General features: G+C 42.0%; 1 protein-coding gene and 2 pseudogenes across 1 annotated transcript; 2 read left to right on the forward strand and 1 right to left on the reverse strand.

Moving 5' to 3' along the window:
• Positions 1–21776: 21776 nt before the first annotated feature.
• On the forward strand, positions 21777–54633 carry PRPS2 (phosphoribosyl pyrophosphate synthetase 2). Its single transcript, XM_032285901.1, has 7 exons — positions 21777–22029; positions 29540–29723; positions 38466–38564; positions 39257–39381; positions 49295–49468; positions 50733–50892; positions 53118–54633. The coding sequence occupies exons 1-7, from the start codon at positions 21908–21910 to the stop codon at positions 53208–53210; spliced, it is 957 nt and encodes a 318-aa protein (XP_032141792.1). The 5' UTR covers positions 21777–21907; the 3' UTR covers positions 53211–54633.
• Positions 54634–56090: 1457 nt separating this feature from the next.
• LOC116556530 lies at positions 56091–57348 on the forward strand (annotated as a pseudogene).
• Positions 57349–64951: 7603 nt separating this feature from the next.
• LOC116556655 lies at positions 64952–66302 on the reverse strand (annotated as a pseudogene).
• Between the last annotated feature and the right edge of the window lie 5787 nt (positions 66303–72089).

Below are 72089 nucleotides of genomic sequence, written 5' to 3' on the forward strand. Positions count from 1 at the left end.
CTTCCAAACACATTTTCACATGTGTGGCCATGGGCCCAGGGAAAGAGTAGATGAATTTTCACGGTCTTCACCATCTTTATTTCTAAAGACTGAAGTTTATAACCAAAAATGCTTGCAAAGCAACATTCCATTGTTATCACTGAGATGTTTTCTCCACTGGAAAGCGGGAATGAGGCAGACAGGTGTCTTTTGTCCACCTAACTGTATAAAAAACACTTTCAGTCATTACTATTGAAGAGCAGTTTTGATCTATAACTCAGTGAGCTGAAAATTGTGTGGGCATTTTGTGGCATAAACTGATCACAGTCTCCCCAAGGACTCAAGCTTAGGAAGAGGGCTTACCTGACCTGAAGCTAAGAATTTTTAAACAAATAGTTGCAGAAACATACATAGTCACCTGCAAGCACTGACAGGTAATAGTCTGGGATAAATCTAAATACCTTTATCTTACATACCTGTAATAGTTAAAACCTGAAGACAACCTGAATCCCAGCTGATGCGGCTCGTACACCCAAGCCAGTGCACCTGAGCATCTAGGGTCTCACAGGCCTGTGGCTTCCTCCCTGATGTGGTCAGCGTGGGTTATAAATCCTGGCATACCCAGCTTTCCTTCCTGGTTCTTCTATTTGCGCTGTTGCCTGGAAGAAACTACGATGAGGAAAGGTAACAATTCACTTTCCCCATCTTGCATCGGTTGGCCTGGAATTGGCATAATCCACGTGGTCTGCCATTTGGTTTGCTGTCCAGCCCTTCCTGATCACCAGGAGAGACGGAGAGCTCAGAAGGAGTGAATCAGAGAGCGCATGCGCCAATGTAGGGCAGGTGGTCCTGCTAGCCCTGGAGCCACCCAAACAGACGGGAGAAAGGGGACACTCGAGGCTATCAAACATAAACTGCATTTCCCTCAGAAAACTGCCTAAGCCTGCCCCATCTTCACTTAGGAGCCATTTATTTGTTTTTACATTAAGAATTTTATTATGGGCTTTGGTTTATATTCATTATGATTTACAAATTCCTGCCATCTAGTGGCCAAAATAATAACACACCTTCTCTGAACACGCCAATATTTTCCCAGGACCCAAATATCTGATCCTTGAATTTTTTTTTTTTTTTTTTTGAGACGGAGTCTGGCTCTGTCACCCAGGCTGGAGTGCAGTGGTGCGATCTCTGCTCACTGCAACCTCCACCTCTCAGGTTCAAGTCATGGTCCTGCCTCAGCCTCCTGAGTAGCTGGGATTACAGGTGTGTGCCATCACACTCGGCTAATTTTTGTATTTTAGTAGAGACGGGGTTTCACCATGTTGGTCAGGCTGGTCTTGAACTCCTGACCTTGTGATCTGCCCACCTCAGCCTCCCAAAGTGCTGGTATTACAGGTGTGAGCCACCGTGCCTGGCATGAAATGTTTTTTATCAATGCCTAACATAGAGCAGATTTTCAGAAATGTTTAATGCAAAAGTGAAATGTAGTTCAACCAACAGTTTCAAGATATGATATATGACATACAAGGAAACGAAAGAAAACAGACATCCTACGATATTTATGGCTAAGCTGTATTGTCAGTGTGTGATCATCCAGTAGGAATCTCTCCAAAGAGAAATCTCAGAAGGGCTGAGTATGGTGAATTGTTCTATGTACACTCATAATCTACATTGTCATGGTCATCATCATCACCATTACACAGACAAAAGGGGCCAACAACAGTCTTACCTTGAGAGAAGGGGAGAAATGGACTACAGCAGTTTCCCAAATTTGTCTGCATATTTATAATCACCTGGAGATAATTTGGAATCCAAAGTCCAGACCACATTGCATACCAGTTAAATCGCAATCTCTGGGAGTGGCCCAGGCATCAGTATTTTTGAAGCTCCCAGATTCAAATACACAGTCATGTATGGGGATCACTGGACTATGAGTATCTACCATTTACATCCATGCAATAGTATCTTACATGAGCAGTTTACAAGAGCACTTTGGCCTAGATTACCTCATCTAATCCTTGTGCATTAGGATTATAAGTAAGAATATTCCCTGTGCGATAAATCATCTCCTTGGTGGCTCTTGAATTTCCAGAAAGCTTGGGAAGTCATCTGGAAGCTACATTCACACAGAAAGCCTGCCCTCTTCCCTATATTATATGGTTGTTTGAGGTGGCTGGGGTGGGGAGCTGACTGAGAGTATGGGGGCCTAAAGTCCCCTTCCCCAGACAGTGTCCCCACTGATTAATTACCTCTGCTTTCTAAAGGAGGAGACAGAGGCTCTCATTTCCTTAAAGCGGCACAGTGCTGCATAGCAGAGGCAGCATTGCGACCTCTGCTGAAGGATTCGAGTGGAATCTTGGGCATGCAGTGGAAACAGCAGGGGCTTCCACGTGTGCTTTAAACTCACAGAGCTGGGATCCATGCACTGCAATGCCCTTCATTTGAAGCGAATTGAATGTAGACAAATCTGAAGTTTTCTAATATATTTCTATATAAAAGGATTATTTACGTTGTGAAAGACTTTTTTTTGAGGCAGGGTCTCACTCTCACCCAGGTGAAAGTGCAGTGGCGCAATCACGGCTCATTGCAGCCTCTATCCCTGGGCTCAAGAGATCCTCCCGCTTCAATAACTGATTTTTTGTAGAGAACCTGTGTCTACTATTTGTGTAGGTCTCACTCTGTTATCCAGGCTGGTCTCAAACTCCTGGGCTCAAGTGATCCACCCACCTTGGCCTCCCAAAGTGTGGGGATTACAGGCATGAACCACTGCATCCAGCAAGGCATCCTTTCTTTAAGAAAAAAAATCACCACAGAATTTCTAAAGATAACCAACCCATTTTTTATATTTTACATTATTCCATTTAAAAATTCAATTCTATATTCATCTTTTTCAGCAATCATTTTTGGGTCAAAGCTAAGCACACTGAAATACTTATCCAAGCCATTGGTTGTATTTTTATACTTGCCCATCCAGCAGACAGTAAAACAGAAACTTTTTAAAGCCCAAAGAGATCCCCCTCTCTCAGGGCTGCCATGTATGGGTGCACAGGTTGTGCACTGCACAACTTCAGGGGGCACACACCATGCGGACAGTAGTGTGAATTATAGCCCCTCATTTATGCAACAAAGCGGGGCTGCCCTAGTTCTAGGTGTTGCAGAAGAAATAGAGATGCCTGCCTTCACCTGTGTTTCTAACATGAGTGCTGTTGACCCACCAGCTCTGCCTTGAAAGACCCCACAGCCAAACCTAATGGTTATCACTTCAAAGCCAGTGCTGCTTCTCCTGGGATGGCTTCATGCCTCCAGCTCGTTTCTCCAGTCATGTAAAAAACATATCCTTCTTTTCTTTTTCAAAATACTTTCTCTGAGAACATTTTTTTAAAAGATTTGTTGCAGCTCATCCACTCTCAAGAGAACTTTATGTCTTGTACCCTAAACCTGAAAAACGCAGTTAACAGAAAGAACGTAACGTTTGTTTGTGTACTCCATGACCCTTTATGAACCTTCAGTATCATACTTTCCTTTGTTCTTCTGAGCAAATGCTTGGCCACCTGGAATATTGGCCCTCTTTGGGCTTTCAATTTTCCCTTCTAACTTGGCTTTTGTTTTTTTTTGAGATGGATTTTTTCGCTCTTGTTGCCCAGGCTGGAGTGCAATGACACAATCTCGGCTCACCGCAACCTCCACCTCCTGGGTTCAAGCAATTCTGCCTCAGCCTCCGAAGTAGCTGGGATTATAGGTGTGTGCAGCCATGCCAGGCTAATTTTGTATTTTTAGTAGAGACAGGGTTTCATGGTGTTGGTCAGGCTGGTGGAGAACTCCTGACTTCAAGTGATCCACCTACCTCGGCCTCCTAGAGTGTTGAAATTACAGGCGTGAGCCACCGGGGCCGGCCCTAACTTGGCTTTCTAATGTAATTCTTCTAAACCCCCTTGGTTTTTGAATCTTGTGTTAGTATGTCCAGTTTTATTGTTTCTGTGTTTTCTGTCTTGAAGCTGGTCCAAATCTCTTTAGGAAGGAAAACAAAAAACAAACACACAAATTGGAAAATATGTAGTTACAATTCCAAGCCTTTGAGATCTGGTCAGGACATGGGTGCTGGAGAAAACAGAGGCCAGGAGACCCCTGAACCCTACTTCCTGTTCACAGCAACGACAGGGGTGGCTGAAGCCAGAGAGACAGTTTTGCTCTCCTATTTCTTATCACATAGGAATCACAGGACATATAAAGCCATAGCAATTAGCAGGGGCAGTGTGTGCAGTAGTTCAGTTGACAGGCTTGAAAGATCATACATACCTAAGTTCAAAGCCCAGCTCTGCCACTTAGGAGCTATCGATCAGGTCGCTTATCCGCTCTGCCTTTCAGTTTATTCATCTGTAAAATGGGGATAGTAATTCATAACTTTTCAGCTTTTGTAAGGATTAACTGAATTAATGCATGCAAATACTTAGCGCAGTGTTTGCGGAATGAACAATATGAGTACAAAGCATATTAGAGTCAAATACGATAAGTATAGTTTTATAATTTTTTTTTCCCAGAAGAAACCTGGATAATAATATATGACTGGCCAGGAGGAGGGAGAGCATCAGGACAAATAGCTAATGGATAGGGGGCTTAATACCTAAATTATGGGTTGATGGGTGCAGCAAACCACCATGGTACACATTTACCTATGTAACAAACCTGCATGTTCTGCACATGTATCTCGGAACCTAAAATAATATTATATATATATGTGTGTGTGTGTGTGTGTGTGTATGAGACTGGCTAGTTGATCATTCATCTTTCTAAATAACAGGGACAATTCAAATTGTTCTCTTTTATTAAAAGGTTTGGGCTGATGGAAAGAAAATTTTGTAGAAAACATCCTATTTCTTTCTTCAAATGTTTTCCCAATTTTCTTTTGATTTTTCTATTTTTGAAATGTAATTGCCCTCAAACACGAATTTATTAATAGTTGAACATTTGATTTGCATGCAGTCATCTTTCATTCAAAACTGCAAAATTTTTTGTAAGTTTTTTCCAAAATTAAAAATTACCAATATAGGATCTCAGCACACAATAAACTGATCAAGAAGCAATATATTCTTAAATTTCCTTCACTTTTAGAAAGACAAGTTTTCTGGAAGTTGCTGTATTTCAAAAGGGTAAAATGGTAAGTTCTAGTTCTTTCTACTCTAGATGCTTTGCCATGAGACCAATATAGTTTCCATACTTAAATTTTTCCAAAATACAGGAAAAGTGCACAATAGGTTGGACATAGTGCATCACACCTGTAATCCCAGCACTTTGGAAGGCTGAGTTGGGTGAATGGCTTTGAGCTCACAAGTTTGAGGCCAGCCTGGGCAACATGGTGAAATCCCATCTCTACAAAAAAATACTAAAATTCGCCAGGCACGGTGACGTGTGCCTGTGGTCCCAGCTACTCGGAAGGCTAAGGCTGGAGAATCACTTGAACCTGGGACATAGAGGCTGCAGTGAGCTGAGATAGGGCCACCACAAGCCAGCCTCAGTGACAGAGTGGGACCCTGTCTCATAAAGATAAAATAAAATGTTATTTTTTTAAAAAAACGCACAATAAAAGTTAGAATAATACCAAAACAATGATGATACAATAAGTGACTTTCTCCAAGAGAAAATGAAAATATAAACATATTTCTAAAATAAGTACTATTTGGGATGTTAAGCTAAACCAGCAACTCTCAAGTTCCATATGGTTGCAATTTATATGAAAAAGAAAATTGCCCACCAACGGCATCTGAAACATAAATCTAAATTTAGACAATTTCACTGTTACTTGTTTTCTGCATTATTCATTTCAAAATTTGGATTTTCTTTAATTCTGTAAAATACAAGGCAGAAAGCAGATTCTTTGCCACGTGGAAGAGTGCAAGGCCTTTGACCACGTGGGTCTCCATCCCTGACCTCAACACTGCCGGCCATGCTTTGTTGAGCCTAGTTCAGGATCAAGAGCTTCAGAATAGCCTCCAACTTAAGGCAACATTTACACAGACCTACTTGATATGCTCTTTGGTTTTCTTCTCTTCAACAGTAAAAGCACACTCCCTCTCCAGGAGGATAATTAAATTTCTCCAGCTCCGTGCCCTTCCAGAGCTGCATTGCAGGCCCGGGTTAATTGGAGACAGGTAGCTATTTGCCCTGTAATTTAAATGAGTCCTAAGGCTGAGAGGCATGCAAGTGAAATCAGACACCTACAAGAGCCAACGGAACAAATGGAAAGGTGTGCTCCGGGCATGGCCTAACAGCAAACACAGGCACAGTCGTGAGGATAAAGGACAATCAACATTTGGCTTCCATGGACAGAAAATAGAGACCGCTGGAGCAGATGGCAGAGGAGAGGATGTTGCCCCAGGAAAAGGGGGCATTCTCTACCCATGGGCAGACAACTGTGGCTAGATGTGCAGGCAGGATCTATGTTGCCAGATCTTCCGATTTTTCAAGAGAAGTCAAAGATCTGGTGTTTATATGCAATTTTCTGTATTTTAAAAGTTAAGAATCTGGCCAGGCACCATGGCTCACACCTATACTCCTTGCACTTTGGGAGGCCGAGATGGGAGGATCACTTGAAGTCAAGAGTTCGAGACCAGCCTGGCCCACATGGTGAAATCCTGTCTCTACTAAAAATACAAAAAAATTTAGCTGGGCATGGTGGTGTGTGCCTGTAATCCCAGCTACTCAGGAGGCTGAGGCAGGAGAATTGCTTGAACCTGGGAGGCAGAGGTTGCAGTGAGCCGAGATTGTGCCATTGCACTCCAGCCTGGGCGACACAGTGAGAGTCTGTCTAAAATAAATAAATATATAAATGTAAGTTAAGAACCAGTTCAGACTAAAGACGACAACACAACATCACTACTCAGACCAAAGAGAATGCACCTGCAAGACACTGCGTTCCTCATTGTGGCACAGAGTGTGATGTTTCCTTCAGGGCTGCTTTTCTCCCCAAAATATAAATTGAAACCAATGCCATTCTTTCAAACACTCTTCTTTAAAGGAAATATCAAAGAAAGAAACCTCTATACTACATGCAGTGTAGTATCCTGGATTGGATACTGGACCAGAAAAATAAAAAGCCCATAGTGGTAAAGTAGGGAAATCTACATTAAGTCTAGAGTTCCATTAATAGTATTGAACCAATGTTCCTTTCATACTTTCAACAAATGTGCTGTGGTTGCGTAAACTGTTAACATTGGGAGAGACTGACTGAAAGATATATAGGAACGACATCATCTATCGACCTTTCTGTAGACCTAAAATGACTCCAAAAGTTTAGTTAAAATAAACTATATGAAATGATATGTGTGAAAGATGGCCCATTGATTAAATCACAAAACACACATTAAGTTCTCTGTGAACATCACCGTAGTAAGTATAGAAAGTCTATAGTAACTAAGGAAGAACACACAACTAGGTTCAGGCATGGGATTAGGAACAGAACACCCGGGACTAAAAATGCCAGAAAGAATAAGATACCTTAAGGCAATTGCTAAGTCAATGTGAGCAGGTCAGAGAGTCTGGGAGGGGAGGCTTTAGGTGAAAAATCTGAAAGAAAAGGAGAGTAAAATGCTACAGACCTGAATTTCATGTAGAGAGAGTAGACAAGGACATTGTTCATTTATTTTCTCTTTACTTAAATATTGCCGTATACTCAGTCACAATAAGGCTTCTTTACTCATCTATGGTTTACTAATTTCCCAGCCGCTAATTTTCTTTTTTCTTTTTTTTATTTTGGAGACAGAGTCTCGCTCTGTCACCCAAGCTGGAGTGCAATGGCGCCATCTTGGCTCACTGCAACCTCTGCCTCCAGGGTTCAAGCAATTCCCCTGCCTCAGCCTCCTGAGTAGCTGGATGACAGGCGGGCGCATGCTGTCATGCCCAGCTAATTTTTTGTATTTTTAGTAGAGACGGGGTTTCACCGTGTTGTCCAGGCTGATCTCAAACTCCTGAGCTCAGGCAATCCTCCCGCCTCAGCCTCCCAAAGTGCTGGGATTACATGGCATGAGCCACTGTGGCTGGCCCCCAGCTGCTAATTTTCAATTAGTCTCCCCTGTCCTGGGGATCACCGTTAACAAAATACAAGGTATTTACAAGCAAAAGCTAAGCACAAATAAAGGCCTGGATGAAAATGAAAGGGAGAGAACCACAACGACACATATACACGTGTGGCCATTTAGTCTGTACAATGTGCCTATAGCAGGGCTTCTCAGCCTTGGTGCTATTGGCATTTGGGGCTGAATCGTCCTTGGTTGTGGGAGTTTTTCTATCCATCGTAGAATGTCTTAGCCGCACCTTGGCATCTTCCAATTAGATGCCAATAACATTCCCACGCCGTGACAAACAGAAATGTCTCCAGACATTGTCACATGTCCCTTGGAGGGAAAAATCGCCCCTTGACTGGGAACCACTGGCCAAGAGGAAATCGTAAGTGTCTAAATCAGAGACTATATTTCACAGGTATAACCCAGTACTGCCACTCAAATTGTTAGAACTATCTGGTGGAACCATATGAAACTGCTGTTTTCGTAGGTCAAAAATGGTTGAACATCAGTGATTTCAAAAGTTTCAACCTAAAATGCATATACTTCTATATGACTCAGTTAATAGTAAAATAGCAATTGTTATTAGTGGTAAAAATAACCTATAATCTGAATTATAATATGAACTTGTTAGTTTTTGGTAGTTGCTGTGTTATTAAATGTCATGATGACCAAGGATGATGTATGCTCTTCTGATAGCTGTGTGACTCAGAAAATTATAAAAATATTAAATACATTGCCAGCCGTGATGACTCACGCCGGTAATCCCAACACTTTGGGAGGCCGAGGCAAGTGGATCACCTGAGGTCGGGAGTTTGAGACCAGCCTGACCAAAATGGAGAAACCCATCTCAACCAAAAATATAAAATTAGTCATGTGTGGTGGCGCATGCCTGTAATCCCACCTACTCGGGAGGCTGAGGCAGGACAATCACTTGAACCTGGGAGGCGGAGGTTGCAGTGAGCCGAGATCACGCCATTGCACTCCAGCCTGGGCAAAAGATCGAAACTCCGTCTCAGGAAAAAAAAAAAAAAAATTAAATATATTAACATCCCCGCTAGGAAAAGTGGCAGGAAAATGTTTTCTATTAATTTGCTGTTGGTTCGTCAGAAGCTGAAAGTAAATTCAGCACTGAAAATAGTATTGTTGCTATTAACGTATATTCTCTGCTGATTAGATAAGATGTCACCTCTGACAGCTTCAAAGGCGGGCCAAGGGACATGGCACAGGTCATGGGACATGGCCCTCTGACAGCTTCAAAGGTGGGTCATGGGGTATGGGGGTGGTGCCGATGTCGGGAGCTGGTGTTGGGAAGGGGGGACCCTAGCAAGCTGGACCAGGGGACCTTGATGGTCCTATGGTTTGCAGAGCCACAGTTCTGGAGTCCATGCCATATAGAAAGCTCTCATATCCAAAGGCTCAGCCCGCTGAGACCTGGGCACTCATCCTGGTGGCCTCTGGGCAACAACAAATCTAAGAGGTGGCATTAATAGCTAATGACAGTCCATTTAGGGGGACATCATAGATGAGCTGGATGTGGCACCTTGCATCAAATCGTGGCTCAGACAAGGGCATTATTTATCTGGTCATAGCTGTGTCAAACAAAACAGAGTAGCAACAATTTCTAAAAATCAAGAAATGATTTAGAAATTATTAGAATATTCAATAAGCAATATGTTACAACGTAGATTACTTGGTTAGCCATTTTGGATTGGTATAGCTCAGTTTAGAGAATAAGAGGGAAGATGTTTATAATTTTATATGTGCATTGATTTTTATGTTCATTTTATTCCCATTCCAGTTGTAAATATATTTATTTTCACTTGTGGTCTATCATCAGATGTCTAGAATCCCACTGGTTCCCTAGACAGTTTGCCCTATCCAATAGACAAGAGTGAGCAATTATCTTCTGTATTTAAAAAAAAAAAATCAAACTTATGAACTGAAAACAGAGAGTTTGAATTCTTGTCCAGCACTTACTTGCTAGGTAACCTTGGATCATTACTGTCCAGGAGCCTCAGTTTCCTTATCTGTACTATTGGTACACTATCCAACAGGGTTATTGTGAGAATTAAATGTGAATCGATGAGAAGGAACTTGGCACATAGTAGGGACTCATGTTCCCTTCTTGGGGTCCCATCAATGATTGAATGAACAAGCAACCTTTTTCTATATTAAACTGATACAATTTATACTTATTTGTATTTCACACAATATGGGTGTTTATTAAATGTGTATTTGCTTCCTTTAAGGTATCTGGAATTGAGGGTCTAAACAGTAGGGAGAAGCGTGCTTGAACTTAAATTCCTGATGGTGGCTGATGATGGCTGGCTCAGTCCTCTTATCTATGATGGAGTGATCTTGAAGGAATGCCAAGGAAGTTAATCATTTACTAGGTGTGGCTTTTTCCCCAAAGACACTTGAGTTGAGGCTTTTTCAAGCCTGAATAAGGTCACATAATTCTTCTTTTAAAAGATCGAGAAAGTTACATCATGCTTTTGAAAATTTTTATGTAGATAGTTGTTATCCTAAGTTGGCATTCATGGAAAAGAACTTTTTTTTTTTTTTTTTTGGTTAAAAATCTATGGTCACCAATCAAATTCTTATATATGATAAGCTGTCAGAAAGTACGTGCCAAACTCTTTCACCTCCTTTAGAGGTCTGTTTTCGAGGAAAAAAAATGTTTTCAAAAGTTATTCATTTTGTCTCTCTTTTTTTTTATTTTTTATTTTTTTTTATTTTTTGAGATGGAGCTTCACTCTTGTTGCCCAGGCTGGAGTGCAATGCATTATCTTGGCTCACCGCAACCTCTGCCTCTCAGGTTTAAGCAATTCTCCTGCCTCAATCTCCTGAGTAGCTGGGATTACAGGCATGTGTCACTACACCTGGCTAATTTTGTATTTTTAGTAGAGACGGTGTTTGTCCATGTTGGTCAGGCTGGTCTTGAACTTCTGACTTCAGGTGATCTGCCCCCGTCGGTCTCCCAAAGTGCTGGGATTACAGGCAGGAGCCACCGTGCCCAGCCCACTTTCTCTCTCTCTCTTTTTTTTAAATAAACACTAGTTTTTGAAATAAAGTGGTTTTTTTTTTTAATAAACACTAAGAAAATACTGATTTCAACATTCCTCCACAACCTTGGCTAAATTAATTAGGTAGAATAAACAATTTGTATTTTTGTAGCTGACTCCTTGGAACCCTGGGGAGCAAAAGATACTGAACATGGGAGAATGAAGAGAAATAGTGTCACTGTCACAGCCCTAAAGACCTGATGACAGTGGGAACAGAGAATGGTGGCAAAGATCTAAGTCAAGAATAAGAAAACTAAGAACACACACAGGCAAACACTATTCTGTGGTTTACTACCGGTTTCTCCGATGAAAAGTTACTCAATATTCTCAGAGAAGAGAAGAAAAAGAATGAAATAATTCAGAATGCAGAGAACCAAGGAACCAATAGAATTGAAAAAATTAGCTCTGTGTGTGTGTGTGTGTGTGTGTGTGTGTGTGTCCCTTATTATACAATGAACAGAAAGGCATGCTTTGTTAGAGTTATTCCTCATCCCTCTAAAAAATGTCTGAGGGTCACTGAATACTAATTCCTATTTCATAACTAGGTTTTTTATGAATGGCTTTGTCTGCACAACATAAAGAGAAGTAAGCGTTTAGGAAGATGCCAGATATTAATGGACTCTTGCTTGCTGTCTGCGTGGATCATGTCAATTGCAAAATCATCACAAATTTAAGGAAAAGCAGTTGGAGAATATTTCTAATTTCGAAGTTCTTGTTTGCATGCCTTCTTTATTTGAAAAAAATTTTTATGAGAATCTGCCAAGCAGTATGCTAGATGAGGGGTTGACCAACTACTTAAGGCCTACCGGCTAAATCCCAGCTGCTTTGTTTCTATGTAGTCTTCGAGCTAATAATGGTTTTTACATTTTTAAATGGCTAGGAAAAAAACAAAATAATATTTCGTGGCACATTAAGATTAAATGAAATTAAAATTTTCTGTCTATAAATAAGGTTTTATTGGAACATACCACACCAAATCATTTACTTGTGCTACAAATGAAGACTTGTGTAGTTGTAAAAAAGACCCTATAGCTGACCCACAAAGCCGCATGTATTTGTTGTCTGGCTAGCCCTGTGCTAGACTCTGAGGATAAAGCTGTGTCCAAGACTGATCCAATCGCTGACCTAGCGTTATTTACATTCTAGTCACCAATGGCAAAGATTCTCAACATGCAATTAAAGACAGCAAATTGATCATTACAGATGAAGATAAATGCTATGAAAGTAATCAACAGACACAGTAATGAGATCAAGAAAACTGAGCTGGGGGTTGGGAGAGGACAGAGAATTGTCATCTGGAGGGAGGTTAAAGAAGTGACCTTTATCAACTGAGACTAAAAGATGAAATAAACCAAGCCTATGACAGAGGAGTCATCTTGAGCTTTCTGAGAGAGTAAGGTGCATGTGTAAAGTTCCCATGGCTAGAAAGGCTCTGTGTGTCTTAGAAAAGAGAGGAAAGAAGCTGAAGGTCAGTGAGGGGAGGTCATATGAACTTAGAGGGTTAAGCAGGGCCCATTTCCAAGTATTATGGGAAGCCACTGACAGGTTTTAAGGAGAAGAGTAACTCGTTAGCTTTGATTTAAAAAAAAAAATCACACTGGGCACGGCGGCTCATGCCTGTAATCTCAGCACTTTGGGAGGCCGAGGTGGATGGATTACACCAAGTCAGGAGTTCAAGACAAGCCTGGCCAACATGGTGAAACCCCGTCTCTACTAAAAATACAAAAATTACCTTGACAGGGTGGTGAATGCCTGTAATCCCAGCTACTCAGGAGGCTGAGGCAGGAGAATCACTTGAACCTGGGAGGCAGAGGTTGCAGTGAGTGGAAGTCGTGCCACTGCACTCCAGCCTGGGTGGCAGAGTGAGACTCTATCTCAAAAAAAAAAAAAAAAAGTAAATAAAATAAAATAAAACATTATAAAAAATTGTTCTGATTGTGGTGTAGAAGTGGATTGGAGGGAGGCAAAGATCTTAAGAAGAGGGTCCTCCTTGAGGGTTCAAGGAGGCTAATACACTGGCTGGCTGCTGGCCGTGGTGATGGAGAGAAGTGGCGGCTTTGGCAAACAGGATCAACGGTCTCGGGATGAGAGGGCAATGGGAAAGACAGAATTGACGGTGATTCACACATTTTGTCTTTGATTACTGGGTGGTTGGAGGTGCCACCTACTCAGAAGAACAGGCTGTTGGGACCAAGAGCATGAAGACTTCTCATTGGAGAAGACCAGTGTTTTCTCTAAAGGTCCAAATAGTCAATATTTAGGCTCTGAAGGCCATGGCGTCTTTGCCACAACCCCTCAACTCTGTCCTACTGGCACAAGAGCAGCCACAGATAATACGTAAATGAATGGGTGTGTAAATATGTGAAATTTTATTTACAAGAGTAGGTTATAGACAGGATTTGGCCCATGGGTCACAACTTGCCAACCCTGTTGTAGAGTTGGATGTTCAAGTCAGACCTCAAGTGAGGGGTCTGGGCTGAAGATACAAACATGAAAGTCATCAGGATTTAGTCTTGGGCCGGGATGACATTAAGGAGAATTTGTAGAAAGAATAAAGACAAGAAAGCCCACGGTCATGCTTGGAGGCATCACAACGTTTCTTGTCCAGGTGAGATAATCCTTATCAAAATTGTGTTACTGGGATTATTTAGAGGCAGAAAACATTATCATAAGGAAGAAGGACTCTTTATACACTACAGTGATCTCTAATTGAAAGCGTTCTTCAGCTGCTCACACATACATGGGAGAGTGAAGTGGGAAGCGGGAGAGAGTAGTGGTAAAGAGCTGCTAGCTAGGCTCCGCTAGGTAGCTATGTGACCTTGGGCAAGTTGTCTAACCTCTCTGTTTCTCAGTTTCTCTACTTGTGGAATGGGGATGAGACTAACAAGACCAAAGTCACAGGATTGTTGCGAAGGCCTGCCATAGTAAGTGCTATATACCTGTGCAGTATTATTTCTTCTCTTAATTGCTACCTTATTCCAGAAAGGATTTGAGACAACTAGCTGTTATTGGCCCTTGCTTTATTTAGACACTTACACTAAAGCTAAGCTCAGCCTAATTTCAATGACTTCATGTCAGTCCTCTCATCAGAATATTACCCCCCTCCTCCCCCACAATGCAAATTCTTTACCTGCTTTAAGCATCTTCCATCTCCACTATTACAAAATTCCTTTCTCTTCCATCCGCATCCTGGCTGTGGATTCTTGTGCTCCTTATCTGGCCTCGACCCCTCCGCTGCTTGAATTATGTATGTCGTATCCAGCTACGTTAAGCTGACTGAGGGCACCAGATCTTTGATCTTATTTCCAGAAGTGACTGATACAACCCGCATAAAAAGGACATTCTCCTTGGCAGCATCAGATTACAAGGAATTACCAAGAGAAATCGGTGTAATTCCACCTTCAGCTGCCCTCTCAAGAAAGCTTGTTTTTCAGTGAGCAATTTTCACAGAAGGAAGTTAGTTTAATATTCGTCTTTACTGAATTCAAGTGAGTTTTGTTTTTGTTCAGGTTTTCATTTTATTGAGTATCATTATGGACTCACTGATTATTACATATTTGGTATGTTTCAGGCAACTAAAGTTGCATTCATTTTTGATGTTCACACTGCCCTACTACTAATCAATAGTAGCCACACTTTAATTAGTTAATTAATTTTGCTTTTGAGAGACAGGGATCTCACTACATTGCCCAGGCTGCCCTCAGACTCCTGGGCTCAAACGATTCCCCTGTGTTAGCCTCCGATTAGCCAGGATTATAGACGTGCCATTTTACTCATGTTAAACTGGTGCCTTTATCTTTCTGACATATTCCCTGTCATCTCTGCTATATCTGAGACAAGATGTTCTGGTTCACTTCGTCTGTTCCTGACCCAGACCTTGAATTGGTCAAATAGCAAGAATACTTGGTTCCTTTCCATGGAAAGCAGTATTCAAAGACCAAACTTCTGATTCTGGAAATTGGTAATGAAAGGGAAGAAAATTTAATGTTTTTCTTGCTTTTCTACTGCAAACCTTATTTTAGGGTAATCACGTAGCCCAGAAGACAAAGGGAAGCTCTTCCACACTGGAGAATTCCGGCGAATATTGTACATAGCAAAGATGAATAGAATTAGAAAGTTTGCATTTTGCAAGGCTAAAATGTAGGCTTATAAAGGAGGAATAAGGCTGTCAGCACCTTAAACCAGTCATCTAGCTCGATATTATAATATCAAGATAAACTGCCATGTTAATATGTCAGATGTGATCATGGTATTGGAATCATAAAGAAAAATGTCCTTATCTCTCTTTTTAAGAGCTTTATTGAGAAACAATTTATATACCATACAACTCAACCATTTAATATGTAAAATTCAATGGCTTTTTGTATGTTCACAGAGTTGTGCATTCATCATAACAATTTTAAAACATTTTCATTTCCACCCCAAAGAAATCCCACACCCTTCTGCTTTTAGCTCCGCCGCTGTCCCTCCATCTTCCCATTCCCCTAACTAACCCTAGGCAACTCCTAATTTACTTTCTGTATGGAGATTTTCATATTCTGAATATTTCACATAAATGGAATCATGTACTATGTGGTCTTTTGTGTCTGTATTCTTCACTTAGCATAATGTTTTCAAGGTTTCCATAGCACATATCAGAATTTCATTCTTTTATTATTATTTTGAGATGGAGGCTTGCTCTGCTGCCCAGGCTGGAGTGCAGTGGCGCAATCTCGGCTCATTGCAACCTCTGCCTCCCAGGTTCAAGCGATTGTCCTGCCTCAGCCTCCTGAGTAGCTGGGATTACAGGTGCATGCCTCCAGGCCCAGCTAATTTTTGTATTTTTAGTAGAGACAGGGTTTCACCATGTTGGTCAGGCCGGTCTGGAACTCCTGAACTCATTATGTGCCTGCCTTGGACTCCCAAAGTGCTGAGATTATAGGCGTGAGCCACCGGGCCCACCCAGAATTTCATTCTTTTTAAAGGCTAGATAATACTCCATTGTACAGATGACCACATTTTGTTTATCCACTCATCAGTTGATGGCATCTGGGTGGTTTTCATCTTTTGGCTATTGCAAATAGTGCTGCTCATAACATTCATGTAAACTATTCATTTGAATGCCTGTTTTCAACTCTCTTGAGTATATACCCAGGAGTGGAATTCCCAGCTCATATGGTCACTCTGTTTGACCATTTGAGGAACTGCCAGACTTTGACAAAGCAGCTGCACCATTTTACATTCCCATTGACTGTGTCTGAGGGTTCAATTTCTCCACATTTTCACCAACGTTTGTCATCATTATCTGTCTTTTTTACAATAGCCAACATAGTGGGTATGTAATGGCATCTCCTCGTGGTTTTCATTGGCATTTCTCTGACGGCTAATTATGTTCACAATCTTTTCAAGTGTTTATTAGCCATCTGTATATCTTTTTTGGAGAAAGGTCTACCACATCTATCGCCCACATTTTTTTCATTTTTTAAGAGATTAAATTTTTAGGTTCACGGTAAATTAAGCGAAAAAGTACAGAGAATTCCCATGTACTCTCAGCCCCCACACATGCTGCACAGCCTCTCCTACTAACTAAAATCAATGTACATACATTGACACGTCATTATCATTCAAAGTTCATAGTTTACATCAAGGTCCACTCGTGGTGTGGTACATTCTATGGGTTTTGACAGATGCATAACGACATGTATCCACCATTGTGGTGTCATATAGAGTTGTTTCACTGCCCTCAACCCTCCTTCCCCTCTAGCCACTGACAACCCCTGATCTTTTCACCATCTCTGCAGTTTTGCTTTTTCCAGAATGTCATACAGGTGGAATACTACAGTCTGTAGCCTTTTCAGATTGGTTTCTTTGACTTAGTAATATGCGTTTAAGTTTCCTCCATGTCTTTTCGTGGCTTGATATCTCATTTATTTATACTGCTGAATAGCTTTCCACTGTTTAGATGTATCACAGTCTATCCATTCACCTACTGAAGAACATCTTGGTTGCTTTGAACTTTTAACAATTATGAATAAAGCTGCTATAAACATTCCTATGCAGTCTTCTTTGCCCATTTTTAAATTCAGTTGTCTTTTTATTATTGAGTTGTGGATATTTTTTATGTATCCTAGATACAAGACTCATCAGATACATGATTTACAAACATTTTCTCCCATTCTTTGGGTTGTCTTTCACTTTCTTGATGGTATCCTTCGAAGCACAAGTTTTTCATTTTGATGTCCAGTTCATATATTTTTGTTGGTGGTGCTTGTGCTTTTGATGTCATATTAAATAAATCTTTGCCTAATCCAAAGTTATGAAAATGTATACCTATGTTTTCTTTTAAGTATTCTATAGTTTTAGGCTAGGTGCGGTGGCTCATGCCTGTAATCCCAGCACTTTGGGACGCCAAGGCGGGTGGATTGCTTGAGCCTAGGAGTTCGAGACCAGCCTGGGAAACATTTTTGTATTTTTTGTAAAGATGACATCTCTACAAAAAATACAAAAATTAGCTTGGCACAATGGCATGCACTTGTAGTCCCACCTACTCAAGAGGCTGAGGCAGGAGGATCACTTGAGCCCAGGAGGTCGAGGCTGTAGTGAGCCACGATCGCACCACTGCACTCCAGCGTGGGCAATACAAAAAAACAAAAACAAAAACAAAAAGAGTTTTATAGTTTTAGGTCTTGCATTTAGGTCTTTGATCAATTTTAAATTAACATTTGTACACGATGTAATGTCTTTATCTTTTTACGGATATATGCAGGCTAAATAATTTAGAGGTGAATATATCACATCTGTAATTTACTTTAAAATACTTCAGATAAAAATAGATAAAGCAAACATGAGAAAATTTTGACAGCTACAAAATCTAGGCGGTGGGTATATGGTTGTTCATTATATTTTCATCTTTGATTTTGAATTTTTCTTTAAATAATGGAAGTAAAGTTATAGAAATGAAAATCAGAAAAAATACTTATGAGTGAAAATGTCGTTAATAGAGAATTAAAATTAAATCCATTTTAACTTATTTTTAAATTGTTTATAAATGTTAGCATTTTATAATAAGTTATAAATTCTTTGCCAAACCCCTAATAAAAACACACAAGAAAATGGTTGTGTCAGAGTGCCTTGGCATTGCTCTTGGGAACTAACGTTCTAGAACTTCTTGTTCTAATACAGCAACTATCAGCCACATGTGGCTGATGAGCACTTCAGATATGGCAAGTCCAAATTAAGATGTGCTCTAAATGCAAAATCTGTATTGGATTTTGAAGACTCGGTACCAAAAAAATGCAAAATAGCCCATTAATATGTTTTATGTTGCTTTCATATTGGAATGATAATATTTTGGATATTGGATTAAATAAAGTGTATTACTAAAATTACCTTCACTTGTTTCTTTATATTCTTTTAAAATACAGCTACTAAAATGGAAATTACATATGTGGCTTGCATTATATTTCTTTAGAAAAAGTTTAAAAATTTTTCATAGAAACATATAGGAAACAATCATTACATTTCTTTTGAACATTACCATCTGGAGAGAAAAGGACTGGGCTAGAAGATCCACATTCTAATTCCCTTGCTGCTTTCAACTAGCCATGTGACTTTGGGCCATTTCTTCCATTTCTCAGCCCTAAAATTGTCAGGGATAAATTCACTCAGCAAATACTTAGAGTTCTTACTATATACAAAGAACTTGGCTAGATGATGTGGAAAACAGAAGATGTGAAACTGTTCATAAATCCAAATAACTGTTTTTCCATTTATCCCTATCCATGAGTCAATGAAGATAAAAATCAACAAGGGAAAATATCTCATCATTTTTATTTTTTCCACTAACATTTTATCTTAAAATAATGTATATTTTATAAAGGATCTGAGACCTGGATCACATATGCACAGAGTGTATGTTCTTTTTCTCTTCTAAGTCTTGGGTCTTTGAACATGTGTTCCATTTTTCCCGAGGCTCCCCAATTTCAAATGTTGTTCAAGAAGTGTACTATGGTAGACAGTTGGTGCACAGTACTCATGCCCTTCTGTTGTCCCATACCATGTTGATGGCTGGTCTTGGCCATGTAACTTGCTTTGGTCAATGAGACATTAGCAAGCAAGATAAAAGCAGAGGCTTGATAAGCACTTGCTCACTGAGACTCATCTTCTTGGAACACTCCTTGGAACCTTGCAGCCATGCCGTAAGGAAACCCAAGCAACCATGAGGAAAGGCCCACATGGAGGAGAAAAGGCCAGGGGTTCATTCAGACTAGTGATTCTCAACCTGTGGCGATTTTGCCCCTTGTGGGGCATTTGACCATGCCTAGGGACACTTGATTGTCGCAGTGGTGGATAGGTGCCACTGGCATCTAGTAGGTAGAGGTGAGGGACGCTGCTAAACATCCTGCAATGCACAGGACAATCCCGCAACAAAGAATGACCCAGCCTAAATATCAGCTGTGCTGAGGTTCAGAAACCAGAAACGTTTCTGAACCTAGACAAACGTTTCCCACAACCTGGCTCCTATGGATCAAGGATAAAGGCACTTGGGAGAGAAAGTGTTCACACAAGTAAAATCATCTGTAGCTGCTCTTTTAAACTTGTACATTTACAAGTGACAGCTTCCTGAACAGTCTGTGACTTGTGATTTTTCAGTGATTCCTATTAGTATTCTCATCAACACCAATGGCACATTTCACCTTGTTTACATTTAGCATTTAAGCAGAGTAACTCATCAGACTATCGAGCCAAAAATCATTGTGTTAGTTGCACCAACCCAGATATTGTTTCTGCTTGGTGCTGTCAAGGCCGTGGTTTGTCACAATTCAATCTGAGCTTCCAAATCCCCAGCCATTAACCCACCCAAAGAGCGAGGGCTTTAACTTTTACTGTTTGATAGTCCATCAGCTTTGGTTCTATGTTAGCAAAGAACTACAGCCCCATCATGCTAAGAGGATGCCACTTTCCCTTTGAGAAAAGCATGTATATATTTAGAGGAATCCATTATTAGTCAATTTTATCTATGAGAAAAATTTTAAAGACATAAAAATTATAGTAATTTGCTCATAGTAAATTTTATTAGAAGAGTCTAAATATAGCTACATTAGCAGACTCACTCAATAAAAATTTTAAACATAGCAGTCCAGTATAAATCTCACAGCTATGGTAATTAACTGTGAAATACATAGAAAATAAACCATTGCAGATAGGGTATTTTGTTTGTTTTGTTATATAATAGGGCATATACACATCTCTAGGAGGAATGAAAAAGGGCCAGAAGTGCTGCTAAAATTGGCAGTTTGAATAACTTTTTGATAGGCTGGCAGTTACAAGAAACACTTGATGTGCAAGGTAATCTCCCTGCAAAGTACAAGGACCTAGATGAAAAATCCCAGTGATATGAATTATCCCAGTAATCTCCCAAATCTCAATAACATGGAGTCTGATTAGAGCAGGCTACAACCCAATTGCAAGTGGGCTTTGCTGTTGATGGAGAGCCAATTCTTGGCAAACATTAGTAAAACCAAGCCATTTATCTACCCGGTTGAATCGGCCTTTGTTGAGGAGTGTGAAACTGTGACCAGCATCACCAACCAGCCTCCATAGGCAGGGACTGCTTTCCTTTCTCCTACACTTGGTTTGTGCTCTGAAGTTGGCTCTGGTACTGCATTGGCTTCTTGAGAAAAGCTTTTTGCTGGTTTCTAGCAGGAAGGAGGGGAAGGAGGCCCTGACTCCAGGGATGTGGAGGGACTGAGCAAGACTGTCTGGGGAGATCTGTGTTCCTGGGATCAGGCCCTTGAGCATCCAACAGGTAGAAGGTTGTGAAGTGGCCCAAGGACCACCACTTCTACCGAAAAATGGTGAATCTGGGGGACTTGGTTTGATCCAGTGAGCCACCAAGAGCAACACTTCCCCTCAGCCTGTGATCAGGACTCACATGGTGGCTGGATTTTTCAAGGACACATGGTACGGGGGCAACTCTGTAGTTCAGGGTTCATCAAATTTTAACTATAAAGGACCACATGGCCAATATTTTACGTTTTGCAGACCAAGGAACAAAAGGAAAGGTATTAGGTAGGAACTTACATAACAAGAGAGAAACATTTTTCATAATGTTTTTATTGGCATAATCCAAAATACAATAATATTTAAGTGCAATTATTTGTAACCCACATCTATTAATGAGAGAAAAGGAATTCTTTCGCTGGAGTGGGGGGATATTTCTCTTAATTGGAGTTCAAAGGTGGTTTCTGCTATCATCACAACAAGTGCAAATGTTCATGTATGAAAGCCATGCTTAGCTCTCTGTACGAACACTGGCGATCTGGCCCATGGGCTATAGTTTGCTGACCCTTGGCATAGTTGAACACCAGTCGCCCACACTGGATTTGCGGTGTTCCGGGGCGGGAAGTCGCTCCGGGCTGAGAAGCACCTCGAGGCATCTACCCGTCCGGAACTCTCCCTTTGTGCCCAGCTAACCACGGTTCATTGGCTCTCTCCGCAAGGCAGGTCTGGAAGGTCAAGAACGAGGCTCGGGGCTCTCTCGAGGAGCAAGGACGCCTTCGGGCTTCAGGACCACCCACGGCGTCCCAAACAGCTTCCCGGGCGGTGCTCCCGCCCCCCCGGCACTTTCCAGCTCCCCCTCCAAGGCCGCTCTTCCTCCCTCTCAGCCCCCTCCAGCTCCTCCTCCGGCTCCTCCCCCTCCGCTCCTCCCCTTCCCTACATCTAGCCGCCGCGCTTTCCCGCTCCCGCAGCAGCAGCCGTCCGCGTCGCTGTTGCCTCCACCACCTCCTCTGCCACCGCACGCCCCTCGGAGTCCCGCGCCCCACCATGCCCAACATCGTGCTGTTTAGCGGCAGTTCGCACCAGGACCTGTCCCAGCGCGTGGCGGATCGCCTGGGCCTGGAGCTGGGCAAGGTGGTCACCAAGAAGTTCAGCAACCAGGAGACCAGGTGGGGCCGCGCCGGCGGCCGGGCTGGGAAGAGCTCTGGGCACGCGGCTGTGGGGCCGGGTTGCGAACCAGCGGCTGCCCGGGCCACCTCCGCAGCCGCCGCGTTCCCCCTTCCGGGGCGGGACGGTGGCAACGCGGCCTCCGCGCCCTAGTGCCCGCGCCTGCGAAGAAGCCGAAGTGGGGCGCCGCGCGTCTGGGTGCCCGTCCCGGCTCTGCCCCCGGCGGCAGGGCCTTCGGTTCTGGGACCGCGGCGACCCGGCGGTCCCGAGGCGCGCCCGGCCTCCCAGCGGCGCCGCTCGACCTGGCGTCCCCAGCCCGGAAGGGAGACGTCTGGGCGGTCACAGACCGTCGGGGAGAGAGTGGGCGCAGCGGGCGGGAACCGCATCGGGGCAGCGCGCGGTGAAGGGACGTTCTGGGTTGGCTGGTCCCAGTTTCCGCGTCCCTGCAAGGCTGAACCCAGACCAGTGCGTGCGACGAAAGGTTCACCCCTGTCCCCAACTCTGGTTGCAGACTGGGTTTACCTGGGGACGGTTCGAACGCTGCTTCCCCCACCTGCCCCCAAAGGGTTTGATCGAACGGGCGGGAGATCAGCGTTTTTACAGCTTCCCAGGTAAGTCTCCTGAGCAGCCCGGACGCAGACCTCTGCGTTATCCAGAGGGTGGAGTTGTGCCACGCTTTGAAAGACTGTGAGAATCCCAGGGCTCACATGGTGAGCTCCCCTCTGCTTCCACTACTCTTGCTGCTTCAAAGACGATGGACTTTCAGCTTCCTTCTGGTTCTGGTAACTCTGCTGTGTCAAACAGCGACGCCGTGATTCGCCTGTAACTTCCACCCATTTCTCAAGTCCAGGAGAAGTGGTCGCTTCTGCCTGTGGATCACGTGGTGGCCATCCTTGGAAGCTGACCTAGGGGGCTCCTTTGTCCACCTGCCTGAGTCCACACAGCTCCTTGACTCATTTCAAGTTGGTCTCATTTTTCCCCCTTCCTCCAATGTCTAGTACAGTTAACTGTCCACAGTTACTGATAATTTTTATATCTTTGGCAAAGATCCAATTCAACCAACATTTTCTCGAAATGGTGCTGGAACAGTTGAACAGCCATATGCCAAAAACTATGAACTTCCATCCATCCTTTTCACCATTTGCAAAAATTAACTTTGAAGTGGACTATAGACCTAAACATAAAATCTAGAACTATAAAATCTCTAGGAGAAAATCCTGATGACTTGGGGTTTGGCAAAAATTTCTTAATGAGGAGTTATGTTAATACTGATGGGGAAGATACTGTTTTGTTTTGTTTTTGTTTTTGTTTTTGTTTTTGTTTTTTTGGCAAGTCAGCTTTTTAGGATATGTGAATCTTACGTGACTTCTTCCAGGTGGCAAATTCCAGTTATGGCTCCGATGATACTATAAGTAAAGAAACATTGTGAATGAGTAGCAGGTGGACTTTGGCTAAAGAATTCCACTGTGCAGTGTTTAATACAGAAGTCTGAGGGGATGGTCTAGGGCTCTGGAGAAGGATAGAACCAGGTTTGAATGTTGCAATATTTTGCCAGTCTTGTTCAAGTTTCAGTCCCTTTAAGAACACAAGAAGAAGAATAGTTTTTGTTCAGAAGGTGTTGTCATATAAGTAAAGGAGAAATTTCTTGATGAAGTAAATTTTGAAAGCAAGTATGTTGCCCTTCCATGTACCCAGTGCAGCACGAACTTTTGCTAAGGAGTATGGTTAATCTAGATCAGTTCACTGCTAAGTCAGTGTTGAGTTTCCCCTAAAAATACTGCATATGCCATTGGGCAAAGCTCACTCAGACATTGAAGTATGATTGTTTATACATTTGTTTCAAATATAAAGCAGACTCACTTTTATTTTGTTTGGGGATTTTATAACCATCACTTGATAATTAGAAATCGTGGGGCCTCAAAAACCACTCAGCATGAAGTTTGGGAATTGTCTATATGGCTACATTTTATGTTTTTAATATATAGAATATAAATGGTTAACTGCCTGACTTTTCTCTTTTCCATGAACTGTACAAGTACAGAGTTTAACGTTTATAAACAGCCCTCTCTGGACCAGGTACCGTGCTAGGAATACAGCTTTTAACTGTGATCGAAGAGAGGAGAAACTAAAAGGCAAAAGGAAGACAAAATTGGTTCAGTTCATGTAAGGGCCCCTTGAAGCTCTCACTGAGCTAGGATTAGAAATCTGGTTTGTTGTCTGCTAGCCATCAATCCTCCCATTTAGCATTTTTTATACGCTACTTAACTGAACATAGAGCCTTCTAATTTTACCTTCTCATCCCTAAATCATTTCAGATATGCAGGGAGAGGTCTGCTTCAACTTCACTATAGACCATAGAAATTCCAGGATGACATCTTAGGACAGCAGGTGTCTAGAAGTCTCTGTTATAACATTTTACCCTGGTCAGTTAACCTGCTGGCAGAATCTTTAGCTATACTGTGAGACAAGGTTGTACAAAGTTATACAAGGTTATCAGTTACCAGGTAATAAATCAGCCCATAGCTTAATGGCTTGAAACAGTAATTGTTGATTTGGCTTACAAATCTGCAATTTGGGAAGGGCTCAGTGAAGAAAGCTTGTTTTTGCCCCATATGGTCACAGATGATGTAGCTAACTGGGGCTGGAGGGTTCTTGAGGATGGCTCACATCACTGATAAGTTGCTACTAGCTGTTGCCTGGGAGCTTAGTTAGGAACCTCGGCTCCTCTTCCTGTAGACCTCTCCATGGGGCTGCTTGAGCTTCCTTACAATATGGAAACTGGGTTCTAAGAATGAATGTTCCAAAAGACAGGACATGGAAGTCACCAGTCCATTAAGGACTGGCTTGAAAGTTGCTGTCATAATTTCTGTCATATTCTGTTGGGCAAGTACAGAGCCCTCCCAAATTCAAGGGCAGGAGACTAGACCCTGCTCCTTGATGGGAAAAGTGTTAGAGCCTGTGGTTCTCTTTTAGTTACCATGCCTATTTATTGTTGAGTCAGTGACACTCTTCAGCTTTTTTATGTAGGGGTCAATAAAGATCCTCTGGTGGAATAGCAAATGGATGCTGCCTTCTAGCCACAATTTTTAAAAGACCTAGAATAAAGATAGTCATGATCATCTTTTTGAGTAGAAGCAGGACTAGCTTTAGGGGAAAAGTTGCCATGGTGATGATATTCTCTGTCCTCCTCTGGACTGCTGGAGGTTCTTGAGGAAAAACAGGCCAAAGAATCTAATCTTGTGGGATAAACGTCATAATACCAGGAGTTGGCAACGTTTTTCTGTAAAGGGCCAGATCGTAAATATTTTAGGCAGTGCTAGCACGTGTAGTCTCTGTTGCTGCTTTATCTTACAGTTCTGTAAGTTACAATAATGTTTGTCGCAGGTTAGCTGGGCTGCATTCTCTTCTGAGGCTCTAGGAGAGAATCTGTTCCCGTGCCTTTTCTAGTTTCTAGAAGCAGCTCACATTCCTTCACTTTTGGCCTCTTCTACCTTCAATGTCAGCAATAAAATGTTGCTCTGACCCTGCTTCTGCTGTCTCCCTCTTGGATTTTTAAGGGCCCTGTGATTACACTGGACCAATTTAAATAATCCAGAATGTTAAGGTCAGCTGATGAGCCACCTGAATTCCATCTGCAAACTTACTTCTTCTTTGCCATATAAACTCACATATTCAAAGGATTAGGATGTAGACATCTTTAGGGGGCCATTATTCTGCCTACCACACCATTCTTAACTCACAGGCCATAGAAAAACAGCCTGTGTGCTATGTTTTGTGGACCTCTGAGCTATATAATACTGTACTTAATTTCTGCTGTAGTTCATTTTGTGCTGCTATAACAATATACTGGCGACTGGCTAATTTATAGAAAAACAGAATTTATCATAGGTCTAGAATTTGGGAAGTCCAAGATTGAGGGGCTGGCATCTGGCAAGGTCCTTCTTGCTGTGTCATCCCATGACAGAAGGGTGGAAGAGCAAGACAGCACCGTTGAGAGAAAACAAGAGGGGCCAAACTTGCAAATAAACCCATTCTTAAGATAATGAACACGCTCTCGCAATGATGACGTTAATCCATTCATGAGGACACAGCCCTCATGACCTAATCACCTCTTAAATGTCTCACCTCTCAATACTCCTGTACTGGGGATTAAGCTTTCAACACATGAATGTTGGAGAACACATTTAAACCATAGCAATTTCCAAATTAAGTTTATCCCATAGTTGATGTAATGTTCACAAAGCAGTTATATTTAGTTCCCTAGATCGTGAAATAGGAGAGAGCACATAGAACTCTTTCCCCCTCATCCTGTGAGATTGGCATATTTTCATCCATAGTAGAAGGCATGCAAGAAGATGTGTGAATGTTATCAAAACTAATTTTCACAACATGTCAACTTGAAAGACTTTATTTTCCTTTAAAATTTTTAGAGATGGAGTCTCGCTATGTTGCCCAGGCTGGATCGAACTCCTGGGCTCAAACAATCCTCCTGCCTCAGCTTTCCAAGTAGCTGGGACTATGGGCATGAGCCACCATGCCCAGCTTGTTCCTGTTGTTGCCCAGGCTGGAGTGCAATGGTGCGATCTTGGCTCATCGCAACCTTTGCTTCATCACAACCTTTGCCTCCTGGGTTCAAGCGATTCTCCTGCATCAGCCTCCCAAGTAGCTGGGATTACAGGTATGTGCCACCATGCCCGGCTAATTTTGTATTTTTTAGTAGAGACGGAATTTCTCCATGTTGGTCAGGCTGGTCTCGAACTCCCAACCTCAGGTAATCCGCCTTCCTCGGACTCCCAAAGTGCTGGGATTATAGGCATGAGCCACTGCGCCCGGCCTTAATTGGCCCTTTTAAGAAAACAGTTTTATCAGGTATCTGATAGAGGGAGAAGGGAGAAGGATAATTATTCATGTTCCTCATTTGTAATTTTAAAATATTTCATTTTGGGATGAATACATTTACAGACAATTCTGCTGTAATGTGACATATATATTCCTAAAAATTACCATGCTATGCAAAATCAGGCAATCCAAAACCACGGGGCTTATGAGAAAAATGGGGTTAGGGACATAGCATTCAAAAACTTCCTCAGTGACCCATTAAAAAAATCATGGGAAGGTTATCAGGGTGAGTATCCCTTATCAGAAATGCCTGGGACAAGTATTTCAGATTTATTTTTTATTTTTGCATTTTGGAATATTTCTGTTGTACTTACTGGTTGAGCATTCCAAACCTCCAAAAATCCGACATACAAAATGCCCCAGTGACCACTTCCTTTGAGCATGATGTTGTCACTCAGAAAGTTTTGGATTTCAGAATTTTGGATTAGAGTTCCTGTCAAAATGGTAAAACATCAACATGTATTACATGCCCCCCAAAAATTGGCTGGGCGCAGTGGCTCACGTCCGTAATCCCAGCACTTTGGAAGCCCGGGGTGAGCTGATCACTTGAGGTCAGGAGTTCGAAACCAGCCTTGATAACATGGCAAAACCCCGTCTCTACTAAAAATACAAAAATGAGCCAGGTATGGTGGTATGCACCTATAATCCCAGCTACCTGGAAGTCTGAGGCAGGACAGTCACTTGAACCTGGGAGGCAGAGGTTGCAGTGAGTGGAGATGGGGCCATTGCACTCCAGCCTGGGCAACAAGAGCAAAACTCGGTCTCAAAAAAAAAAAAAAAATTACATAAATACTACAGCAAAGATGGCACTTTCCATTGAAAAAATGCCTGAGCTTTAGGGTTCTCTAAAATGACGTGGAAAGTTGTGACACCATAGGTGAATGAGTGTGGCTCATTGTCTTCAAGGTGTATACATGTGTATGTTTGTGTATTTCTAAGTGGCTCCATTTGGCTGGGTGCAGTGCAGTTTTCTGCAGTCTCAGGATAAGAGGTTGTACATAAGAAAATACGAAATTCATGCTATGCTCAAATTGTTCCAAGTAATATCAATCATTGGAACAAATTGGCCTTTTCAAAACATTGCAGAGCTGACCATCTTCCTGGTTTGGACGCAGAGCTCTGCGAAGGATGTGCCTGAGCACATGGCACTATTTTATGTTTCTTCTGATCAAAGGAATATACCAGGGATGGGCTGGCTCTCCCTCTCATGTTGGACATCGAGAATTCTCTATCTGGAAATATAGAAAATTCCAGACGTGTAATTTTCCAAAACTTAGCTGCTATTTATTCTTTCTCCAGAAGCTACGCGAGGATGCCAAAACAAGGAAGTATACCAAGAAAGAGGATACAGAAAATGGGAAATGGAGTCCAGGAGAGGGGGTAGGGAATCCCCAGATGGCAGCTGTGCACAGGCAGAGAGATAACCCAGACCTGCCACCCCCGGGAGGGACGCCTGCAAGACGATGAAATGCAGATGGGACTTGAGGCCTCTGACCTTGGGAGATTTTGATTGTTAGTGAAGGGTTTAGGGTGGAATCTGGATTCAGGATTCAGAAAACTTAGCAGATAAAAAGGTAAGAGAATGACCTCCAGGGAAAATAAAAAGAAAAGATGTGTATGAAAATAAAATATAAACATTTGTTTAAGTTTACTGCATGGCAGAGCTCTGAGCAGCAGCCTTTATGCAGTTAAAAATGTAAAGTCAATCTTTAATGTGAATATTGATCTATATTGGGATGATGGCGAGATGGGAAATTTGCATTCCACGTGATAGAACTGAGTCAAAATAGAGTTCAGTCCTCATCTTCCACAGTGAGAAGTCAATACACTTTGCCTAAAATAACAACTCAAGACACAGCAATACACACGTATTAACTACACGTGAAGGAAAATATCTAAAAATCATATCAAAAATTAAAATTGGTGGCCTCTGGGCTGTTTCTCTAAGTCTTACAGAATGGTTTGAGTTTTTTTAAGCAATGTGACTGTTTAACTTTAATAAAAATAAAAAACTAAAACTAAATATGGTATTTTGCAGAAAAGAGTTAACATAGCAGACCTAAGACTCAGGCCTGTTTGCAAGGTTGGCCCTTGGCTGGCCTCTGGGAGCTTAGATTTTGCAAGGGTACCCACCATTTCCCGGTAAGAATGGCTCACTGCATAAACTGGTAAAAAAAAATTGATAAACAATGTGGTTCATGTTGAATGCCTGTGAGTCTGACATTTTGGTATGTGCTAGGCAGAGGGTGCTTATAAGACCAGCCCACAATAAAAACTCAGGGACTTTAGTCTCTAAGCAGCTTCCCTGGTCAAGAGCCCTTCACATGTGTGGTTATAGCTCACTACTGGGGCATTAAACTCTACCTCTGACTCCTCTTGGGGAGGACTCTTGGAAGCTTGCACCCTGTTTCCCCCAACTTCACCCCATGCACCTTTTCCCTTTGCTGAGTTTGCTCTGTGTCCTTTCCCTGCAATAAATCATAGCCATGAGTACAACTATTATGCTAAGTCCTCTAAGTCATCCTGGTGATCATCAAACCTGGGGGAGGTCTCAGAAACACCCAAGATGCAAATATGCTTCAATATTAACCAATGGCAGTTCTCTTTTCCTAGCGTGGAGATTGGTGAAAGTGTAAGAGGGGAAGATGTCTACATCATCCAGAGCGGCTGTGGGGAAATTAACGACAACCTGATGGAGCTCCTCATCATGATCAATGCCTGCAAGATTGCGTCATCATCCAGGGTGACTGCCGTGATCCCGTGTTTCCCATACGCCCGACAAGATAAAAAAGACAAGGTAGGAGAGGTGTGTCCTACTCTAGAAGCCTGTTCTGGGCCACTGTCAATGTTTTTTTTTCCTCATTTATTCCCTTGATTAGAATTATCTGGAAAATGTTGACTTTTTCCTCTAATGATCAAGTAGATATACTTCCTCATTTTGTTTGTTAAAGATTTGACTTTGAACCTACCCTGACGTTAATATTCGAAGAAACAGGTAAAGCATATTTTTGCAGGTATTAAAATACCATTATTGTCCTTATTATAATGAAATTGTTGTCTTTGTAGTGGTGGATAGAAGTAAATACACACACAAACGCGCACAAGAGTACAAGTCAAACTGGAGAACATCTGAATCAGATCACTGGATTGTATCAGTTTCAGGGTCCTGGCTGTGATACTGTGTTATAGTTTTACAAGATGTTACCACAGGGAACTAGGTAAAAGGTTCACAGGATCTCTGCATTGTTTCATACAACTGCATGTCAATCTACATGCAGTTGTATGAAAATAAATTCCCCCAGATTAAAAAGTTTAATTTAAAAACAAACAAACTATGATCTCTTTTTAGCCTTTAAAAGAGAACAGAAATAGTATCATCGAATTATGATTTTTACGTTAGCATCGAAGGAGGCTATGTGAATAAATTCCCCCAAAATCAAAAGTTTAATTAAAAAAAGATCTTTTTTTAACCTTTTAAAAAGAAAAGAAACAGTATCATTGAATTATGATTTTCACAACATTAGCATCAGAGGAGGCTCTGTGAGTCTTTAAAAAAAATGAAGAAAATGTGATTGGTCTTTGACTTTGAGAGCATCAGAGAAATCGGAGGTTGAGAAGAACATTGAAGGAGATTGTATTAGTTTTCTAGGGCTGTCATAAGAAATTACACAAACCAAGTGGCTTAAAAGAGCAGAAATTTTTCCCTCACAGTCTTGGAGGCTCAAAAGTGTGAATTCAAGGAATGGGCAGGGCCACGCTCCTTCCGAAGGCTGTAAGGCAGGATGCATTCTCACCTCTTCCAACTTCTGGTGTCTCCTTGCATTCCTTGGCTTGTGGCTGCATCACTCTGGTCTCTGCCTCTGTTTTCACCTGGTCTGTTCCCTGTGTCTCTTTGTTTCTTATTAAGGACACTGTCATTGGATTTCAGGCCCAACCTAATCCAGAATGAACTCAACTTAATCTTTACCTTGGTTATATTTGCAAAGACCATATTTCCAAAATGAGGTCACATGCTGAAGCTGTGGGTAGACACGAGTTTTGGGGGGATATTGTTTGACCTATTACAGTGGTCAACTCCTAGCTGTTGTCTGCTACATATCTTAGGACTTTCAGCCGGGCTCAGTGAGAATCCTGCCAGTTTGCAAGACACGCTGCTACTCTGTGATTTGGTAACTCAGTGCAAGAAAGGTTTTCCCCAACACGCTGCTATTTATCTCCATGGTTCATTTCTGAAACAACACAGATTTCTGAAGCACCACAAGATCCCCTCATATTTGAAAGAAATCCTTTATAAATTTGAATTCATCTACCAAAGTCCCCCTGAATATTAATCCCAGCCTCCTCAAGACATGGTTTCTTTTCCCTGTCTTGAAGGTGGCTCGTCAGTTAATTTCTCACCTAAAATCTGATCAGAAGGGTCCATATACTTTATCTGTAAATGGCTATATGGTCTCTGTTGCAACAATTCAACTCTGGTTATACTTCGAAAAGAGCAACAGACAATATGTAAGTAAATGGATATGGCTGTGTTCCAGTAAAACTTTATGGACACTGAAATGTGAATTTCATATCATTTTCACATGCCTTGAGCATTTATTTTGAGTTTTTTTCAACCCTTTAAACATGTGAAAGCTGTTATTAGCTCACAAGTAGTACCAAAACAAGTGGCTGGTGGCTAGCTTGATTTGGCCTGTAGGGCACAGTTTGCCAACCCCTGTATTACAGCATTGATAGTGTGTGTGTGTGCACGCGTGCACTTATAGTCTAAACTTGACCTAGGGCAACCAAAACCTTAGGTCCCCTACCTTGCCGTGAAGCTATGTCCTCCCACTTGCTATTTATATAGCTCCTTTTATTTTAAACTTGATTCTAGAGTTTATGTGTATTTTTAGCTGTTAAATTTCAATTTTCTAATTTTGTCCCATTGGTATAATCTGTTGTCCTAGCTATTCCTCCCATCTGTGTGTTTCCACAGGATTTTTCAGCATCTTTCTCCTTGTCCATGTCATAGAAGAGCTAATTTTCTGCCATTATTTCTTCCTTCTTTGTGGTTTAGTAAATTCTCACATTGTAGCTGTTTTTTTTTTTTTTGAAATGGTATCTCACTCTGTTTCCCAGGCTGGAGTGCAGTGGCACAATCTCAGCTCACTGCAACCTCCACCTCTCGGGTTCAGGCGATTCTCCTGCCTTAACCTCCTGAGTAACTGGGACTACAGGTGCACGCCACCACGTCCAGCTAATTTTTGTATTTTTAGTAGAGACGGGGTTTCGCCATGCTGGCCAGGCTGGTCTCGAACTCCTGACCTCAAGTGATCTGCCCACCTTGGCCTCCTAAAGTGCTGGGATTACAGGTGTGAGCCACTGCACCGGCCTCTAGCTGTATTTTTAATCAAGGTCTTTCACTCACAGTAGGTTTTACATTTTGTATTTGGCCCTAAGATATTGAATACATTGTATCTTCTTTAGGAAATTACTCCTTTTATCATTACGTGTGCCCTCCCCCATTGTTAAGTGATTTGTAATCCCATGTTTCTCTTTAAGTGATACAATATTGAAAGCACTACATTTTTGTTTGCACATATCTGATTGGCAGTGACCTCTTTTTATGAAGTTGGAGAAGTGTTTTCTTATCTGAGTTGGAGAAACTAGCACTATTTGTTCCCGACTCCTTGCATTGCAGGGGGTGTGAAGCAGTCTGATCTCCATCCCCTAGTTCCTAGTCGCCAGCAGCACTCCCAGCCACCGCGAACAACAAGAGCCCTATGGATTTCTGGAACTCTAGTGTCTTTAACTGTTGGTTTTGCGTGTGTGTATGTGTGTGTGTGTGTGTGTTTGAGATGGAGTTTCACTCTTGTCACCCAGCATGGAGTACAGTGGCGCCATCTCAGCCCACTGCAACTTCTGATGCCTGGGTTCAAGGATTCTCCTGCCTCAGCCTCTCAAGTAGCTGGGAAGCATGCACTACCATGCCTGGCTAATTTTTTGTATTTTTAGTAGAGACGGGGTTTCACCACGTGGGCCTGGCTGGTCTCAAACTCCTGGACTCAAGTGATCCGCCCGTCCCAACCTCCCAAAGTGCTGGGACTACAGGTCTGAGCCATCAACACGCTTGACTGGCTTTAACTGTTTTGTGGAACTGCGTTTTCTAGCTAGTAGCAGTTTTCCTGATGTTAGACAGTTAGATGTGTTTTCCATTTTTGCCCATTGTGAAAACATATTACTTTTCTTTCTTCCACCTTTTCTTTAATCACTTTGCTGTTTCTTAGTAGTAACATTGTAGCTGCTTCTAATTTTTTATCCCAGCCAGACAATTCCATGACTGCCTGAGCTTAACTGCTGATGAAGAGAGGACTTTGATCACCAACCACACAGAGGCAGGGCCGTTGGTAGTAACTGAGAGACAATGTGTGTAGTGGCTTTAGGAAGTCGTATGGTTTCTTGTTAGAAAACAGCTAGGAAAGAAGGAATCACAGTGGGGTGTATTCGTTTCCTAGCACTGTTAGAACAAATTACCACAAACTGGGTGACTTAAAACAACAGAAATATATTCTCTTAAGTGTTAGAGGCCAGAAGTCCAACATCCGTCCTTGCCTCTTCCAGCGCCTGGTGGCAGCCCACCTTGAGGCTACGTTACTGCAGTCTCTGCTGGAATCTTCACATGGCCTCCTCTTTGGTCTCCGTCAGATCTCTCTCTCTTTCTCATTTTCAATTTTCTTTTTAGAGACAGGGTCTTGCTTCGTCACCCAAGCAAGAAGAACTGCCAGGCTCAAGTGATCCTCCCACCTCAGCCTCCCAAGTAGCTGGGACTACAGGTGTGCACCACCATGCCTGGCTAATATTTTTGGCTTTTTCGTGGAGACAGTGTCTCATTATATTGCCCAGGCCGGTCTCAAATTCCTGGGCTCAAAAGATCCTCCTGCCTTGGCCTTCCAAAGTGTTGGAATTAAAAGCATGACCACCACACCTGGCATCTCTCTTTAAAGGATACATGAGGTAGCATCTAGGGCCCGCCTGAATAATCCAGGGTAATCTCTCCATCTCAGGATTCTCAGTGTCATCACATCTCAGAAACCTTCTTTCAAATAAGGTAACATTTCACAAGTTCCAGGGATTAGGCTCTGATATTTTTGGGGCCACCATTTAGCTCACTCCAAGAGGCTTTAAAGGAAGTCATTGATGTGTTAAGAGATGAATATTTTAAGGACACTTTGAGCTTTGAGATAGTACATATCATTTATCATCTAGGCCAGGATGCTTTCAAGATTGAAAGGGAGCTCTATGAATAACGGTGCTGGGAAACAGGTGTCCACCTATACTGTCCTGGGCATGTGACGTAGCGTCCCTCTCTCTGTAGCCTCTGGACTGACCTTGGAGGTGGCCAGGACACAGAAGCTGTTCTGACACCATTATTTCTGACATGTCTGTGTAGTCAGTGTGACTCATATTATAGTGAGGAGACAATTTCATTCTTTATCCAAACTTGCTGAAAGGGGAATTCTTAATTCTTACATATATATATATAATTGTACTTTAGGTTCTGGGGTACATGTGTAGAACATGCAGGATTGTTGCATAGGTACATACACGGCAATGTGGTTTGCTGTCTCCATCCCCCCGTCACCTGTGTCTGGCATTTCTCCCCATGTTATCCCTCCCCAACCTCCTCACCCCCCACTGTCCCTCCCCTAGTCCCCCCCAACAGACCCCAGTGTGTGATGCTCCCCTCCCTGTGTCCATGTGTTCTCATTGTTCAACACCCGCCTGTGAGTGAGAACATGCGCTGTCTGATTTTCTGTTCTTGTGTCACTTTCCTGAAATGATGGTTTCCCGATTCATCCATGTCCCTACAAAGGACACAAACTCATCATTTTTTATAGCTGCATAGTACTCCATGGTGAATATGTGCCACATTTTCCTTGTCCAGTCTATCTTAATTCTTATCTATTATTTGAGGTGTGCTTTTGCTTGCTTGCTTGATTTATTTATTTTTGAGACCACATTTTGCTCTTGTTGCCCAGGCTGGAGTGCGATGGCATGATCTCAGCTCATCACAGCCTCCACCTCCCACATTTGAGCCGATTCTCCTGCCTCGGCCTCCCAAGTAGGTGGGATAACAGGTGTGCTCCACCACACCTGGCTAATTTTTGTATTTTTAGTAGAGACAGGGTTTCACCATGTTGGTCAGGCTGGTCTCACTCTCGACCTCACGTGATCTGCCCACCTCAGCCTCCCAAAGTGCTGGGATTACAGGCATGAGCCACTGCGCCTGGCCGTAAAAACCGTTCTGAACTAGCAGGTTACACAAAACCAGGCTGTGGGCTACGTTTGGCCCATGGATTCTAATTTGCCAATCCCTGCTATAGAAGACCCTCAAGAACTGCTTTTTCCCTTCCCTGGTAAAAACAGTAGGTTGGACAGGGCGCAGTGGCTCACGCTAGTAATCCCAGCACTTTGAGAGGCCGGGGTGGGCAGACCACCTGAGGTCAGGAGTTTGAGAACAGCCTGGCCAACATGGTGAAACCCCGTCTCTACTAAAAATACAAAAAATTAGCTGGGCATGGTGGCGCGTGCCTGTAATCCCAGCTACTCAGGAGGCTGAGGCAGGAGAATTGCTTGAACCTGGGAGGCAGAGGTTGTGGTTCAGTGAGCTGAGATGGCACCACTGCACTCCAGCCTGGGTGACAGATCAAGACTCCATCTCTAAAGGAAAAAAAAAACCAACAGCAGATTGTGGGCAAGGCTGGGAATAATGACTTCTGAGGCAGGGAAAGGACTTGTAGTTTGGGCAGTTCTTTTCTCTTTTTTCAAAATCATTTTCGAGATTATGTTCTCTTTTCAATAAAATTTTCTTTTTTTCCCTTTTTGTACCAGAGAAATTGAGAATAGTTTTTCCTGATGTGGATTTCTACAGTTTTGTAATTTTTTAAAAGCCTGTCAACTTTACATTTTCAAAAGGTGATATTTGATGCATTGAATGAGATCTGGAATACCCTGGGACTCTTCGTTATGACTGGGCTGACTTGCAAAGCATTTAACTTTTATGCATTTTTCACTAGGGGAGTTGAATGTTTTATTTTTGACTACTGTGCCTTGACTCTACCTTTGTTTCAATGCTGTACTAACTTTTCTTTGTGTAGGCTAGCAAGTCAATTAACTAGTAAATCATTTTTCCTGCAAGATTCAGTTGGGTATGAGCCAAACTCTGAGCCGCAGAACAAAAACCAAACTTGTAAACAAGGCATGAAGAAGAAAATCAGAAAGTGTGAATTTGGTAATTACCTTGTGGTTTGGATCCCAGAAATGAAGAAACACTGGATGCCACTGAGGAGAGAAGAGAACGGAGGATTCTTTTTGCTGGCGTCTTAGTCTGTGCCGCTGTAACTAAATACCATAGACTGGGTAATTTACAAAGAATCTTCAAACCTGTGTCCTGGGAGGGGAAAAAAAAATAACAGAAATTTATTTTCTGGAAAACCAAGACCAAGGCACCGGCCCTCCTGAGGGGAAGAATGCTGTGTCTTTACCTGACAGAAGATGGAAGGACAAGTTTGCAAAATGCTGCCTGAAGCCTCCTTTAGAAAGTTCTGAATCCTGCTCTCAACGGAGGAGCCCTCAGGGCCTAATCACCTTTTAAAGGCCCCACGTCTTAATCCTATCACATTGCCAACACCTGAATTTTGGAGGGGGCCACTCAACCCATAGTAACTGATCATACAGTAGTAGGAAGAGCACAAAATTGATTAGGGTTGCAAATTGGGTTCTATTACAAAGCAGTTGTAGCAACTGATTTGCTCTTTTTATTATCCTGGAACTTCGTTACACTAAATAATTCTCACAGTTAGTGAGGCTAATGACTAAGCCGTGGACATTTAGTATTAATAGAGATTCTGTTAGTAAATATTTATTGAAGAACTACTGAATGCAAAGTGTGGAGCTGTGTTCTGCAGATGATGTGAAAATCTCCAAAACCAATTGTTTGCCCTTGGGATGTAGTCTAATTAGACAGGTATCACAAGGCAGTCCCAAATTAGAAAGGAGAGATGATTTCTGGAGTTCTGCCTTAAAATTGGAAGATTAGAACCAGACCGGGAGGATCAAACTTATTGGCTCAGCAGACACCGTGGAATGGGGACAAGGCAGGCATGTGGGTATAATGGCCAGGCTTCAGGTGTTTTCTAGAGGAGGAAGGACAGCCACAACGCCGACTTCAGGGAGGCCTCCCATAGCAGAGGTGTGGAAAAGGAGCTGTTCCTAGTAGGCTGCAGCCAGACTGGTCAGAGAACTTGGGATAATAAAGCTGAGAAAATTCGATTTTGTTCCAAAAGCAACGTGGAACATAGTACAGGGGAGTTATGGTCTATAATTAGTAGAGAAGTTTGAAAAAGTAAAAAAAATGAAAAATATATTTCCCTAGAATCTCACATTTTAGAAACATCTGTTAACTTTTTAGAGTGTTTTCCTCTCATTCTTTTGTGTTTTGAACATACATATACCCCTATTTTTAATGATAATACATATTTTTTTTTTAAATGGTGTGTTAGGGAAAACACAAATAATCTGTTAACATTTTTGATGTAATTCCTTCCTGCATGTGTTTTTACATGAATATATTCGGGGTGTGTGTGTGTGTGTGTGTGTGTGTGTTTAACAAGGATTATTTGTTACTATTTTGAATGAAATCTTTTTTTAAAGCTTTTATTGTCTTTTTTTGTGGCTGATATATAGAAATGCTGTTGTTTACTACAAAATGCTCAACTCTACCTAGGTCTGATCATATGTCTATATAATCTCTTGGATTTCTTTGATGTGGGCAGTTTTACTGTCCATAATTTATGATGTGGAAACCAAAGCTATACAGAAGTTAGGTAATTTTACAAAGAATATAATGTCAGTAAATGACACTAAGTATGAAATTGACTAGTAAGTACTAAGTTATCAATCCTCTTAGAGTCTTCGTTCTTTGACTTTGTTTTTTTTCCATTTGTAACCATCCAACTGTTGGCACATGAATCCCTTTTTAATAGCTGGACTTCTTTTAGCCTCTGGCTGTGTGAGGGTCTCTTGGCCTCAGTAATCTTACTTGTGCCACTCTGTTCTTCTAGAATACTATTCTCCTCGCCTTTACTGAACTTGCCTTAAAAGCAATTTCCTCCGAGGGACCACTAATAATGACCTTGTTTAAACTTTATGTCCTTCCTGCTACTATCATCTCTCTCAGTACCTTTTATTTCTGCACACTTACCGTGATTTCAGTTACACATATTGTGACATTACATATATATATGTTTAACTGTTTGCTTATTTGATATTTGTTCTCTATACCCAGCATCAAGCACTTAGTTTTGCAGAATTTGTAAATAGTAAATGTTCGCTGAATTAGATGGAACGAATATATCTTTTGCTGTTACAACATGTGTCATTTTCTTTTTGATGCTTTGTTGATTGCGTGTATGATTTATCTTTCTCATGTACATCCTAGTGGGAGGAATCTAATAGTATCCATCTTTTCCTGTTATAAAATTAATGTTCTTATTGTTAGAGTCGTGCTCCAATTTCTGCAAAACTTGTGGCCAATATGCTGTCAGTGGCTGGGGCGGATCACATCATCACCATGGACCTGCATGCCTCTCAGATACAGGTATCAGTGTTTTCTTTATGCAATGGTTAAGTCAAGTCTGTTAAATAATCTTAGAAGAGGTACCATTAGTTGTGTTTGAGTTTATATATGGCTACTCTCTTGGATTTTTGTCTTTACTGAACTTGGAAATATAATTTGATATTAATACTTCCAGTCTCTCTCACCATCTTGCCCCCAGTCAGTTCTGGAGGAGTGTGGCTGGCTTCTTGGTAGTAAGTCCTGTATAGTTTCATCTCAGCTTATGGAAAATAATTAGGATGGCAGAGTCATAATATACATTTTTAAACCTCTTCATAACTTATTTTCTTTGTCTCTAAAACAGGCCAAATTATATTGTGCCACTTTGTGTTATATAATGAACGTGAAGTATTTAGTTTATAATAACTACTTAAGAGACAACAAACCTTTCCCCTCACCGTCCTGCAAAGCCATTCTTTTCCTCAGAATATAGGCCATCATAAGACAGTAGCATATGGTCCAAAAGATGGATTGGACTGAAATATGCCCCTATAACATATCTGTCTTTTGATTTCATTCTTTCTTAAATGAACAAGAGGGAGTCTGTTATAAAAGCTTCTTTTAAACAAAAAATGCAGATGTTATTTAATGAAAGCAACTTTCACTTTAAAAAGAAAAAGAAAAAATCAAACCAAAACAAAACCCTTCAATGTGACACTGACTTCTCCCTTTAGGGATTCTTTGATATTCCTGTGGATAATTTGTATGCGGAGCCCGCAGTCTTGCAGTGGATCCGGGAAAACATTGCAGAGTGGAAGAACTGTATCATTGTTTCACCTGACGCAGGGGGAGCCAAAAGGTATCATGCAGGCTATGCCTTGCAGATTTCTCCATTTGCTGATTAGTTTTTCCCTTTCTGATGTATTAGATAAGGAAGCATGCTGTCAATTACTTAACACTCGATTTTGCTAGTAAGCAAGTAAGTAGACTGCGGGCTTCACTTCCAGAGCAGAAACCCATCATCTTTGTTAATATTTCATCATTCAAGAAAGAAGAAAATTTTTTGCATACACAGATACATAGACACAATAGGTATATATTGGCTTATTTGTTTTCAGCAAAGGGTAGATGTGTTTTGGGTTTTTTTAAGTTATTGTTTTCTGATAATAAAAGTAATGAGCCTGATTGGAAAGTAAGTCTTTTAATTAACAGCACTTGGAAATGGTAGCCAAAATAGAACAACATTTGTAAAAAGAAATCTCTGTACATAGAATAGCAAGAAAGGGAAATATCAAGAAATAAAGCAGAGGCTGAAAGCCATGTCCAGGTGGCTTGAGGGGGATGGGCGTCAGATCCAGGAAGAGCCTTGTGGCTTGGGTTTTAATGCTCACATGGAAACCTCCATAAAGAAGGGAGCTAAAGCCAGGCACGGTGATGCATGCCTGTAATCCCAGCACTTTGGGAGACCGAGGTGGGAGAATCACTTGAGCCCAGGCGTTCCAGGCTGCAGTGAGCTATGATCACACCACTGCACTGTAGCCTGGGCAACAGAGTGAGACCCTGACTCAAAAAAAAAGGACGAAGAAGAGAAGGAGGCTGAAAGCCAGATCTCTAGCCAAAAGCCAGGGGGGAATGCCCATCTTTACCTGGGCCTTTGGATTAGGGGAGGGAACAGGCACCTATGAGAAGTCAAACCACCAGCCTGTGAGCTTATGCCACATTCAGATGTGGAGTGCAATACACAGGAAAATGTTCTCCAGGCTGTAGAGCCCCTGTAGAGGGAGAATTTCACAATCCTAGCTGCTCAGTGAGCACACCCTGGTTAACCTAACCCAATGATGCCTGATCTAAAGTTAGAAAACCAAGGGAACACAGTCCACCCAAACCCAGCATGTGCAGACAACAGAGCAGCAGGCAGTCAATACTTGGGGATAAGAGAACAATTCCTAGACTATCAAGTAAGTTGAAAAGGAAACTAAGGTGAAGGAGAGATGGCACCAACCTGGTACTAACAGCATGGCAGTGATGATGCACCCAGTGGCGTGAGGTGGTACCGAGGAGCACGTCACAAAGGCTTGGCAGAGAGTCTTGAGGTGTTAACAAGCAAGCAGGGCACAGGGTGTTCAGAATCAAGGATGAACACAATAAGAGAATGCGGCAAGCTGAGGCTCGGTGACTCAGTGACAGTGTAGAGCTTTGCAAGTGCTATCTGGGAAGAAAAAAGACCAGAAAGGGAGTTTTATTGTGTAGGTAGAGACCTCCCAAGGGAGAGGTAACAGACTTCTACCCTCCAGTCCAGTGAGGAAGCAAGGAAGATCTAAATGTGCACTAACAGGTGCGATCAGAGCAACAAGTGATCATCAGGCTTCGGAATGGCTAACATCAAAAGCCTGTCCCTCGTCTGGCACCCTCATCTCTCTGCAACACAGCTGAGGACCTAGGATCAAATGCAGAAGCATAGGAGTAGCCCAGAAAGTTGTCTTAACATTCTTCCAGGAAACGCGGGCCCTGATGCTTAGAAGAGCCTTGTTCATTCTGCTCAAAGCTGCCTTCCAACGGCTGCTTGGGTTCCCAGCACAGAAGGGGCGGAACAAGCCGTGCAGCTGGAGACTGGCCTCTGCCAGCAGCAGGAAGTGGCTGTGGCCAGGATGGAAACATAAATATATAAAAGACGGAAGCAGAAAGCTAACTTGCAAAGACCCTAGATGAGCAGCCCTGGGGTGGAGAGCGGCACTGTGTCATGTAGCCTATTACTCTATGGTGCGTAATGTTCACAAAAATGCCCTTGGCCAAGCATTAAGGTAGAATCACACTAAGTGTCCTCTGCAAAAAAATTGTGAGCAACATTTTGGGGTCATTTCTACTAGAAATGCTTGCAGTTGACTTGGAAACTTCTGCAAGTCACATGGAATCTGCATTCAAATGAGGGAAATGCACTGGCCCGATGTAAGGTTAGAGGCAAAGAAGCCATCCAAGGGGTAGGTGAGCAAGCGTCAGATGTAACTGGTTTATAATAACAGCTTTGTTACAGTGTAATTCAAATATGTACAATTGGGTGGGCTAGGTGGCTCACGCCTGTAATCGCAGCACTTTAGGTGGCTGAGGCAGGCAGATCAGGAGATCAAGACCATCCTGGCCAATATGGTGAAACCCCGTCTCTACTGAAAATACAAAAATTACTTGGGCTTGGTGGCACACGCCTGTAATTCCAGCTACTCAGGAGGCTGAGGCAGGAGATTTGCTTGAACCCAGGGAGCGGAGGTTGCAGTGAGCCAAGATCACACCACTGCACTCCAGCCTGCGTGACAGAGCGAGACTCCATCTCAAAAAAAAAAAAAAAAAAAAAAAAAAACAACCCAAAAAACTCCAAGTACGTATAATTTACCCATTTAACCCAGTTCAGCAGTGTTTTGCATATTCAGAGATTTGTGCAACCTCGCTATCTAATTCCTTAACATTTTTATCACCCCAAAAAGAAACCTTGTATCCATTAGCAGTCACTCCTCATTTACTTCCCCCTACCTCATCCCTGGCAGCCATGAAGCTACTTTCTTTGCAAACCAGAAAATGTTATTTTGGCAGCCACTCAGCCCAAAGAATAGTAGATTCCACCAATTTGTATGACCATCTTTCTTTCTTCCCCCGACTTTGTTTTTATATATGTAGTCTAAGAATATCATACATGCTCTTAGCAGAAATTCAGACAGTACAGAAGGGTCCCAGCCCCTGTTCTTTACATGCCACTGTTATTTCCAGTGTCAGAACGGTGCTACTTAAGCGGGTATCTACCTTTTTATTTCATGCAAATGACAATGTGATATATACAGTTCTTCACTGTGCTTTTCTCACTTGCTGTATATTAACAACAATTCCATAGCTGTGTTGTACAGCTCTGCAATTTCCCTTGTGTGCATGTACCACAGCTCCTGTGACCAGTCAGGCCTCCTCTTACCCATTCGTAGGTGCCGTTGTTTGCACTCTTAAATGCAGCTCTGAAGCAATTTCATTGCTTTGACATTTTGTACATGTGTGCAAATCGGACTAGAATTGGAATTGCCCAGTCAAAAGGGCAATTTTGGTTTGCCCATCAAACCAAAAACAGTCAAATGAGCTGTTTTTGGTTTGATGGGCAGTGCCAAAATATGGTCTTTCCCCAAAAATACACCAGTTGACATTCCATCAGGTATGGATGCCAGTGACTTTGTACACAGCGTTGCTCACACAGTGGATTATCAGGCAGTTTTACTTTCAGATCAGGTAGGTGATCTATGGTATGCTCTTCCTGGGAACACGGGTTGCTGTGGGTGAGGGGAGCACCCTCACCAGCGCTTGTTGATTTGCCATGAGAGGGGTCTTCACATCATTTTGCCTATTGTGCTCTTGGCTGGGACCTTTCTTATGGATTGTCAACAATAGATAGCATAGACAATAGATCACAGCTGTTTCTCATGCATGTTGCAAATATTTCTTCCAAGTTTTTTCATTTCTTCTCCTTTTTAATATTTTTATTCTCTGCAGGACTTTAAAAACCTTCATTATGTAGTCATATTTATTTTTTCTTCACATTATGGCTTCCGGGTTTATGTAGGAGTCACCCTTCTCTTAAAAGGTATCTTCTCCTATGATTTTGTATATTTTTTCTTTTCAAATGTTCCAAGATTTCTTCCATCTGAAATTTATTTTGGAATAAAGAATGAAATAAGAATCCAGCTCCTCCCCCCACCCCACTATCTAGTTGTTCCAAAACTATTTATTAAATAATCCATCTCTATTGATTTGAAATGGCATCTTTTATCATATACAGAGTTCCCCATTTCAAATAGTTAGCTATGTGCCAACTGTTACTTTTAAAAAATGCAGAGTAAAGTAAACAGAGGAAATGGCTGGGGTTGAGATGCTGTTTTGTTCAGACCTCCTTTCAAGCGATCTGCACTCAACCACCCAGCTCCCTCTGCCAGGAATAAGCTGTTTAGGGACGTACATTTCAGAATTTTTGTCACCTCCTTTCTCTTTCCCAAGTGTTTCTGCTACACATCACTGTCACCCTCATATTCTGTCCCCCAAATGACAGTCTCCTCAGAACAGCCTTGCAGGTGATACATGACGCCTGCAGTTGACGTTATCTGTGACTTCTTTGCTTGATGCAAGAAGTCGTATTTAGCAAAAGAAAAGACTGTAAATTTCTGTCTGACCAATTGGAGCTTGTTGCTTTAGAAAAAGCTTTGAAGCTTGACTCGCTCCAGGTTAAACTTAATATCTCCACAGGAGGTCACTCTTGGGTAGGCTTTGTAGCTTGGTTGGGCGGACCACGGAAAAAAATTAAACGTAAGAAACCTACCTACCACAGCTGAGATAGCTGAACGTCAACCTAAAAGTGGTATGGGAAGCAGGTAAAACTAGGTAACTCAGGTTTAACTTTTTTTCTGATTATATAATTTTTGGAGATGCTCTATAGGAAATTTGAAAAATAGAAAGAAGAAAATCTTAACTACTTTATATCTCTACCAGTGATGCCACTATGAATAATTTGGTAACTATTTATCTGTCTCTCCTGGGGGAACCTGAATGCACATGTACACACAGAGAAGAGATTATAAATGTGTGCCCAGAAGAAATCCAAGAAATCTATTCTACCTTTTTCTGCCTAAGATTTCAGTGTGGTATGTTGTGTCAACATCATTTGTTAGGAGTATATATTACGTCTCCATGATATACAAGGAAAATAAGAGTTACCTGTAGCTTTTTCAGGAAATCATAATATTCTAACCACCCAGGAAGCTACTTGCAGGAGTATTTTCCTTATCTTCTTCCTACATTACCATTGGATACCTTTAAGTGGCTACGGCTCCCCACTCAAGTGAGATGTCCATGTCCCCTGCTGCCTAGAGCCACGGAGCTCTCCTTCTTTCCCTGTCCGACTTCCATGCCTACCCTGCTGTCTGCTTGTGAGCAGGCTTATGAGAACAGGCGCCACCTGGCAGAGAGATACAAACAGGTTCTGCTTCAACTTCTCAGGCACAGAACTTCAGCCACAAAGGGCGGTGCTTCCCAGTGCTGGGCTGTGGATTGGTAACCTGCCCTGCGCAAATCTCCCTCTACCAAATAAGCAGACGGAAATGTATGTGGACATTTTGTGCAAGGTGTTCATGTGTCTTGGGAAAATCTGTCTCATGTTCCCAGAAAGTAGCTTAATAGCTTTCCTTACTTGGAGTCTAAGTGGCTTTTATGACATTGGCATGTAGATAGTAGACCTGTATGTGGGTTTTTGTTGTTATTATTTTTTTTTTGAAGACAGTCTTACTCAGTCGCAGACCGGAGTGCAGTGGCGCAATCTTGGCTTCCTGCATCCTCCGCCTCCTGGAATCAAGCAATTCTCCTACCTCAGCCTCACAAGTAGCTGTGATTACAGGCACCCGCCATCACGCCTGGCTACTTTTTGCATTTTTGTAGAGACAGGGTTTCACCATGTTGGCCAGGCTGGTCTTGAACTCCTGACCTCAGTTAATCCGCCTGCCTCGGCCTCCTGAAGTCTGGGATTACAGGCGTGAGCCACCATGCCCAGCTGAACGCTATGTGTTTTAAGGTGATTATGGAGCAAAATTTTTGTCAGCCTTCAAATTAATTTTTTTTTCTCTATTAAATTTTTAGGTAAGGAAATTGTTGCCAGCTAGACAAGTTTACAAAGCGTGTCTTCTGGGGCTCCTGTGGTTTTGGTTGCATCCTTAAGGATGAGTGTGTTAAGAGGAGGAGCAGCATGGACCTCATAGTAATGCTTCCCTTTGCTTCAAGGACGTTGATGGCTTATTCTCTTATCTAACAGTCTCTGTGTTTAACCGGAAAGTTTGGTCCCTTTTCTTTCATGATAATTGACATATTTGGATTTATGACTACTACCTTACTATGTGCTTTTTGTTTGTTTGTTTTTGAGACAGAGTCTTGCCCTGTTGCCCAGGCTGGAGTGCAGTGGTGCAATCACAGCTCACTGCAGCCCCAATCTCCCAGGCTTAGCCTCCCAAGTAGCTGGAACTACAGGTGCATGCCACCACGCCTGGCTCATTTTTATATTTTTTGTAGAGACGGGGTTTTGCCATGTTGCCCAGACTGGGCTCTAACTCCTGGGATCAAGCGATCTACCTGCTTCAGCCTCCCAAACTGCTGGGATTACAGGTGTGAGCCACCATGCCTAGCTACTATATGCTTTAGTTTTTTCTGCTCCACAAAGTAGATATAATTGTGGTTTTATACAATCAGCATTTGTTAGGTTTGTCCACATATTGATCAGTATCTTTGCTCACCTTTCTCTGCCCCTGCCCACCACCATATCTCAACGTTTCTGCGGTCTGTATCTTTCCTTTTGCTTTAGTTGCATTCTTTAGGTGGTTATGTGTTAGAAATAAATTCTCAGGTTGTATAGTTTGGCTGGAACTATCTTTATTTTATCCTCCTTCTGGAAATGGAGTTTCGCTGAGTATCGAGTCCTAGCCTGATAGTTATTTTCTCATATCACATTGAAGAGATGACTCCATAACTTCTGGCTTCCATTGGGGAAGTTGAGGACTTGGCCATCCTTTCTAGGTGACTTGTCTTTATTCTTTGTCTCTTTTAAGCTTTCTTGGTCTTCTATAGTTCTGTTAAGATTGTTTGGGAAATCATTTGTTGCGTTTATTGGATCGGAGGATTGGTGCTTTCCAATAGTTCTGGAAAATTCTTAGTCATTTTCTCTTTGAATATTTCTTTTCCTGGTTCTTTGCTCTCTTTTTATAACTGTAACTCTTGTGTGACCTTGTCACACTGCTGTTCATATCTCTGAGCTTCTTTCTCTCTTTTCCATCTCTTCTGTTTCTTGGGCTGCATCTTGGATAATGTCTTCATCTTTATCTTCTAATTTGCTCATTCTGTCTTCAGGTGTTTTCACTCTATTTTCTGAATTTTCCATTTCAAATATAATATTTTTTCATTTCTTGACATTCTTTTCTATTCTTTCCCAAGTCTTGATTGGTCATTCTTTATAATCCTTTTATTCTTTTATTTCATCATCCAAGCTTCCGTTTTATTTGTTTAAAACCTATTATTGCCTTTCTGCTTCTTTTCAGCGAATTCCAGTGTCTCATTTTTTGCTGTGATGATTTAGTTAACGTTTCTGGTGGCTCCCACTTCTGGTGCCTTGTTCTCTTGGGCGTTTTGTGACTCTCTTCTGTGAATTCTTGTACCATTATCATCCTTCCGAGAGGATTTGCATTTGTTATTGCCAGCTCCCTTGGCGGACTACTCCAAAAACCTCTTTAAGCTAAGCTCTTCGCTTGAGGATTTTTATCACATGTATAGTAAAAATTGGGACCAGTAACCCTCAGGAGAGCTGAGATGTGGCTTTGAGCTCTCAAGAGAGAACTAACCCACACCACTCAGCATAGAGTTTGACACCAGTAAGCAGCCTTCCTGTTCCTGCCTAGGCAGCAGGTTCACTTTTCAATCCTCGTGACTCTGAAGGAAGAACTTCTAGCATCCCTGTGCTGTACAAGGTCTTCAGCTAGACTCTTCATCTCAGCCGAGCACCCAGCTTGATTTCTCACCCCCCATGTCCTTGTCAGTAAAACAGAAGCTTAAGATCATCAGGCCTCTTCAGAAACCCTCAGAGCAGGCACTCATGCACCCCAGCTTCTCAGAATAACCTACTTCTGCATTCTGTGCCTATGAGGATTGCTACTATCTTTCCAGCTTGGTGTTGTGTTTGTGAAGATGATTCCCTTGGGTGACAGTGTGATCCAGCATTGCAGTTGTTTCTTTTAGGAAGGGTGATTGGGCTGCCTGGTCTGCCAGAGCACCAAAGTGTAACTGAAAAATGTTTCCTATATGGAAAACTTATAGACACATTTTCACTTCCAGACAACATTTTTACTTCCAGACAACATTTTTGTTTGGTAGTGGACAAAGTTTGGGCTTCATTTTCGTGTCTGTCTCTTGCTTGAGATAGCAAAGGTCCTTGATAATTCTAATGTAGGCAAAAAAGATTAAGGCTTAAAAGAGATTGCTGCATTCTTTAGTCAAATTGCAAAGAGAGTAGCTTGAAGCAATTGAAATAGCCAAATAAGTTATACAGGGTCACCATATGACCCAGCAAGTCCACTCTGAGGTATATTTCCCAAAGACTTGAAGGCAGGGACTCAACCAGATACTTATATACCAGTGTTCATAGCAGCGATGTTCAGTATAGCCAAAAGGTGGAAGCAACCTGAGTGGCCATCAACAGATGAATGAATGAACACAATGCGCTATATCCACCCAATGGAATGTTATTCAGGCTTAGAGAGGAATGAAGTACTGATCTATGCAGCAACGTGGATGAACTCTGAACAGTTTCTGCTAAGTGAAAGAAGCCAGACGCAAAAGCTCACGTATTTTATGATTCCATTTATACAAAAAGTTTAGAATAGGTAAATCATAGATTCATGCCTGGCAGGGCCTGGGGGGGAGGAGAGGATGGGAAGGGCCTGCTTAAGGGGTGTGGGGTTTCCCTTTGTGTCATGAAATGTTCTAGAACTAGATAGAGGTAATAGTTGTGCAATATTGTGAATGTACTTGATGCCATTGAATTGTACACTTTAAAATAGTTCCAAGGATAAATTCTGTGTTATGTATATTTTACCACAATTGAAAAGAAACACTAGCTGTGTTGTGAAAGTCCTCAGAAATGGGAAGGGTAGCCTGGAGCATCTACCCCTGTCCCCAACTGACCTCTCGGGCCCAGAAAGTGGCTTTTTCTCAGAGATGTGCCTCCTCCATCCTTCATCAGAGCACGCAAGGAGCTCCATCCCTGGTCGCCATCTGAGGATGACACAATAAGTAGGACCAGTCCTTTAAAAATAATGTATGGAGATTATGTCCTCCATGTACTGCGTCTTAAGTTGGGCTATGTGTGTGTTGGTTCCCACAGTATTTTGTCAGCTAAATTGCATAATGATATTTTTTAAAACTGGAATAGGAAAATCTTAATGTCACACTATACTTGTGGCATTGTCTTGAAATAAGTTTAACCATTTAAGTCCACTCTTCACAGGAGAATCTAAAATGCCTCAGGCTCACCAACAAGCAAAGCCTGCCCACATTCTCTTCCTGTTGCCAGCTAAGCACCTCCTGAGCCAGTGATTTTTTTAAGAGATGGGATCTTGCTATGTTGTCCAGGCTTGATTCAAACTCAGGCCCCAGCCATCCTTCCACCTCAGACTCCTGAGTAGCTGGGCCTACAGGCATGATGCCATGCCTGATACCAATGATGTCTGAGCATTTGCCTTAGATGAGCAGAGGAACTGGACTCACAGTGTAGAGTCTTAGACCTTGAATGCAATGAAGCCCATCCTGACTAGCCTACATACTAGATGGCTGCATTAGCCAGGACTTTTGTCCCCACCATCTGTGCCACAAACTGGGCAACAGTAGTTCCTAAATAACTTGCTTTAAGTCATGCCTATGGTTGTTTTAAAATACTACCCACAAATACTGACAAATTGAATATCAAATCCTTATCGAGTAGTTATATGCAGTGGCCAGGGTGCCCTGACATTCGTTCCCAGCCGCCACCATTCCAAGGTCCACCACTAGCACAGTTCTCCCTGTGGATTGCTAAGTGCCTGCCCCAGACCATGCCTTGGCTGCTCAAGAGAGGCCTGATTCCTGCATCATCTTGAGTGTGGTTGCTGGCTACGTTCCTAAAATACAACTTTAAAGAAGAGATCTCTAGTTGACTGTATGAACGTGTTCATTTGTGCCTTTGCCAGGGTCACGTCAATTGCAGACAGGTTGAATGTGGAATTTGCCTTGATCCACAAGGAGAGGAAGAAGGCGAATGAAGTGGACCGGATGGTCCTGGTGGGTGACGTGAAGGACCGCGTGGCCATCCTCGTGGATGACATGGCTGACACCTGCGGCACCATCTGCCACGCTGCAGACAAGTATGCAGGGTGGTGGGGAAAGTGTTGACTTCTCACGAGGAAAGGGAAAGACATCAGCTTTTAGAAATTTTCCTGATTACTGCTGGTTGTGGCAGTGGAGTCTTAGACCAAAGGAGATTCTAGGCCCATTTATCTTTATACTTCTTTCTCTGGTAGAAAAGAAACCATGGGCCTTTTCATTTCCCAGGATGAGCTTGTAATGCACTTGAAAAAGGGTCAAAGAAGGTGCTTCCCTTTGCACTGGGCATGAAAGGAAAGACAGTTTTTCGGGTTTCTTCAGGCCCTTGCTTCCTTCCATTGGCTTTTGCGCCAGCCTTTTTGGCCACATGGGTGTCTGGAGGATTCGTAGCACTGCGGTCCAGTATGGAAGCCCCCACCCAGTCACGCATGGCTGTGGAGCTCTTAGAATATGGCCAGTCTGACTTGGGATGTGCTGAGAGTGTAAAAAGGCACTCTAGGTTTTGGAGACTTCATATGAAACAACAAATATAAATATCTCATTTACATAAATGTTTTTATGTTGATTATACATCAAAACAAAGATGTTTTGGCTATATTGGTTTAAAATGGCCGGGCGTGGTGGCTCACGCCTGTAATCCCAGCACTTTGGGAGGCCGAGGCGGGCAGATCACCTGAGATCAGGAGTTGGAGACCAGCCTGACCAACATGAAGAAACCCTGTCTCTACTAAAAAAAAAAAAATACAAAATTAGCCAGGCATGGTGGCGCAATGCCTATAGTCCCAGCTACTTGGGAGGCTGAGGCAGGAGACTTTCTTGAACCCAGGAGGTGGAGGTTGTAGTGAGCCGAGATCATGCCATTGCACTCCAGCCTGGGCAACAAGAGGGAAACTGTCTCAAAAAAAAACCAAAAACAACTGCTGGTTCTCAACCAGGAGTGATTTTGCTCCCTGGGAGACATGTGGCAATGTCTACAGTCATTTTTTATTGTCACGACTGAGGGGTTGGGCAGTGCTTGTCGGTAGAGGCCAGGGATGCTGTTGAATTTCCCCATGGTACATAGGGCAGCCCCCATGACGAAGAATTATTCGGGCCAAAGTGCAAAGGTCGATAGCTCGCGATTTAATGGAATACAAAGTGTTTTGCTCATGCTTGAGAGATTCTATCTTAGGTTAAAAAATGTGAGTGAAATTTGTTGGATTTTTCTTTTACCAAGCACACTTTTTGCTTTTACCATTCGTACTAGGGGAAAGAATTCCAAGAATATTTGCATACCCTTAATTTTTATCTTTTGCTTTTTTACAGGCTGCTGTCAGCCGGAGCCACCAAAGTTTATGCTATCCTTACCCATGGGATCTTCTCTGGACCAGCTATTTCCAGAATAAATAACGCCGCCTTTGAGGCTGTTGTCGTCACAAACACAATTCCGCAAGAGGACAAAATGAAACACTGCACCAAGATTCAGGTACTGTCTATACTGCAGGCCGTCAAGCAGCCAGGCCCCCACTCTAGATCCCTAAAATTAGCATCAAGTCTTCTGTGTGTGTGGCTCCTTGCTAAGGCACAGGCTGGCAGAGGCGGCAGCGTCTCATGACGGCAGGACATAAATCATATTAGATCCCTGAAAAAGGCCAGGGCCAGCAGGGGTCAACGTTCTCTATTTAGAAATAGAGTGAAAAAAATCACAACAGAAAAATGGTCAGAAACGGGCCGTGCTAAAGCTAAACTTAGAATTATCGTATGACCCAATGATTCCATACTTAGGTATTTACCCCCAAAATTTGGAAATGTACTCGAACAGAAACTTGTATAGACATGTTCATAGCAGCGCTTTTCACAAAAACCAAAAGGTAGAACCACCCACTGGCCATCAACAGACGAACAAACCGGTGGCCAAAGTGTAGTCTATCGCTATGATGGAATATTATTCAGCCTTTAAAGGGCAAGAAATTCTGACACATATGATTGGGCACAGTGGCTCACGCCTGTAATCCCAGCACTTTGGGAGGCCAAGGTGGGTGAATCATGAGGTCAGGAGTTCGAGACCAGCCTGACCAACATGGTGAAACCCCAACTCTACTAAAAATACAAAAAAATTAGCTAGATGTGGTGGCACACACCTGTAATCCCAGCTCCTCAGGAGGCTGAGGCAGGATAATTGGTTGAACTTGGGAGGTGGAGGTTGCAGTGAGCCGAGATCGCACCACTGCACTCCAGCCTGGGCAACAGAATGAGACTCTGTCTCAAAAAAAAAAAAAAAAAAAAAAAAAAGAAAGAAAGAAATTCTCACACATGCAACAGCATGGATGAACCTTGAAAATATCATGCTAAGTGAAAAAAAACAGATGTGAAAGGAGGAATGTTGTGTTTCTGCTTCTATGAGGTACCTGAGATTGGAAAATTCATAGAGAGAAAGTAGAATGGTAGCTACCAGGAGCTGGAGGGGGAGGGAGAGAAGGGTGGGGAGTTATCTCTCATTTAATGACTATACAGTTTTTGTTTGGGATGTTGAAAACAGTTTGGAAATAAGTAATGGTGATAGTTAACACACGTTAAGAATATAATAAATGCCAATAAATTGTATACTTAAAAATAGTTAAATGGCAAATGTGATATTATATATATATATAAATTTTAAACCAATAAAAACAGACGCTATACTTGATGTTAGCGAGATATAGATAGCTAGCTAGCTAGATAGATACACATTCACACAATTAAAAAAAATGGGGCTGGGCATAGCAGGCTGAGCTGAGGATCTTCAGAGCTTTGCTCCTTTCCGTCCCTGCTGATTGGATGCCCACAGGCCAGCAGAAAGCTGCTAATCATTTAGATACCAACTGGCCTGAAATAAGGCAAAAGAGTTGGAGTCCCCATTTTGTCTCTGTGTCGCCTTAAACCTTAGCAAGTCATTTCATTGCTCCAAAGCCTCAGCTCCCATCAGCAGAGCATGAGGTGTGTCACAACGATCTGCTTCATAATTTCTCATTCCTTGGAGAGAAAATGCAGTTTGCTTGACAAAAAGCAATAAGTCTGAAAATGGTCAGAACAGCGGTGTTGTATCTTTTCATGCCTAATTAGCAGTAGTTTAGGATGGGAGTTGGCACACTGCAGCTCGCAAGCGAAATCCAGCCTGTCATCTGTTTTTGCAAATTTTTATCGGAGCACATCCATGCTCATTCATGTATGTATTGCCCATGGCTGCTTTCACGCTACAATGGGGGAACTGAGTATTTGTGACAGAGACCCTCTGGTCTGCAAAGCCAAAAATGTTAACTATTAGGTCCTCTATAATTTGCTGACCCCTGGGATAGATGATCACAGTTGTGCTCTTAAATGATGCAGTCACCGCCTTTTCAGAAACAGAAAGAAAAACCTTCCATATAATGATTAAAATTAATTTAAAACAACAAGTGCCCCTAGGAAAGGATGTCTCTGGTTAACAGTACCCCTGAAAAGCCTTTTGTCTCTGCACTGAAAATCTCCCTTCCAGGATCCCATATGGGTCTGGTTCAACGGGTTGTAATTTGAAGACATGCCCCAAAGCTGTCTGTCCTCTCAAAAGTGTGGGAGGTTTTGATAGCGACACATCATGTATGCTGTAGAAATCATTTCTCAGCTTTTCAGTTTTTAAAGAACTCTAATTAAGATGTCCTGCTTCCCTTCTCCCTTTTTCTCGTTGGTATTTAGGTCATTGACATTTCCATGATCTTGGCCGAAGCAATCCGAAGGACACACAATGGGGAATCTGTGTCCTACCTGTTCAGCCACGTCCCGCTATAAATCCGGAATGTGAAGTGTCCAGCAAGCCTACTCTGACTTGTTTTTGTTTTCTGGGTTTTTAGCTGTAGGACTCAGCAATGATAGGTTAATCTCTGGCAAAAGCTTCAGATCTTTGTATATGCTAAGATTTATTGTTTCCCCTTCTAAAGCTCAAGATCATTTCTTTCCGGTTTTGGAGGAAAGGGTGGTGGTTATTTGGTCTTTAAGTGAACTGTCTTAAATGAGAAATGTTTTTGTCATTTTGACGTTTAACAGGTACAGGTGATCTCTTTCTTTGTTCTTTCAGTACTTTGAGGCAACAACTTTCAATTATAAAATTTCATTGTGGAAGTCATAGTTTATATATTTCGAGGTTGCCAAAGGTGACTTCAGATTAAAGCCTTCTGTGTAAATATATACTGATAATGCCTATGGACATTTGGGTAAAACCCTGTATAGAATTAACTAGCCTTTTACTTTGGAGTGAACCTTGGAAAATTTATAATTATAATACCATGGATTTTGAATTTTTCTTTCTTTCTTTTTTTTTTTTTTAATAACTCAGTTCCAGATAAACCATCTTGGTTATTGTGCTTAATTTGGACTAAATTTTATTTAGTTTAATATGGACACTGTCACATTTTGGGGGATAAACATTAGACATATCAGAGCAGTGTAGTTCTGTATTATTTTTTAAATTACCTCTTCTAAAATATAACTGTCACCTGAAACGCTGCATCCTAAAATTGCAAACTTACATTGAGCAATCATCAAGGACCAAAAGCCAATTGACTTAAAGGTAATCATTTCAGCTAAGATTAAATGGAAAGTCTAAGAATGTATAGAACTAGTTTTAAAATAATGATCTCAAATTTTTAAAAAGGATATAGGAATCTGCATTGCCATTCTCTGAATTAAGAACTGATGGTTTCTATCATTATTTAGCCCCACCTTTGTATTTTAAAGTCCTTCAGAATACATTTATGATCCAATTAGACTGGATTTAGCCACACACAAAGGAAATTCAGACCTTGACTATTTGATGTTTCCAGTTCACCAAAGGTGATGAAGACTGTTTTGGGAGCAGCTTAATCGCAAAATTTGTGCATTCCTTGCTGCTTCTGGGGTAGAAACTTAAGTGAGACCACCAAACACATCAGTCCTATGCAGTTCTGCTGAATGGGGGTGGATTTGGCATTTATCTGGCCAAAAACAGGCGCCAGAGAAACATGAATATACCAAAGTTGTTTAGCCTCCAACTTAAATTACGTTAGTCAACTTATAGATATTCATATGATCACTTTTCTTTGTTAGATACTACATCAGCTAGATTCAGGAATATATCATTTGCAGTGCTTGTATTGGTTTAAAATATAAAATTTTAATATCCTCCAACATTGAACTAAAACATTTCAATAAAATACTTCTTACTGCTTTCGTAGTTTGTATCATCATTGTGGAGTAATATGTTTCGACAGAGCGATGTGTTGCGTTACCTGAAAATGTTCACTTTACGATTATAGTCCAGCATACAAAATTACAGAGAAGCCAGAAGTTCATTGATCTCACCTGTTCTCCATTTTGAAGGCTTTCTTCCTGAAGAACTTCTTAGCAATCTCCTTTCCCCAAAGCATAACAGCTGAGCCACATAAGATGTCCAAGTTGTTAATTCCATGTTTCCTATAAAATTAAAGATGGTACAGTGCATTCACACATCAGAGTAATTATATTCAATATCCGTCTATTGGAGCAAACCAAACTTAAATGTAGGCTGCATAAAATTCATTCGTATTCACTGATTTCAGAAGCACCGAGAAGGATTCCTGACCCCATAAAACACCCTGTTCAATGATATTTCAGACTTCTCTCGTGAGGGCAAAGTAAATTCATAATTATGTCCCCTTGGTGAAGCTCAGCTGTAAAGTGTGTAACGCTAAGAATGGCAACATGTCTTAAAGCCACAGTGAAATATGAAGAATTACAGCCAGGTCCATCTGAGAAAAAAAGTTGATCACAGTGTGAGAGAACATGATAGAATACACTAGAAAAGAGGAGGGAAGTGAAGGACAAGTGAAAGCCAAAGACACTTCGTCAGCTTTACAATTGCACTTAACGCTGTCACACCTCTTCTGAGACGTTTCATTTCCTATGGTAAGTCCTAGCTAATCCGCAGGGGACAGGGAAGTGGCAAAGGGAAAGATAGAGTACTAAGGCGTACAGAGGCTGGAATCACACTAGGGAGACCAGGAAGGACTCGGGGATCACCATACGACGGTTCATGGCAGAATTTTCCAGAGCCATATGGCTGTGTTCCAGTGTGGACTGAAGCAGGAGCGCATAGGGTGTTTGGTACGTGATGTGTTTGAGCAAGGATGTCCAAGGGAAGATGGGAGTCAGGGCTGAAACATACTCAGCTGTCCTGTATCTAAATTGAATGGAGACATTAACAGGGTTTCTCCTCACTGCCAGTATATGTCTTAAGGATTTGTCTCCCTGTGCCCCAGGAACACATCCCTCCACCTTTTTTCTGCCCCTACTTTCCAAGATCACATCCTGGGTCATTTCCTTTATTGCAGTCTTGGAGCTCTATTCCTCTTCTGAAAGCACAATGCCCAGGAACGCAGACTTCACCACATGCCGGAGTTTAGAAAACAGCAACAGCCAGGTGTGGTGGCTCACGCCTGTAATCCCAGCACTTTGGGAAGCCGAGGCGGGCGGATCATGAGGTCAGGAGTTTGAGACCAGCCTGGCCAACATAGTGAAACTCCATTGCTAATAAAAATACAAAAATTAGCAGGGTGTGGTGGCGCACCCCTGCAATCCCAACTACTCAGGAGGCTGAGGCAGGAGAATTGCTTGAACCCAGGAGGCAGAGGTTGCAGTGAGCCGAGATCATGCCACTGCACTCCAGCCTGGGCGACAGAGTGAGACTCTGTCTCAAAAAAAAAAAAAAAAGCAACAGCAACAACCTTAGTCTGGTTGCTTAACCCCCTGTGCCTCAGTTTCCTTCCACGTGAAACGGGGATAATAAATAAGACGTTACCTGTAAAGTGCTTAGAATTGCCCAGTTTGTACATTAACTTCAGTTTTGAGAGCTAGCCTCCTGTACCTCCGCTAGAAAGGATGTAAGATACGAAGAAGAAAGATTTTCATGTATTTTCTAGGTGTTAAGTCTAGAGGGGAATACGGTGCCCTCGCCTGCCATTTTAGAAGGGCTACATTGTCTTGGCATGTGACTGCGTCAGTGAAGGGTAGCATTTAGGTGATAGTTGCATGTTAAAAAAAAAAAAAACTTGATTGTACTTAAAGTAGTGGTTCTATCAACATGTCCTGTGGTTCCAACACTGGTTTTGCCCACCACATTACCATTTTTTTCACCAGAGGGCCAGCTCTACCAAGTAGAATATACATGTGACTTTAAGGCTATTAACCAGGGTGGCCTTACATTAGTAGCTATTAGAGGAAAAGACCGCAGTAATTATCATACAGAAGAGATACCTGACAAATTACTGAATTCCAGCACAGTGACTCACTTACTCAAAATAACCGAAAACATTGGCTGTCACTTTAATGACTGGAATGACAGCTAACAGTACAGAGGGCACGCTATGAGGCAGCTAGCTGGCAATACAAGTATGGCTGTGAGATTCCTGTGCACATGCTGTGTAAAAGAATTGCTGATGCTACTCAGAATGCTACAGTAAGAACTCTTGGTGGTTGTATGATTTTCATTAGTACAGATGAAGAACGAGGCCCTCAGCCATGAAGTGTGATCTTGCAGGTTACTGCTGCGGGTTTAAAGCTGCCTCAGCACGAGTTAGACTGAGTTAACCAGCTTCCTTGGAAAGAAAAGTGAAGAAGAAATTTGATTCGACATTTGAACAGACAATGGAAACTGCAATTACATGCCTGTCTACTGTTCTATCAATTGATTTCAAAGCTTCAGAAATAGAGGTTGGTGTAGTGACAGCTGAAAATCCTAAATTCAGGATTCTTACAGAAGCAGAGACTGAGGCACTCACGTTGTCATTAGTTTACCAAATCCATGATGCCACTTACCTGTGTGTTTGGTAACAACGAACCGACATTACGGAGGTCCCTGAATTGAAAAAGAAGCCTCTTCCACTTCTACCACTGAAGTGGTTAGAACTCTGTAAATAAAAACAATGCCTTTGGAATCCCAGTACTTTGGGAGGCCGAGGCAGGCACATCACCTGAGGTCAGGAGTTCGAGACCAGCCTGGCCAACATGGTGAAACCCCATCTCTACTAAAAATACAAAAATTAGCCAGGTATAGTGGCGCATGCTTGTAATCCCAACCACGTGGGAGGCTGAGGAATGAGAATCACCAGAACCTGGGAGGCAGAGGTTGCAGCGAGCCATGATCATGCCACTGCACTCCAGCCTGAGCAACATATCGAGACTGTCTCAAAACAACAACTTTCAGCTGGGTGCCTGGCTCATTCTTGTAATCCCAGCTACACAAAAGGCTGAGGCAGGAGGATCACTTGAGGCCAGGAATTAGACTGGCCTGGGCAACATAGAGAAACCCCATTTCTTAAAAACAACAACAATACTTCCAGTGGGCTGTAGAAACAACAGGTAGGAATGAATGCCATGTGATTATAGAGATGGTGATCAATTGAGGTCATTTACAACAACCTGATTCCTTTGTGGCCCTCATTCACCATCCATCGCATCATAAATACAACTAAAAGTGGTGCCCAATATAAACGGATGAACAGTCTTCACTATCCTAACAGCTGAGTTCTGTGGCCAAAAGAAAACCTGGCTGAATGAATTTTACATTTTAAAAGTGATTTAAAAAAGAGAGAGAATAAGAAAGTGAAAAACATAATGCAGTCGAAACTGCCCTAAATCGGGAGTGTGGCGATCTAGATTCTGGTGTCTGATATGCTGCCAGCGAGCTGCGTGACCTTGGGAAAAATGTGTACACCACTCTGAGTATGAGCATCTTTCTGCAAAAATGAGAGGAAAGATGATTGCAGAAGTCCCCAGCACTTTTAATAGGCGATGCCATTTATTCTAGATGTAGTTGGAATAGTTCTAACTGAAGGCACAGATGGTTGCTCCCCCACCGGGTGACCAAATTGTTTTGGTTTGCCTGGGAGTTTCCTCGATCTAGCCCTGAAAGACCTATATCTTAGGAAACCCCTCAGTTCCGAGCAAACTAGGACGTTTGGTCTCCCGTTCCCTCTTCTAAGGTGGATAGTTCTGCCTCCCCAGCACTGCCTTGGTAAGAAATCCCACAAGCCTGGCTCTGATCTTGGGCTGGTTGCAAGAACTAAAAAGCAAGCGATATGATGAGCCCAACAATGTGCAGGTGACCTGTGGCATCACGGCTCTTTTAAAATCTGTTTTCAATTAACTACAGAAGCTCAAGAGCTGTAGTCACAAAATCAGAGAGAAAAAGGAGGGGCACCTTTAGAAAATACCTTCAAGCCTGGCTTGATTATCAGTCCTTTGGCACAGCTACCTTTAACACCGTAAGTGGTCTTCAGAGACCCCAGGGAACAGTCCAGGCAGAAGGCAGAGTTCTCTGAAGGTTGCCTGATGTACGTTGTCCTTCTGTGCATTGAGAGATTCTTAACATTTGTGAGGGCTTGGCCATCTGTGTCCGAGGACGTGTGATTCTCTGATTTTCCCTATACAAGAAGTGCTAAGACTCACCTTGAATGATGGACACATTTTAAGGTGTGTCCTGAAAACTGAACATTTCACTCTTTAAAATTATTCCGATAATTATTTCTGCGCATATTTTGGTGTACATTTGCCACAGGATGAGATCAGTATGTGCCATTGACGTTTACTCACCCAGGGAACCAAGGAGCGACCCTAAATTTCTTTTTTCTTTCTCTCTTTCTTTTTCTTTCTTTCCTTTTTTTTTTTTTCTTTTTTTTTTTTTTTTTTTTTGAGATAGAGGGTCTCACTATATTGCTCAGGCTGGTGAGGGATTGTGATTGTGATCCTTTGGAGGAGAAGCGGTGTTCTGGTTTCTGCAATTTTCAGCCTTTTTCTGGTTTTTCCTCATCTTTGTGGATTTATCTACCTTTGGTCTTTGATGTTGGTAACCTTCAGATAGCGTTCTTGTGTGGACATCCTTTTTGTTGATGTTGTTGCTTTCTGTTTGTTAGTTTTTCTTCTAATAGGCTCCTCTTCTGCGGCTCTGCTGGAGTTTGCTGGAGGTCCACTCCAGACCCTGTTTGCCTGTGTATCACCAGCAGACGCTGCAGAACAGCAAAGATTTCTGCCTGTTCCTTCCTCTGGAAGCTTCATCCCAGAGGGGCACCCGCCAGATGCCAGCCGGAGCTCTCCTGTATGAGGTGTCCGTCAACCCTCCTGGGAGGTGTCTCCCAGTCAGGAGGCACAGGGCTCAGAGACCCACTTGAGGAGGCAGTCTCTCCCTTAGCAGAGCTCCAGCACTATGCTTGGAGATCCACTTCTCTCTTCAGAGCCAGCAGGCAGGAACATTAAAGTCTGCTGAAGCTGTGCCCACAGCCGCCCCTTCCCCCAGGTGCTCTGTCCCAGCGAGATGAGATTTTATCTATAAGCCCCTGACTGGGGCTGCTGCCCTTCTTTCAGAGATACCCTGCCCAGAGAGGAGGAATCTAGAGAGGCATTCTGGCTACAGCAGCTTTGACAAGCTGTGGTTGGCTCCAACCAGTTCCAACTTCCCAGAGGCTTTTACACTGTGAGGGGAAAACCACCTACTCAAGTCTCAGTGATGGTGGACGCCCCTCCCCCCACCAAGTTCCAGCATCCCAGGTCGACTTCAGACTGCTGTGCTGGCAGCAAGAATTCAAGCAAGTGGATCTTAGCTTGCTGGGCTCTGTGGGAGTGGGACCCAATGAGCTGGACCACTTGGCTCCCTGGCTTCAGCACCCTTTCCAGGGGAGTGAACAGTTCTGTCTCACTGGCATTCCAGGTGCCACTGGGGTATGGAAAAACAAAAACAAAAACAAAAAAAACTCCTGCAGCTAGCTCGGTGCCTGCCCAAACATCCATCCAGTTTTGTGCTTGAAACCCAGGGCCCTGGTTGTGTAGGCACCCGAAAAGATCTCCTGGTCTGCGGGTTGTGAAGAACAAGGAAAAAGCGTAGTATCTGGGCTGGAATGCACCGTTCCTCGTGGCACAGTCCCTCATGGCTTCCCTTGGCTAGGGGAGGGAGTTCCCCAACCCCTTGCACTTCCTGGGTGAGACCACCCTGCTTTGGCTCACCCTCCATGGGCTGCACCCACTGTCTGACCTGTCCCAATGAGATGAGCCAGGTACCTCAGTTGGAAATGCAGAAATCACCCACGTTCTGCGTTGATCTCTCTGGGAACTGCAGACCGGAGGTATTCCTATTCAGCCACCTTGCCAGCCCCCTGGTAATTTAACTCTTACGGTCCAAAATGGCAAAAGACACCTGTGGTCAAATCACAGAGCCCATTACCTGTCCTGTCAAAGGTCATGGAATTGATAAGATTTTGGAGTTAGACGGAACATTCATGACTGAATCATTCCCACCTTATTTTACAGATGAGGAAACTAAGGCTCAAAGAGACTAAGTAACTGGCTTAGTAATTTTACACTGTTTCCCAGAGGAAAAGCTAGGGTTAGAAAATGGGGCTTTTTGGCCAGGTGCGGTGGCTCACACCTGTAATCCCAGCACTTTGGGAGGTTGAGGCAGGTAGATCACTTGAGGTCAGGAGTTCGAGACCAGCCTGGCCAACATGGTAAAACCCCCTCTCTACTTAAAATACAAACATTATCTGGGCGTGGTCATGCACACCTGTAATCCCAGTTACTTGGGAGGCTGAGGCAGCAGAATCACTCAAACCTGGGAGGCAGAGGTTGCAGTGAGCTGAGATCGAGCCACTGCACTCTAACTTGGGTGACAGAGATAGGCCCCGTCTCAAAACAAACAAACAAACAAACAACAACAACAAAAGAAAATGGGGCTTTTCTGTTCTTTAACCAGAGATGTTTGCACTAACCCAGGCAACTTCAATGATTCTAATTACTAGCGCATAACAGTAAAGGAGCTTATTATTAAACCTCAGGGCAGTGAGGAAAAGCACAAAATACGGTATGATAACCTGCATCAGAACCTGGAACACTCAGTTCCACTGATTTGGCTGTCATTTGCCTTCCTCCAAAAACATTTCATCTTCATTTCACTCACTGCATTTGCCTGGTCCTTTTTCAGACTGTTATGCTAACATGAGATCCAAAATAACAACACTGGGTAATGGAGATTTTTTAAAATAATGGTGATCTGTAAGGCAGTGGTTCTCAAAGTTAGGCCCTGGACTAGCAGCATTTGCATCAACAAAAACCTTAGGAGGAAGTTTAAAACCACCCTGATTAAGTCCATACTAGGTGCTAATGTAACGGTCCCTGTCTGTTGTGTAAGGAAAGATCACTTCCTTCTCTCATAAAAATGGCTCTGGCTCTGATAAGTTATACTCGAATTGAATTATATTTCATGGTAAATCTTGTAAATCAGCTGAAAAGTTATGTCAACTTGGTGAACTTGGCAGAGAAAACCAGCTTCTGACTTATCTCAAGGTTTGAATGTACCTAAAACAAAAGCTTCTGATATTTGTACTCACTTAACCAACAAATATAATTGCCAGGCACTGTTGCAGTTGCTTGGGATATTTCAGTTGTTACTAATGCTTTGGTTTTATGGAAAGGCAAAGACAATGCTGGTCTTCTAAGAGCACAAAGTATAAGGTAATGTTCCTATATTATTCATATTCCGTTGGCAAAAATGCAGTTATCAAAAAACATTACAATTAAAAGTACTTAAGTCACTTGTAATAAGGGATTCAACAAACACTCAATATCTAAGTAATTTCCAATGATTTCAGGAATATGATAATTGCCTTTAAAAAGTAACGTTTTAGGGCCAAGTGGAGTGACTCACACCTGTAATTCCAGCACTTTGAGAGTCAGAGGAAGGAGGATCGCTTGAGTCCAAGGGTTCAAGACCTGCCTAGGCAACATGACAAGACCCTGTCTCTACAAAAGGTTTAAAAATTAGCTGGGTGTGGTGGTGTATGCCGGTGTTCCCAGCTACCCAGGAGGCTGAGGTGGGAGGATTGCTTGAGCCTGGAAGATCACGGCTGCAATGAACCGTGATCATACCACTGCACTCCAGCCTGGGTGACAGAGTGAGACCCTATCTCAAAAACTAAAACAAAAACAAAAACAAAAAACAGAGAATAAAAGGTTTAGAAACAAATACAACTGTCTCTAGGAAAACTCAACTGTTGAAAGCAATAAGACATATGTACTCATAGCTTATCAACTTAAGACATTAAATAAGAAATCGGCCAGAAAGTAAGGAGAATGCAGGTTCACCAGTCAGAATTTCAAGTCAGTTCAGTCGACAGTTTTGACTACGCCTGTTTGTCTCAAAGTTGGTTATCAATTGGAATCACATGGGCATCCTTGAAAATTCCAGATACCTAGGCAACACCCAAGAGTAGTTAAATCAGAACTACTGGTGTCAATATTGTAATCAGGAACTTTGTAATGATCCCATTCCAACGTGCAGCCAAGATTGAGAAGATCCAGTTTAAGGTTGTGGACCATGAAGGTTTCAAGTTCTGCTGCCTCCTCTCAACATCAGCTTTGGGAAACTACGTGTAGAGAGTAGAAAGAATGGCAGAAAGCATATAAAGGAAGAAAGCACCACCACTAATTCCACTAATCAGTACAAGCCAGTAACTACGGTTTAGAGAATTTAAAACGTTTTTCTCTTTAGTTAGAATTCCTACTGAGCAATGCCCATTTTAAATCCTGATCTATTTCAATTGCTTGCCAGAAAGGTTGTATCAATTTGCACTCTCACCCAAAGTCTCTAAATCCTGGCAAACACTGTGAATTGATCATCTTTTTCCGTTTTCCAATCCGATAATTTAATAGTACTGGGGTATTGTTTTATTTGCATTTCTGTAAGAACTTTATTTTACTCACTGCAAATATTTTATTTTCCAGAGTCTATAAATATAGCAATAAAATATTATATAAATATACTCAAACCTTGTTAACCTATCACCTATTATTGCAATACTATTTTTAGATTTTTCTCTCCAATAACAAAAACAATTTATTACTGAGTATAAAATAGAATGTATACACTGACACTTATTTTTATTTATTATTATACTTTAAGTTCTGGGGTACACGTGCAGAGCAAAGCACTGACAAAATTTTGATAAATACAAAGACAAGTAATGAAAACAATAACAATGGCTAAAAGTGGAGTATACATACAAATATTTGTTTTAAAACCTTTTTTGGTTTACTCTTAGCATATTATCTTTTTCCATGTCATATATAATATTCTAATATGTGACTTTTGGAGGCTGCATGGTATTCAAAAGTAATACGTTTTAAATCCAATATTCTTTCAAAAAATCTGAAACAACAGATCTCAGCTTAAATCTGAATTTCTTTACATTTCTGCTGTATATACTACAAGTGGCGGATTGTTACTTTGGTGGTTCTCGATGAAACATGACTTCTGGTATTCACACTCCTGTGGAGTGTCCTTCCACATTAACTTCGGGTTCAGCCAATAAGTACGACATTAGCAAGAATGATTTAAGCAAAGGCTTGAATAGTGCTGGCACACTGGAGCTTATCTCTCTTGAAACGCTTACTCTCAGGATCAAACCACCATGAAAAGAAACCCAAGCTAGCTACATGGGGAACAAAAGAGAAAAAGATCACAGCCTCTCAATCTTCCCCACTGGGGCACTGGACACGTGAACAAAGCCATCCAATTGCAACCTCATAGGAGACCGCAACTGAGACCAACCAAAGAACTGCCCAGCAGAGCCCCAGCCAAGCCACAGAATCATGGGCAAATAAATTTAGTTGCTGTTTTAAGCAGATACATTTTGGGATGGTTTGTTACACAGCAAGAGATATGCAAAACGTGACAGCATCTAATATGAATACCTGCTTTAAATATGAAAAAGAAACTCTTAGGATCATAAACTCAAGAAGGACTTTTTGTTTTTATCTAGTCAGATTGCTGAGGTCCTGGTTGTTTCGGTGACTTACAGAAAGAACTTGGGCAGTAGAGTCAAGATATGAATAGTAACCCAGTTTTATTACTAGATACTTGAATTCATTGAGCATCAGCTTTCCTGTGGGCAAATTAGGTTTCAACAACAGCTGCCTTGCAGGTGTTTTATTTTTAAGCATTATGAATGATGGTGCCTCGAGCTCCGTAGCAAGATGAAGGTATATGCAGGTGTGAGTTAACATTTTCATTGGCTAGCCATGTTTCTTGAATCCCAGACAAATGTTCTTCACTATACCTCACCACTCATGAATCTACTTATGGGTCTCTGGAGACAAGATGGTGAGCTACATTGTCAGTAATAACCACCTCAGGAAAACTGCTTCTGAGTTTCCAAGATGGCAGGCAGAACCACTCAAAGACCAATGCATGCATAAATAGCCTTTCCTCTTTTTCAACAAGTCGACTACTCGATTATTTGCATCAACAGCCTTTTTGCAAGGCATGTGACCCTTTGGACTCATCTGCTGATATCTAGTATGCACTGAGGACCAGCCTTCAAAATAAAGGAAGGTTTTTGTTACGTTTGCATATGCTGTCAAGAATATCTTGAGAACACTTTCATTTCACAGTAAAACGAAACTTACAGAAGAACTAAGCAGTGAAGTGCCTCATACTTTAGTTTAAAAGAGGAATGAGAAACAAAAGACAAGGTTAATTATGACACTGGGGCTTTACAATGCTAAAAATATCCTATATACAAAGGGATATGTAGGCTGTGTTCTTTTTCCATGTCATTACAAAGAGCAGGCTCAAGGTATCTGCAAATTTCTAATAAAAATATTATTGAAAAATGTCCATAGTTGTATCTAACTGAAGGGATTAAAACTTTTAGACTTGTTATACAAATACCGTGATGCTTGCCATCGAAGCCCTCCCTCCTTTTCATCAAGCAGACCCTGACTTACAGCATGAGAGTGGAAAAAACTAGCTTGAACTATAAAGCAGTGGGATTCATATTTACCTCTCACATGCTTTTCCAAACCAAGCAGCTTGCATAAAGAAACCCAGACTTTGTACTTCAACATGCCGGCAACACAGCACTAAGTCCACTCGGGCAACTTGTTTAAGGGGTTTGACTGGGTTCCTATCAGTAAAGAGGTGTTTTTCCAGCTTTGGGAGAATACATATAATGCCAAGTTTATTTTTTTAAGTTTCAAAACTTTTATAAGTTTAATGTTGGCATTGGATGTCTACATACAATTGGATGTACAATTTATATCAAGTGTTATCCATTTTTGCAAAGATGTCATGTACACAAAGGTACATATTCAAATAACTGAGAAACAAGTGAAACTTCTGATGTATACTTTCCGGTTTGTATCACAATGATACTTCTGATAAAGATCATCAGCATGCCAGTTTCACCTTTTCCAGAAGGACATCATCATTTTATCTTAGAGTTTACTCTGAGTTTTATTGCAGAACACAAATTCCCTCAATTGCTTTTTTCTTGCAGGTGTCTTCTTCCATAATTTTTTATTATAGTCAGCCTTTCTCCTCACCTAAGGGCCAGAATGAAATCGAAGAAACCTATAGATGACAGCTTTCATGGTCTTTCTCTTGCCTTTTTGGGTACCGATGTATATTATAATTCTGACTGGCAGCTTCAGGAAACTTGGAAGCAAGGGAGCTACTCTGCTGGGGATCACTGCAGTATGCCCACATGTCAGGTTTCTGACAGATGTCATAAGCCTGAGAGTGAAGGAAATGAGTGGTGTCTGAATATGACTAAAACATCCAGTGAACAATGCAGAAATAAGGCATTCTTGGCACAGTTTCGGTGGGCTGGAGATGCCAAAATATTCAGGGGCCATAGATTCCTGAAGCTGCTCTCACCACACTCGCAAAGGCAGAAGCAGCCATCTTGCCATCCTGCTATGATGCCAAGTTTCTATTCAACCACTTTGATGTCTATGTCTGAGTCAAATGGCAGAGCTAGGACTCGAACCTAGGGCTTCTGTCCCTGACCATACCTTTGTTCAATCACCACTCTGGGTGCTGATCAAGTCTGACCTTCCTTTTCATTTCAGAGCATTCACCCCAGGAACTCTTCAATGTTTAAATCTCTAGATTAAAATATGGTACTGCTGGGCATGGTGGCTCATGCCTATAATCTCTAAAATTTGGGAGGCTGAGATGAGAGAAATGCTTGAGACCAGGAGATCAAGGCCAGCGTGGAAAACATAGACCCTGTTTCTAAAAATAAATAAATAAAATATGGCACTAAACTAGGGTGGTCAGATAAAATACAGCACACCCAATTAAGCCTGAATTTCAGATAATGAATAATTTTTTAGTAGAAGCATGTCTCGATTTGCTAAATTTGGCAATCCTACACTAAATTTTACCTACCCACCAAGGGCTGTTCCCACTCCACCTCATTTCCACCTAAAAGGAAAGAAGAAATACAAGACCTAGAAAACAAAGTATGAGGTGCCCCAGCCAGCGAGAAGCCAATTCTCACAAGAGAAAGAATTCTATCCTCTCCATCCAGTGATCTCTCTTGAGCTAACTTACAGATGGGGGACTACACCAATAATGGAGCATGTTTTGTATCATCACTCAGACTGGGGTAGTTCACTGGAGCCACAGCAAACTCTTCAGAAGAAGGTCTTTTGCAGTCCCAAGGCTATTTATTGCACCAGTGCTTGCAATACCAAAGATCAGAAACAACCCAAATGTCCGTAACAGAGAAATGGTTAAGTAAATTGTGGAACATCCAGAAAATGGGATGTATTCTATCTATGGGGGAAAAAATGCAGATGCTCCTGAGATAAAGGTATAGAAGGAACTGCAAATGAAAAAAAAAAAAACAAGAGAGGAAGAGAGTACATGCTAACAAAGTATGACAAAGGCAGGACCTGAAGAATGCTTTTATTTGCTGGTATGTCTAAAGAAACTGGAAAGATAAGCAAGGAACTAATAACAATGGTTTCTTGGAGGATGGGGGTGGGACTGGGTGGATGCTCTATAAGAAGAGCAAAAAGGCTTTTACTCTGTATCTACCTACGTATATATGTATGTATGTATGTATGTATATACATGCATGGATGTATGTACGGCTACATTTGTCTACACAGAAAAGAGTTAACATGGTGGCCGGGTGCTATGGCTCATGCCGCGACACTTTGAGAGGCCGAGTCAGGTGGATCACCTGAGGTCAGGAGTTCGAGACCAGCCTGGACAACATGGGGAAATCCTGTCTCTACTAAAAATACAAAAAAATTAGCCGGGCATGGTGGCAGGCGTCTGTAATCACAGCTACTCAGGAAGCTGAGGCAGGAGAATCACTTGAACCCAGGAGGCAGAGGTTGCAATGAGCCAAGATCACATAATTGCACTCCAGACTGGGCAACAAGAGCAAAACTCATTCAAAAAACAAAAAAACAAACAAACATGGCAGGCCTGAGACTGCTTTCCTTAGAATGGCCTGCTTGTAAGGTTGGCCCTTGGCTCATGTCTGGGAACTTGGATTTCAGGACGGTTCCCACCATTCCTAGAACTGAGAAGAGTGGCTCACTGCTCTTACACTGTTTGTACAAACAATATGGCTTCTGCTGCACACCTGCTTTTCTATTGGGAGGCTGAAATTTTGGTACGTGCTGGGCAGAGTTTGCCTATGTGATGAGCCCCCAGTAAACACCCCACCCTGGGCACTGAGTCTCTAATGAGCCTCCCTGGTAGACAGCAATTGGCTTGTGTTTTCTCAATTTGTTGCTGAAGGAATCACGTGTGACTGAAGTGGGAGGGAATGCTCGGAAGGTTGGGCCTGGTTTCTTCCGGGCATCACTTCACGCACCATTGCCCTTTGCTGCTTTTGGTTTGTACCTTTTCACTGCAATAAATTATCGCTGTGACCATACTCTATTGAGTCCCACGACTCTCTCTTTCCCCCCCCCACCCATATCTTTCTACTCAGCTCTATATATTAATTCTATACCACACTAATGTGTATTAAAATAAAATAGAAAATAAAAAAGGCCTTTGCTTTATATTTCCCTAACCAAAAGCTCCATTCAATCTGCTTTTCTTACCTTCCTTCTTTTCTTTCTTTTCTTCTTTCCTTCCCTCCCTCCCTCCCTTCCTTCCAGTAATGATGAGATTTTTTTTCATATGTTTGTGGCCACATAAATGTCTTCTTTTGGGAAGTGTCTGTTCATATCATTTGCCCACTTTTTGATCGAGTTACTTATTTTTTTGTTGTAAATTTAAGTTCCTTCTGAATTCTGGATATTAGCCCTTTGTCAGATGGATAAATTGCAAAAATTTTCTCCCATTCTGTAGGCTGTTCACTCTGATAGCTGTTTTTTGTTTTTCGCTGTGCAGAAGCTCTTTAGTTTAATTAGATCCCATTTGTCAATTTTGGCTTTCGTTGCCATTGCTTTTGGTGTTTTAGTCATGAAGTCTTTGCCCATGCCTATGTCCTGAATGGTATTGCCTAGGTTTTCTTCTAGGGTTCTTATGGCTTTAGGTCTTATGTTTAAGTCTTTAATTCACCCTGAGTTAATTTTTTATAAGGTGTAAGGAAGGGGTCCAGCTTCAGTTTTCTGCATATAGCTAGCCAGTTTCCCCAGCATCATTTATTAAATAGGGAATCTTTTTCCCATTGTTTGTTTTTGTCAGGTTTGTCAAAGATCACATGATTATAAATGTGTGGTGTTATTTTTGAGACGTCTGTTCTGTCCCATTGGTCTATATCTCTGTTTTGGTACCAGTACCATGCTGTTTGGTTACTGTAACCTTGTAGCACAGTTTGAAGTCAGGTAGAGTGATGCATACTGCTTTGTTCTTTTTGCTGAGGACTGTCTTGGCTATGCGGGCTCTTTTTTGGTTCCATATGAAATTTAAAGTAGTTTTTTCTTAATTCTGTGAAGAAAGTCAATGGGAGCTTGATGGGGATAGCATTGAATCCGTAAACTACTTTGGGCAGTATGGCCATTTTCACAATATTGATTCTTCCTAACCATGAGCATGGAATGTTTCTCCATCTGTTTGTGTCCCTTCTTATTTCCTTAAGCAGTGGTTTGTAGTTCTCCTTGAAGTGGTCCTTCATATCCTTTGTTAGTTGTAGGCCTAGGTATTTTATTCTCTTTGTAGCAATTGTGAATGGGAGTTCAGTCATGATCTGGCTCCCTGCTTGTCTGTTATTGGTGTATAGGAATGCTCGTGATTTTTGCACATTGATTTTGTATCCTGAGGCTTTGCTGAAGTTGTTTATCAGCTTAAGGAGATTTGGGGCTGACACGATGGGGTTTTCTAAATATACAATCATGTCATCTGCAAACAGAGACAATTTGACTTCCTCTCTTCCTATTTGAATACCCTTTCTTTCTTTCTCTCGCCTGATTGCCCTGGCCAGAACTTCCAATGCTATGTCGAATATGAGTGGTGAGTGAGGGCATCCTTGTCTTGCGCTGGTTTTCAAAGGGAATGCTTCCAGCTTTTGCCCATTCAGTATGATATTGGTTGTGGGTTTGTCATAAATAGGTCTTATTATTTCGGGATATGTTCTATCAGTACCTAGTTTATTGATAGTTTTTAGCATGAAGGGCTGTTGAACTTTATTGAAGGCCTTTTCTGCATGTATTGAGATACTCATGTGGTTTTTGTCATTGGTTCTGTTTATGTGATGGATTGCATTTATTGATTCGCATATGTTGAACCAGCCTTGTATCCCAAAGATGAAGCCAACTTGATCATGGTGGATAAGCTTTTTGATGTGCGGCTGGATTTGATTCGCCAGTATTTTATTGAGGATTTTTGCACTGATGTTCATCAGGGATATTGACCCGAAATTTTCTTTTTTTGTTGTGTCCCTGCCAGGTTGTGGTATTAGGATGATCCTAGTCTCATAAAATGAGTTAGGGAGTAGTCCCTCTTTTTCTATTGTTTGGAATAGTTTCAGAAGGAATGGCGCCAGCTCCTTTTTGTACCTCTGATAGAATTCGTCTGTGAACCCATTTGGGCCTGGGCTTTTTTGGTTGGTAGGCTATTAATTACTGCCTCAAATTCAGCACTTGTTATTGGTCTATTCAGGGATTCATCTTTTTCCTGGTTTAGTCTTGGGATAGTGTATGTGTCCAGGAATTTATCCATTTCTTCTAGATTTTCTAGTTTATTTGCTTAGAGGTGTTTATGGTATTCTCTGATCGTAGTTTGTATTTCTGTGGGATCAGTGGTGATATCCCCTTTATCATTTTTTATTGTGTCTATTTGATTCTTCTCTCTTTTCTTCTTTATTAGTCTAGTTAGTGGTCTATCTATTTTGTTAATCTTTTCAAAAACCACCTGCTAGATTCATTTTTATTTTTTGGCAGGGTTTTTCGTGTCTCTGTCTCCTTCAATTCTGCTCTGATCTTAGTTATTTTGTGTCTTCTGCTAGCATTTGAACTTGTTTGCTCTTGCTTCTCTGGTTCTTTTAATTGTGATATTCGGGTCTTGATTTCAGATTTTTGTGGCATTCTGATATGGGCATTTAGTGCTGTAAATTTCCTTTTTAACACTGCTTTAGTTGCGTCCCCAGAAATTCTGGTATGTTGTCTCTTTGTTCTCATTGGTTTCAAATACTTACAAATATCCTGAAGTGTGTTTTCCAATGTGTTTTCATTCTCCCAGTCACTTTCAGGCACACCAATCAATCGTAGGTTTGGTCTTTTCACATAGTCCCATATTTCTTGGAGGTTTTGTTCATTCCTTTTTATTTTTTTCTTTCATCTTGTCTTCATGCCTTATTTTAGTAAGTTGATCTTCAATCTCTAATATTCTTTCTTCTGCTTAATTGATTCAGCTCTTGATATTTGTGTATACTTCACGAAGTTCTCATGCTGTGTTTTTCAGCTCCATCAGGTCATTTATGTTCCTCTCTAAACTGGTTATTCTAGTTAGCAGTCCCTGTAACCTTTTTCAAGGTTCTTAGCTTCCTTGCATTGGGTTAGAACATGCTCCTTTAGCTCAGAGGAGTTTGTTATTACCCACCTTCTGAAGACTACTTCTGTCAATTCATCAAACTCATTCTCTGTCCAGTTTTGTGTCCTTGCTAGAGAGGAATTGTGATCATTTGGAGGAAAAAAGGCATTCTGGTTTTTGAAATTTTCAGCATTTTTGCGATGGTTTTTCCTCATCTTCATGGATTTGTCTACCTTTGATCTTTCAGGCTGATAACCTTTGGTTGGGGTTTTTGTGTGGGGGTCCTTTCTGTTGATGTTGATGTTGTTGCTTTCTGTTTGTTAGTTTTTCTTCTAACAGTCAGGCCCCTCTTCTGCAGGTGTGCTGCAGTATGCTGGAGGTCCACTCCAGACCCCGCTCGCCTGGGTATCCCCAGTGGAGGCTGCAGAACAGCAAAGATTGCTACCTGCTCCTTCCTCTTGAAGCTTTGTCCCAGAGGGCACCGGCCTGATGTCAGTTGGAGCTCTCCTGTATGAAGTGTCTGTTGACCCCTGTTGGGAGGTCTCTCCCAGTCAGGAGGCACAGGGGTCAGGGACCCACTTGAGGAGGCAGTCTGTCCCTTAGCAGAGCTCAAGCACTGTGCTGGGGAAGAATCCTTCTTGTCAGGATCAGCTGCTCTTTTCAGAGCTGGCAGGCAGGAAACTTTAAGTCCACTGAAGGTGCGGCCACAGCCGCGCCTTCCTCCAGATGCTCTGTCCCAGGGAGATGGGAGTTTTATCTGTAAGTTTCTGATTCAGGCTGCTGCCTTTCTTTCAGCGATGCCCTGCTCAGTGAGGAGGAATCTAGAGAAGCAGTCTAGCCACAGCCACTTTGCTGTGCTGTGGTGAATTCTGTCCAGTCCAAAC

The sequence above is a fragment of the Sapajus apella genome, unplaced genomic scaffold (assembly GCF_009761245.1).
Source record: "Sapajus apella isolate SASKATOON/1434 unplaced genomic scaffold, GSC_monkey_1.0 scaffold17, whole genome shotgun sequence".
NCBI lineage: Eukaryota > Metazoa > Chordata > Mammalia > Primates > Cebidae > Sapajus > Sapajus apella.

Coding starts and splice junctions, on each gene's coding strand:
- PRPS2 (XM_032285901.1), top strand. CDS start 21,908: ATGCCCAACATCGTGCTGTTTAGCGGCAGTTCGCACCAGGACCTGTCC. Junction 49,469..50,732: donor ATCTGCCACGCTGCAGACAA/GTATGCAGGGTG, acceptor GCTTTTTTACAG/GCTGCTGTCAGCCGGAGCCA. Junction 50,893..53,117: donor AACACTGCACCAAGATTCAG/GTACTGTCTATA, acceptor GTTGGTATTTAG/GTCATTGACATTTCCATGAT.